Source organism: Rhinatrema bivittatum, chromosome 19 (genome assembly GCF_901001135.1).
Source record: "Rhinatrema bivittatum chromosome 19, aRhiBiv1.1, whole genome shotgun sequence".
In the NCBI taxonomy this organism is placed as follows: domain Eukaryota; kingdom Metazoa; phylum Chordata; class Amphibia; order Gymnophiona; family Rhinatrematidae; genus Rhinatrema; species Rhinatrema bivittatum.
Window position 1 is genome coordinate 11,578,344 of NC_042633.1, and position 72,089 is coordinate 11,650,432.

Consider the following 72,089-nt stretch of genomic DNA (forward strand, 5'->3'; position numbering starts at 1 on the left):
GAATTGATCTGTTTTTTTAGATTGAGTTGTTGGTCTAGAATTACCCCAAGGTCTCTTACGTAGGGTTGGGACGATATGATGTTGAAAGCTGGGTCATTGGAGATTAGGGATGTGAATCGTTTTAGGACGATTAAAATTATCGTCCGATAATTTTAATATCGTCTTAAACCGTTATGGAACACAATACAATACAGATTCTAACGATTTATCGTTATAAATCGTTAGAATCGTGAGCCGGCACACTAAAACCCCCTAAAACCCACCCCCGACCCTTTAAATTAAATCCCCCACCCTCCCGAACCCCCCCCAAATAACTTAAATAACCTGCGGGTCCAGCGGCGGTCCGGAACGGCAGCGGTCCGGAACGGGCTCCTGCTCCTGCATCTTGTCGTCTTCGGCCAGCGCCATTTTCCAAAATGGCGCCGAAAAATGGCGGCGGCCATAGACGAAAAAGATTGGACGGCAGGAGGTCCTTCCGGACCCCCGCTGGACTTTTGGCAAGTCTCGTGGGGGTCAGGAGGCCCCCCACAAGCTGGCCAAAAGTTCCTGGAGGTCCAGCGGGGGTCAGGGAGCGATTTCCCGCCGCAAATCGTTTTCGTACGGAAAATGGCGCCGGCAGGAGATCGACTGCAGGAGGTCGTTCAGCGAGGGTTCCGGCGCCTCGCTGAACGACCTCCTGCAGTCGATCTCCTGCCGGCGCCATTTTCCGTACGAAAACGATTCGCGGCGGGAAATCGCTCCCTGACCCCCGCTGGACCTCCAGGAACTTTTGGCCAGCTTGTGGGGGGCCTCCTGACCCCCACGAGACTTGCCAAAAGTCCAGCGGGGGTCCGGAAGGACCTCCTGCCGTCCAATCTTTTTCGTCTATGGCCGCCGCCATTTTTCGGCGCCATTTTGGAAAATGGCGCCGGCCGAAGACGACAAGATGCAGGAGCAGGAGCCCGTTCCGGACCGCTGCCGTTCCGGACCGCCGCTGGACCCGCAGGTTATTTAAGTTATTTGGGGGGGGGTTCGGGAGGGTGGGGGATTTAATTTAAAGGGTCGGGGGTGGGTTTTAGGGGGTTTTAATGTGCCGGTTTTTCGATTTTTCGATTTTTTAACGATTTTTCACGATTTTTCACGATATTTTACCCCCCCAAACGGCAACAATACGATTCCCTCCCCCTCCCAGCCGAAATCGATCGTTAAGACGATCGAGGACACGATTCACATCCCTATTGGAGATCAGGGGTTTAGGGGGTTGGTGTTGAGAAAGAAGGAGCAGCTCCGTTTTGGAAGAGTTTAAGGCAAGGTGGATGTTAGTGAGGAAGTCAGTTATAGAGGCAAGACATGTGTTCCAGAATGCAAGGGCATCAGTGAGAGAGTTGTGAATTGGGATGAGGATTTGCACATCGTCTGCATAGAGGTAGAATTTGAGGCCAAGGTCTGTGAGAAGCTGACAGAGGGGTGTGAGGTAAATATTGAATAGGGTGGAAGAGAGAGAGGAACCTTGGGGGACACCTTGGGACAGGGGGTAGATCGCGGATTTGGCGTTTCCTATTTTGACGGCGAACTTTCTGTTGGATAAGTAGGATTTAAACCATAGCAGGGCTAGGCCTGAGATACCTATTTCGGTTAAACGGTTGATGAGGTAGTTGTGATTGATGGTATCAAAGGCGGCTGAGATGTCGAGAAGGGCGAGGAGGTAGCAGTTGCCCTGGTCCATGCCTCTGAGTATGTGATCCGTGAGGGAGAGCAGGAGTGTTTCAGTATTGAGGAATTTGCGGAAGCCGTATTGGGCAGGATGCAGTATATTATTGTTTTCAAGGTATTCTGTGAGTTGGATGTTCACAATCTTTTCCATAATCTTGGAGATGAAGGGCAGGTTTGAGATCGGGCGGAAGTTGGATGGGTCTTTGGGGTCTAATGAGAGTTTTTTAAGGAGGGGTTTAACAATCGCTTGTTTGAGGGCATCTGGGAAAGAGCCTGAAGAGAGAGAGGAGTTAATAATGTCTGCGATAGGTTTGGCAATAGAGTTTGGGATAGAGAGGAGGGTTTTTGTGGGTATAGTGTCTGAGGGATGAGATGCGGGTCTAAGTTTTCTGAAAATTGATTCCACTCCTTTGGAGGAAGTCAGGTCAAGAGTTTGGAGGGTAGGATTAATGGGGGCAGGTTGCGGGGGGGGGGGGGGGGGGGAGAGAGGGGGTCGTGGGAGATGGGTGTTGGAATCTGAGGAGGATGTTGGTGATTTTTGAGAGGAAGTATTGGGCGATTTCTTCGCTCCTGGCGGTGGCTTCGTTGTCAGGGATGGGGGGGCTGGGAGGACTTGGTGAGGTCAGCTACATAATTGAAGAGGGCTTTTGGGTTGTACATATATTCGAGGATCTTAGTGGCATAGAAGTCTCATTTGGTTTTGAGTGTGGTTATTCTATAATGGTGAAGGGCAGTTTTGTAGCTTGAGGCAAGTTGGGGCGAGGGGGCTTTACGCCAGATTCTCTCTCGCTGCCTAAGATTATTTTTAAGGCTCTCAGTTCTGCTGTGTACCAAGGTTGGTGGTGTACGTAGGATTTGTTTACCGGTTAAACGGTGATGAATTATGGGCCTTCTTAAAGAGGGGGGCACAGGTAGCCTTATTGCATGAAACACATCTGACCGATAAGGACCATGACAAGCTGATCTGGGATTAGGTTGGGAGGGTGGAGTATGCTTCATATAATTCGAAAAAAGGTGATTATGCATATCAATTCACAAATCTTTTCCCTTGACTGTTGATAAGATATGTAAGGACCCGGAAGGGAGATTAGTTATGGTAGAATGCTCACTATGTGGGATGAGATTTGTGCATCAGGTTTTTTATGAGTGGGTACGAGAGATGGGTACGAGAGATGGTAATGTATATGACCTGATCCCGGTTGTTCTAGCCAGATGTCCATCTAAACAGATATTCTAGTCTCACCCATCACCACGAGGTGATCAGAAAAACCTTCCACCATCTCTCGTACCCACTCATAAAAAACCTTTCCTGGACTTCGGCAGAGAAATCCTGGAAAATATAAATTCTCTTCCTCATATTCGGGCCGATACAGTACAGTGCGCTCCGACAGAGCGCACTGTTAACCCGCCATTAGACGCGCGTTTTCCCTTACCCCTTATTCAGTAAGAGGCCGAAAACGCGCGTCCAACCCGCTGAACCTAATAGCGCCCTCAACAAATGGCGGCTCCAGCTGTCAGGCAAAAGCTGCATCCAAGTAGCAGAAGTCTCTGCTGGGCAGACCGTGGAATCGTATGTATATACTCAAAAGCAATATTATTGGTATAGAAGCTGGCATAAACTGAAAAAAACCTTGTCATTTTTTCAACTTAGATTTGGCAACTCTCGGCCCCTGAGGAAGTTGACAGAAACACGAGCTGTGTCGGGCCATGGCCAGGTTGATATCCTAGCTGCACATACCCTGCTACTATAAGAATAATTGCACTGCCTGGGTACCGGTAACATAACCGAGTTTAATATATTGAAATTTTGAAAATGCAAAAAAATGTTTAAAAAAAAACTCTTGCTGCAGAGAAACCGATGATTAAAAAATTCTGTGACGGTCCGAATACTTACCGGTGACTGCACATGCATACAATTGGCAATTGAGGCTAATGGAGTAAAGCCCGCCATTCTTTTATGAGGTTTTCTCTGCTTCTAAAAACATAAGTCTACATGGTACCCCCAAACTACATGCATTTTATATCACGCACAAGTCCTTGCATGTACAACTTATTATACTTCTGCGTGCATGCACATATCCATATATTTGCTTATGTGGGCTCAAGGTAAGTTATCCTTACCTTGCTCCCTTTTCCTAATCATTAAGGAATTAAGTTAAATAACACTGGCTCCAGAACAGATCACTGTGATGCTCCACTTTTCATTGGGAAAACTGTCCATTTAGTTCTAATTGTTGCGTCTGTCGGTCTCAGACGGCTTCGACCTCTGTGCCTCCCCTTTCTTCATGCTTTCTCCACTAGCATCGGGAGGACGGCTACCGCCGCGTCTGCAAACCGCTCTCCCCGGCGTCCCCGGAACGGCTATGGCAAGGCAATCTGCTATGTTTCTCCTTAGGGCCTCCTAGGGTGCGCGCGCGCACGCCACCCACGTCTTTATCCTGTCATGGCGGGAACCTCGGGGGCGTCCCCCTCGAGTGATGTCACACCATCCGGGTATTTAGCCTGCCCTTCGTTTGCTAACAGATTGAGTTAGCAAGGATTGGATTTGCCTCCGGTCTAAGCTAATCTGCGCTTCCTTGCTGCCGCTGGAAGCTCTCTCTGCCCTTCGGGATCATTCACCTAACTTGGGCACCTGCTCCTCGGGGGCCCTATGCTTTCTTCCAACTGCTATCCGGGAAACCAGGTACTTGCTCCTCGAGGGCCTACGCTCTCTGCCTTGGTGCCTGTAATCCAACTACTTCTGCCTGCTGGGATCTACATTTATACAGCTACAACTTACTGAGTAATCTAACCTTTGTCAGTCTGTCTCACCTCCAGCTCCATACTGAGAATCTGCATCGGAACTCCCTATACCACCATTGTGGGACGGGTTTCCTCTGCCGAGGGCCCCTAGACTGTCTCTAGTGGATCAACTTACTACTGCCACCTCTGGTAGTATCTTCAAGCTGTATAATAAAAGACAATCTTCTGTGTTTGCGTGTCCCGAGTCTAGCCTAGTACTGCAGTTCCTCACAGGGCTCCTCCCCATGTGTTGCATAACTCAAGTATATTTGACCATATAGACAAAAGGCATTCTGGGATGTGTTTTGAAGGCATATTCAGACATTATGGAGCTGGTTTTAAAAAACAAGTAGACACTTAAAATTGGGTTTTGCATGTAAATGCACTTTACCCATATAAGTGGGCTTTTGAAAATTGCTACAATATATGCCATTAAATTGTTCATAGGATATTCATGCATAAGTGTATTTTATAGGGATGTGAATTGTGTGCCCGATCGTTTTAAAGATCGGGTTCGGCTGGGGGGGGGGGGGGGGGGGGGGGGAATCTGATCGTTAGAGATGTGAATTGGGATCAGTTCCGATTCCAATTCACATCACTAATTTTTTTTAGTGAGGCCCGCGCCGATAAAAAAAAAACCCACCCTGATGCTTTAAAATTACCCCCTTAGCCTCCCCCACTCTCTCAACCCCCCAAAAACGTTTTACACATACCTGGTGGTCCAGGGGGGCCGCGGGGAGCAATCTCCCGTTCCCAGGCCATCAGCTGCACTAAAATAAAATGGCGCAAATGGCCCTTTGCCCTTACCATGTGACAGGGTATCCGTGCCATTGGCCGGCCCCTGTCACATGGAAGGAGCACTGGATGGCCGGCGCCATCTTTAAAGATGGCGCCGGCCATCCAGTGCTCCTACCATGTGACAGGGACCGGCCAATGGCACGGATACCCTGTCACATGGTAAGGGCAAAGGGCCATTGGCGCCATCTTTATGAGTGGTAGCCGATGGCCCAAGAGCGGGAGATCGCTCCCCGTGCCCCCCCCCCGGACCACCAGGTAATTTTAAAAGGTTTTGGGTGGGGTCGGGAGGGTGGGGGAGGCTAAGGGGGTCGGTTTAAAGGGTCGGGTGGGGTTTTTTTTATCGGGCCATCGGCGCCATTTATATTAGTGACAGCCAAAATGGCGCTGATGGCCCGAGAGCAGGAGATCGCGCCGGGACACCCCCCCCCCCCCCCCCACTGGACCACCAGGTAATTTAACATTTTGGGGGGGTTCGGGAGGGTGGGGGAGGGTAAGGGATTGGTTTTAAAGGGTCAGGGTGGGTTTAGGGTTTATTTTGGTGTGCCGGTTTTCCCGCCCTCCCCCCAAATAATTCCCGTGCCCGATTTAACGATTTTTGACGATAAATCGGGGGAATTTGTATTGTATCGCGCACTCTAACTATTTTTGACGATTTAAAAAATATCGACGATTTTTTTAAATCATCAAAAAACGATTCACATCCCTAGTATTTTATGCACGTAAATGTCTTTTTTAAATTGTTATGATAATACATTACATTTACATGTTTAACTCCTTTAACACTGAATTATCTAACCGTGTTTACTGTATGTGCATAAATTTATCCCCAGATAAGCTGATATTTAAACTCAATGTACTCCTGTACCATGAACTTCTAAATTAGCTGGGTTTGTGAATTGCTAGTTGGGGACTGTATTGAACATGTTCCCTTTGGAGATTTTCTAATGGAATTATGCACATTAAAATGTGATTAAAAAAAAATGCTACTTTTACATGCAGAACTCCTTTGAAAATTTACTCCATATAGCTGAACTTTCAAAAAGTTTGACACACGTAAATTGCTACAGTATCTGCTACTTTTACCGTAGTAACTCCATTAAAAATTCACTCTCTGTGTACATTTGCTTATGTTCTAAATATATTTTCTGGGGTTTTCTTTAGACTACAATTGCCTATTTATCAACATGTGAATGTCATGGCATTTGCCTTGAAAGAAATTAACAAAAACAGCTACTTACTGCCCAACATCACCTTGGGGTTCTGGATATACGACTCCTGCAATGCCCAGTCCAAGTCCCTTCAAGGTACAATGTGGCAACTCTCTGGAAACAAAGACCCCATTCCAAATTATGCCTGCAGGGGAACATCTCCATTAGCTGCAGTGATTGGAGATACCCTATCTCGGATGTCCATAGCCATAGCTCAACTACTGGGAGTCTACAAACAGACACAGGTATGGATCAGCTATAATAAAGTATGGAATAGCCTGCTGCTCTGGTTAGATGTATAGGCAATGTCAGTGCATTGCTTGGTTCCTTTCAAAAGACAGACTGAAGAAGTGGTTGTATGGGAAGTCATTATGGTTGCTATTATTTATTGTCAAGAAAGAGAAGGGGTGGCTGGTGCTGAACAGGTTAATCACCTCTAATATAGAGGACATGGTTAGGGATGAAAAATGTTTTCTGTGTTTTGAGATACCCTGTAAAAACAAGGAAAAATAATATATGTTATCACTCTCATAAATGCTGATCTAGAGCAACAAAAACTAATTAATGCTGTTGGTGAAATTCTTCTAGATCAGCTATGCCTCAACTGTAGCTACTCTTAGTGATAAAAATCGATTTCCTTCTTTCCTCCGCACTACTCCAAGTGATGAGTACCAGTCTCTGGGCATCGCCCGGTTGATCACCTTCTTCGGTTGGACGTGGATTGGAATCCTTGCTGAGGACAATGAATATGGACAGATTGGGAGTCAGATGCTAAAAGAAGAGCTAATCATGGCTGGAGTGTGCGTAGCCTTCTATGAAATCATCCCCCTATTTTACTCTCAAGAGAAGACAAAGCGCATTGTGGAGGTGGTGAAGAAGATGACAGCCAGGATCATTGTGGTCTTTTCCTCTGGCAACAGTCTCTTTCCGGTGATGCTGGCAATTGCAAAGAGTGATATACCTGGGAAAGTCTGGATTGCTTCTGATGGCTGGGCTTTCAATCCAAAATTTAATGAAAAGGATTTCTTAAAAACTCTGAAAGGAACTCTTGCACTCTTTGTTCCTACAGGCAACATTCCAAACTTCAAAGACTACCTCTATGACCTTCATCCTCTCAGAACTACAGAAGACATCTTTGTTGGACAATTTTGGGAAGAAGCCTTTGGCTGCAGGTGGGCTGACCCCAACATGGACCAGGTCACTCTTGAAGAACTAAGCAGAAAAGGTAAACTCTGCACCGGAAAGGAAGACTTGAGGTCCCTTAACATCCGTTTCTTTGATATGACAAAGCTAAGGTCAGTTTATAATGCTTATAATGCTGTGTACATGGTGGCCCATGCCCTCCATGCCATGTATACCTGTGAACCTGGAAAAGGACCTTTCTTCAATGGGTCATGTGGGGACATCAAACACTTTGAGCCTTGGCAGGTATGGGCTACATTTTGAGATATGTGACTATCAGTAAAAATCAACTGTATAGTTCAGTAGTTTACAATGACACACAGTATAAGGTAAATTTGTAAAAAGGCATCTAACTGCAGAAGTACATGTACGTGTAGCCTACAGAAACATAATTGGTCTTAAAACACCAGCTACTTGCATACATTCTGTTTGAATATTGACTTGCTATGTGTATAAAATGTCTACGGCTATTTAAGTTGTATTCAAAATTATGATTATTAATATTTAATATTTGTATATACTGCTCTGTCAAAATGGTGCTCTCTGAGTTTACAATTTACATAAAATGATCGAGTGTGCTTTGTGAAATTTGCAGCATACATAAATTCTATAGCAAATATATTTAACCACCCCCAATCTATCTTGCTGTTGAACCTTAGCCAAATCATTGCAGTCTCTGGAGAAATGCAAGGATTTGAGTTGTGGTGAGCAGGATTACCTTCAGGGCTCAAGGAATTTAAAAAATGTAGTCTACACAACTTGGCAATTCAAACAACAAATTTATTACAAAAAAGACAAAATATCCAAGATGCAGGAAAGCAGAGTTGCTTACCTGTAACAGGTGTTCTCACAGGACAGCAGGATGTTAGTCCTCACATATGGGTGACATCACAGGATGGAGCCCAATGACGGAACACTTTTGTCAAAGTTTCTAGAACTTTTACTGGCACCTACTGGGCATCCCCAGCATAGCACCAACCCTGCAGCCAGCAGGGGTCCCCCTTCAGTCTCGTCTTATAGTAAAAGGAACATGCGAAAAATAACATAAGAAAACTTAAGCGACCCCAACTGCGCGGGGTTGCGGGCGGGTTTCGTGAGGACTAACATCCTGCTGTCCTGTGAGAACACCTGTTACAGGTAAGCAACTCTGCTTTCTCACAGGACAAGCAGAATGGTAGTCCTCACATATGGGTGAGTACCGAGCTGAGGATGCCCGAGCAAAGCACCAAATGCACCCAAAGACGTGCAACAAGCACAACAACAGGGGTGGAAATTTGGTTAGAAGGGCATCCTGAACCCTGAACGGGTTGGTGGAAGAATGTTGGGAAGTTAAACTGAAAACAAGTTGCGTAGAATAGACTGGCCAAAGATGAAATCCTGTATGCCAGCCTTATCTAAGCAGTAATGGGCTGCAAAGGTATAGAGAGAACTTCAGGTAGAAGCCTTACAAATATCAGCAAGCGGCACCGAACGGAGGTGTGCTACTGATGTCGCCATGGCCCTGACAGAGTGTGCTTTTACACCGTCTTGCAGCGGAATGCCTGCTTGCTGGTAGCAAAAAGAAATGTAGTCCGCTAACCAGGAGGAGAGGGTCTGCTTTCCCACAGGATTTCCCAATTTGATGGTATCGAAAGAGACAGACAATTCAGTGGATTTCCTGTGGGCCAATGTGCGGTCTAGATAGAAGGCTAGGGCACGTTTGCAGTCCAAAGAATGCAGAGCCTGTTCTCCTGGGTTTGAATGGGGCCTGGGAAAAAAGGTAGGTAGGATAATAGATTGATTAATATGAAATTCCGACACTTCCTTTGGTAAACATTTATGGTGAGTGCGGAGCACTACCTTGTCCTGCAGAATGTTTGTGTAAGGCGGGTAGGTAACTAATGCCTGCAATTCACTAACTCTGCGTGCGGATGTGATAGCAAGAAGGAAAGCTACTTTCCATGTGAGATAACGGAGATCTCAGGAATGGAGAGGCTCAAAGGGAGGTTTAATGAGCCGCCCCAAAACTACTTTGAGGTCCCAAGCAGGGGCCGGAGGGCGCAGAGGAGGTTTTAGGTGGAACAAACCTCTCATAAAGTGTGTTACTAAGGGTTGTGTCGAAATAGAACATTCCCCACGCCTTTATGAAACGCGGCTACCGCACTGACATACACCCTGATGGAGGAAGTTTTTAGGCCTGCCTCCGACAGGTGCCAGAGGTAGTCCAGAAACTTCTCCGTGGAACAAGTGAAGGGATCTAAGGACATAGAAGTGCACCATACTGTAAACCTCTTCCATTTAGAATGATAAGACTTTCTCATGAAGGCTTTCGTGAAGCTACCAGGACTCGGGACACCGACTCTGAAAGGTTAAGAGGTTGGAGTATTAACCTTTCAACATCCAGGCAGTCAGAGATAGGGCCTGGAAGTTGTGGTGGTGGAGGCATCCGTTGTTCTGAGTTATCAGAAGCAGATCCTTCCCCAGAGGAATGTGGCAGTGTACTGATAAGTCCTGGAGGATTGGAAACCACACCTGGCATGGCCAGCGAGGGACTATCAGAATCATGATGCCCTTGTCCTTCTGTAACTTCACGAGAGTCTTCGATATTAGTGGAAGTGGAGGGTATGCATAGAGGAGACCGCTGGCTCACGAGAGGGAGAAAGCATCCCTCGGTTGCGAGTGGTGACTGCGAGTCAGAGAGCAGAAGTTTTCTACTTTGTGATTGTGGACTGACGCAAATAAGTCTATGTGAGGGTAGCCCCAACATTGGAATATTGTGTCTGCTACCATGGGGTTGAGAGACCACTCGTGCAGAAGAAACGTGCGGCTCAACTTGTCCGCCAACACATTGTCCACGCCCGGCAAGTAGGTGGCTGAGAGGCACATCGAGTGGGAAAGGGCCCACGCCCATATCTGTGCAGCTTCCTGACACAGGAGGTAGGAGCCTGTTCCACCTTGCTTGTTGATATACCACATCATCACCTGATAGTCGGTTTGAATCAGGATGGCCTTGTTTAAAAGGAAATCCTGAAATGCACTGAGGGCATATCTGATTGCCCGAAGCTCCAGGAAATTTATCTGGTGTTTGGCTTCCTCTGGAGATGAGGTTCCCTGAGTCTGCAGGTCGCCAATATGAGCACCCCACCCTAGGTTGGAGGCATCTGTTGTCAAGGTAATTTGAGGTTCCATATCCTGAAATGGAAGGCCTTGAAGTAAATTGGAGTGTTGCATCCACCAGGCCAGTGATAGTCGGAGTTGTGTGGTAACGTGAACAATGCTGGACATTGGTTGACAAGCTTAAATCCACTGGAATTTTAAGGTCCACTGCATAATTCTCATGGCTAGGTGGGCCATCGGCGTGACATGCACCGCGGACGCCATGTGTCCCAACAGTATGAGGAAGTGACGAGCAGTTGAGGATACTTGAGTCTGTAAATGATGCGCCAGAGAGATTAGGGTGAAAGCCCGATCCTGAGGGAGGAAGGCTTTCGCCTGTATTGTGTTTAGGTTGGCCCCTATAAAGGATAGGGTTTGGGATGGAACTATCTTGGATTTGGGATAGTTGATTAGAAACCCTAGGGAGATCAGGGTATAGAGAGTGAGACACAAGGACACCAATGTGGCTGGCTGAGTCGGAGCCCTTATCAACCAATCATCGAGATAAAGGTAGACATGGACCCCCTGACTCCTGAGAAAGGCGGCAACTACTACGAGGCACTTGGTGAATACTCATGGAGCAGACGCTAGGCCGAATGGTATGACAAGGTACTGAAAGTGATGAGGGCCTACCAAGAATCGCAGGAATTTGCAATGAGATGGAATAATCGAGATGTGCATGTATACATCCTGGAGATCTAGAGAGCATAGCCAATCTCCTTTTTGCAGAAGAGGAAGTAGCGAACCAAAGGTTCCATCTTGAACCTCTCTTTGTAGATACTTGTTTAGGGCGCGAAGGTCCAGAATTGGACAAAAGCCACCTGCCTTTTTTGGGATTAGGAAAAACCGGGAATAGAACCCCTGCCCCTGTTGGGAGGGGGCACTGGTTCTATTGCCCATGAGTGGAGGAGGGTTGAAACCTCCTGTTCCAGAAGGAGAGAGTGGTCGGACGATCCCCACGTCAGTCGAGGTGGGGTGTCCACCGGTACAGTCAGGAAATTGAGATGGTAACCGTGAGTGACTACTGCAAGTACCCACTGATCGTTGGTGACTGTGTGCCAAATGTTGGTGAAGTGGCACAATCGGCCTCCGACTGGTACAGGTGGTAGAGGAGGTTGGCTTTGCTCTCCAGGAAGGAGTCAAAACCTTGATGCTGGTCCTGGCTGAGGAGCAGGTTGGGCTTTCTGAGGTTGGGATTGCCTGGACTGACCTTTTTGATAAGGCTTGGAAGGGTGACCTTGGGAAGCTGGAGGATAATACCTTCTTGGTTTGTAAGCCGGCCTCTTAGAATCTCGTCTGAATATCCTCTTAGAGGTAGATGAGAAGTCAGCAGGCACTGAGGAAAGTTGACGCAGCGTTTCATGGTGGTCCTTTAGCTGCGCCACAGTCTCCTGGATCTTGTCTCCAAAGAGATTATCACCAGTACAGGGCAGGTCAGCCAACCTGTCCTGTACCTCTGGTCTTTGGTCTGAGGATTTCAACCAGGCCCATCTTCTTGCACTAATGCCCGCTGTGGACACTCTAGAGGCAGTGTCAAATATGTCATACGCAGCATGGACCTCATGCTTGACCGCATCTAGGCCTTTTTGAGCCAGAGCATTCAGGTCATCCTGGAACTGGTCAGGTAAAGATTCAGAGAAATCCTGGATATTCTTAAAAAGATTTCTGTTATACTGGGTCATATATAACTGGTAAGAAGCAATGCGAGATATAAGCATTGAACCACGAAAGACCCGTCTGCCAAAAGCATCCAGGGATTTTTGCTCCTTCCCTGGAGGTATGGAGGAATGAGGTTTGGAATGCCGTGCCTTTTTCTGGGCTGATTCCACAACCACTGAGTGATGATCCAGTTGTGATCTCTGAAACCCAGGAGCTGACTGCACAAGATAGGTCACTATTTCAAAAAAAGAGATCTACACCAAGTGTATGTCTGCTACACAAAACCCCCCCACCTGGCACATATATTTATTTGAGGTATTTTCTGTTGCCTTGCTCAAAATTTGTATTCTTAAGCCGGGAATTGCACCGGAAAATTTGAAAGGAGGACGGGGGATGGTTTCATATATTTGTTAATAGGCAACCCCCTCGGTGCCTTGCTGTCTAATCATTAACACACTCTCCAACCTCCGTTATTTTTATTCCAAACGTATATTTTAAAAAACTTTCAGAGATAGGCTACAGAGAATCCCCTCTTTTTTCTTTTTTCTTTTAACTTCAATCTTATGTCCATATATTTTCTTCATGTGTAACACACTTTATTAATTCATTAGACCGTCAGAAATTTAACCACTTAGCTTTAAAATGTCTTGAATAATCCCGACTTGTGCAAGTTTCAACATCCAATGTCTTCCTCAGGGTTTATCCATATTCATTTTTTATCCTTTTTTTCTTTTCATAAAATCCAAAGAGATGTTCTTTTATCCCTCCTCAACTTCCTCGGTGCTCGACAAGCCTCCATGTAACGCTATTCCTGACACCTTCATGAATAGGAATAGACATGATTTCCTTAGGACGCCATCAGGAATAGCGTTACACGGAGGCTTGTCGAGCACCAAGGAAGTTGAGGAGGAATAAAAGAACATCTCTTTGGATTTTATGAAAAGAAAAAAAAGGATAAAAAATGAATATGGATAAACCCTGAGGAAGACATTGGATGTTGAAATTTGCGCAAGTCGGGATTATTCAAGACATTTTAAAGCTAAGTACAGTGGTTAAATTTCTTACGGTCTAATGAATTAATAAAGTGTGTTACACACGAAGAAAATATATGGACATAAGATTGAAGTTCAAAGAAAAAAGAAGGGATTCTCTGTAGCCTATCTCTGAAAGTTTTTTTAAAATATACGTTTGTAATAAAAATAACGGAGGTTGGAGGGTATGTTAATGATTAGAAAGCAAGGCACCGAGGGGGTTGCCTATTAACAAATATATGAAACCATCCCCCATCCTCCTATCAAATTTTCCGGTGCAATTCCCAGCTTAAGAATACAAATTTTGAGCAAGGCAACAGAAAATACCTCAAATAAATATATGTGCCAGGTGGGGTGGGGGTGGAGGGGGGGGGGTACACAAGATAGGTGAAATCTGTTTTACGGTTGACAGGTGGAAACGTCCCTGGGTGTTCCCAGTTCCTCTTTAGAAGATCAATTAGAATTTCATGAATAGGAATAGACATGATTTCCTTAGGGGCATCAAGGAACTGGAGCACTTCCAGCATCTTGTGCCTTGAATCTTCTTCAGTGTGAAGCTGAAAAGGAATTGTCTCAGACATTTCTTTAATGAAGTTAATGAAAGAGAGAGCCTCTGGAGTAGAACACCTTCTCTCTTCAGGAGGAGAGGGCTGTGAAGGCAGATCATCTGTATCCTGGGAAGAATCATCAGTCCAAGGATCATATGGTTGATCCCTGAGGATCTTCAGAGGGAAGAAATGGCATTATTCCTGAAGGGCCAGGCCTGGGTATCGATGGTGGCACCGATGGAACCGGTGACATCGATGGATGAGACGGTGGCAGAATTCCAGACGGCAGTATGGGTATCGGTGTTTCTTCGCCATCTGATGATGAAGGTATCAGCGTTGAAGGAAGAGGGCACCGATCAACGCATCCAGTTTACCCAGTAGTGGTGCGAGCGCCTCAGGAATCAGATCGGTGACCGGCTTGGGCACAGGTACCGGCGTCGATGGAGGCTGGAATCCCTGCAGTGCTTTTCCGATGGCCTCATGGATCATCCTATCCAATTCTTCAAGGAGGCCTGGGGCAAGTAACCCCGGCTCCAGAATAGGAAGCAATAGAGGCATAGCCGGAGGGTCCACTGGTAAAAGTGGGGTCGTGGCTCCCTGCACCGATGAAGGTGGGGAATGCCTCAGTGACCCGGTAATAGAGGAGGATGGGGCCTTCTCTGGATGGGATTTCTTTGTCGGTGGCTCTGTCGACGCTGATGTGGAGGGCTTGCCTGGATCAGCAGATTGAGCCTTTCGATGATGGTGTTGATGCTTTTCACAATATTCCCCTCAGTCCTTCTCCTGCAGTGATGAAGAAGATGTCGACACCTTTGGCGAAGTCGATGCTGGTCGGGCAACACTGGTATTCCGCTGCTGGCAAGAGGTTGATGGCACCGGCTCAGACAAAGTCGAAGCGGTAGATGGAATCGGGGGTTTTGTTATAATTAGTGAGGTTTGGGTGGACCCTTGGACACTGTGGCAGCTGAACATGCCCAAGGGGGAGGTCCCGTGAGGGGCCACAGGTCAGGCTCAGCTCTGGACACACAAACACAGATATTTCTTTATTTAGATAGTTTGAGAAGCCACCAGAGATGGCAGTAGTGAGTAGAAGATGTAGCCCAGCTGGGCTAGTATTCCCCAGGGTGCTGGAACAGGGGTTCCTCCAGTAGCAGTGCTGTAGTGGAGAGAACTGAGAAAGTGAGTACAATAGAACATTCACAGAGTCCCAAATATGAAGAAGCCCCAAGACAGGGAGAGCTGGCCTCGAGGAGCACGTACCAGATCCCTGGATGCAGAGAGACTCGTTGACAAAGTACTCACACAGCGGTTCCACGTAGGAGATGGCACTGGCGCTGGAACGGAGGCAGGCCCTCAAGGAGCGAGTACCTGGTTCCAGGGAGACAGCTCTGAGGAGTGGATGATAATAGTACTCACTGATGGTGTCTGTAGCGAATTCTTCCAAATAGAAGAGGAGATAGATGCTGTCAGCGGGTCAGGGAACATGGGCCTTCGAGGAACGAGTATCGGTTACCTGATAGTGACCTGAAAGAAGCAAAAGAGGCCCCCGAGGAGCAGGTACCTGTTAGCAGAAAGAGGCCAATAGAAGTTGGAAAGGCAGAGTAGCTGGGTACGGAGAGCAAATCCCATCTGTAAGAATTCCCCTTGCTAACTCAATGGCTAGCAATAAACTGTAGGCTTAAATATCCGGGCAGCGTGACATCATCACAGGGGGATGCCCCTGAGGAACGCGCCAATGAGGAAATAAGAATAAGCGCCGCGCGGCGTGCATGCCCTAAGGTACCTGTAGAACATGGCGGGAGGCAGCGCCCAAGCTGGTCCTGGGACACCAGAGAGGACAGCAGGTGGACGCCGTGGCAGCCAGGCATCAGTGAAGAGCAGGAGGAGCCGCAAAAAAGGAAAGGTAGGCGGAGTGAAGCCGTCAGGACGTGACGGTTGCAACAGTACCTCCCTTCAAAGGGTGGTCTCCTCTGCGGGTTCCAGGTTTTAGTTTCCAAGGATGCGAGAGATTGAAACTGATGGAGCATCTCCTTGTCAAGGATATTACCCAGAGGCTCCCAAGAATTTTCTTCGGGGCCAAAACCTTCCCATGAAAGAAGGTATTCCCAAGTCTTGCCTCGTCTTCGGACATCAAGGATGGCTTCGACCTTGTATTCTAGGTCATCGTCTGCATTGATGGGAGATGGTTCCTGAGACTTAGAAGATAACTCACTGAGAATGAGTTGTTTCAAAAGTGAAACATGGAAAGCGTTGTGGATGTTTAATCCAGGTGGTAGCTTCAGACTGTAAGTGATGTTGCCAAGACGTCAGACGATTGGAAATGGTCCAACGTAGCGAGGAGCAAATTGAGTGGAGGGTAACTTCAGTCTAAGGTAACTTCAGTCTAAGTGGATAGCCAGACTTTGTCACCAGGTTGAAAGACAGGCGCTTTGGAATGGTGAGCGTCATAAAACCTTTTGGCTTGATCACTCGCTTTGAGTAGCATTTCTTTCGTCTGAGTCCATAATTGATGGATATCATCAGCAGTGGACTGAGCTGCTGGGGACGTCACTGAGAGCTTCAGTGGAAGTGGCGGTGATGGTGAACGTCCATATACCACTTCAAAAGGTGGTATATGGACGATGATGCTGGATGATGCTGGATGAGAATTAATGGCGAATTCAGCCCATGGTAACAGTTCAGCCCAGTTATTCTGACGGAAACTCACATAGGCACGAATGAACTGTTTCAGGGTCCTATTCATCCGTTCTGTTTGGCCATTTGATTGAGGATGATAGGCAGATGTATAATCTAGAGAGATGTCGAAAAGCTTGCACAAAGCCTTCCAGAATGTTGCCGTGAACTGTGATCCTCAATCCGAGACTATGTGCTTCGGTAGGCCGTGAAGGCGAAAGATGTGGGTTATGAAGAGCATCACAAGCTCCAAGGCTGAAGGTTAGCCAGGCAGCACCACGAAATGGGCCATCTTGCTTAAGCGGTCGACTGTGACCCAAATGGTATTCATACCTCCAGAGAGGGGTAGATCAACTACAAAGTTAGTAGCAATATGCATCCAGGGCTGTTCCTGAGCTGGAAGCGGTTGCAACAATCCCCACGGTTGGCCAGAAGTAGGTTTGTGCTTTGCACAGTTGGCACAAGATAGGAGAGTGAATCTTCCTTGATAGTTGGCAACCAATAATACTTCTGTAGCTTCAGCAGGGTACGGCGTTGACCAGGATGGCCAGTCAGCTTGGAATCGTGTGCCCAATAGAGCATTTTCTTCCTGAGGTGTTTAGACACGATGGTTTTACCAGCGGGCACAGTATGAATAGCCTCCAAGATGACTTTCTTTGGGTCGATAATATGCTGAGGTTCTTCTGGAACATCCTCCAAGAGAAAGGAGCGTGACAAGGCATCAGCTCTGGTATTCTTGTCTCCGGGGCGATATTTGAGCACGAAGTCAAAACGGTTAAAAAATAAGGACCATCTGGCTTGTCTATGGTTAAGACATTGCGCATGGCGGAGATACTCTAGATTCTTATGGTCCGTAAACACGGTAATTTGATGTTGAGTGCCTTCGAGCCAAGACCGCCATTCCTCGAATGCCAACTTAATAGCCAGGAGCTCTTTATATCCGATCCCAAAGTTCTTCTCTGCTGGAGAGAAACGTCGCGAGAAGAAGGAGCAGGGAAGTAAGGATTTGGAGTCTCCAGTTTGGCTCAATACAGCCCCCACACCGACATCAGAAGCATCGACCTCCACGATGAATGGCTTGTTGGGGTCTGGATGATGCAGGCATGGTTCAGTGGAAAAGGCAGTCTTTAAATCCTCGAACATGGAAATGGCCTCCGCAGACCATTTAGAGGCATTGGTCCCTTTCCGGGTCATTTCAGTTAAGGGCACAGTTAAAGAAGAATAATTCTTTATAAAGCTTCTATAGTAATTAGTGAACCCCAAAAATCATCTCAGTGCCTTCAGGCTGGTAGGTTGGAACCAATTTTTAATACTCTCTAATTTTTGGGGATCCATCTGGAAGCCATCTTTAGACACAATATAGCCATGAAAAGGCACAGAGTCCTTATGGAATTCGCACTTGGATAGCTTGGCGTAGAGCCGATGTTCTTGAAGTCTTCATAGTACTTGTTTGACGTCCTCTAGATGAGTAGACAAGTCCTGAGAAAATATCAGGATGTCATCTAGGTACACTACGACACTCTTGTACAACAGGTCCTGCAAGATGTCGTTCATCATGTTCTGGAACACAGCGGGTGCGTTGCACAGGCCGAAGGGCATTACTAAGTACTCGAAATGACCATCTCGAGTGTTGAAGGCTGTTGTCCATTTGTCGCCGCTGCGAATGCGAACTAAGTTATAGGCTTCCTTCAGGTCCAGTTTCGAGAATATCTTGGCACAGAGGTCAAACAGCTCTGAGATTAAAGGCAGGGGATATTGATCTTTGATTGTAATCTCGTTCAGACCTCGATAGTCGATACAAGGACGTAAAGTATCGTACTTCTTCCCCACAAAGAAGAAGCCTGCACCGGCTGGAGACTTTGATGGTCTAATGAATCCTTTCTGTAAATTCTCTTCGATGTACTCGGACATAGCCTTATTCTCTATTACAGAGAGTGGATAGACACGTCCTTTAGGAGGTTCAGTGTTCAGTTTCAGCCTTATGGCCCAGTCGTAAGATCTATGTGGAGGAAGGATGTCAGCAGCTTCTTTGGAGAACACATCACAGAATGATGCGTATTGAGGCGGCAGTCCTGACATCACTGGAGTTGTAGGCATGCAGAGGACAGGATAAACCTCCTTAAGGCAATTGCCATGACAACCTGGGCCCCAGCAGGAGAGTTCCAAGTTGGCCCAGTAGAATTGAGGCTGATGCAACTGCAATCAGGATAACCCCAGAATGATAGGGTGCATGGCCTTCTCTAACACAAAGAAGGGAATTGACTCAGTATGGAGGGCTCCGGTGCAAAGGGTCACCGGTTCAGTGCGACAGGTCACGTCACCCGGCAAAGGCTCTCCATGGATAGATGATAAGAGCAGTGGAACCTTCAAAGTGTCGAAGGGAATCCTCAAATGTTCCACTAGACATCGAAGTATAAAGTTTCCTCCTGCCCCTGAATCCACCAGGGAAAGAGTTTGAATTTCGGACGGTCCGCAGATCAGGGAGACTGGGAGAGGGAGCGGAGGAGAGGGCGTAGTAAGGCCTAAGAACAGTCCTCAAGCAGGACTTAGGCCCATCCATTTTCCGGATGAATTGGGCATGTTGGGACATCGTGACCAGCTTGTCCTCAGTACATACCGAGGCTATGCCTCTTCCGAAGTCTTCTCTCTTTTGAAGTCAGGTGACTGCGACCAAGTTGCATCGGTTCCTCTCCACTGGCGACAGGTATTGCTGGAACCATCAGAAGTGCAGGTTTAGCACAAACCTCCTTCTGAACCAGTCCTATACTAGGCGTGAGTTCTTTCACCTTATCACAAAGCCGGTGGTCAATTCTAGTAGCCAAAGCCACTAGTTCATCCAGCGAGTCAGGTGTCTCACGAGCGGCCAGCTCGTCTTTCAAGCGAGTATCCAGACCTCTGAAGAAGAGTATTTTCAGACAATTGGGATCCCAGTATAATTCCGTAGCAAGAGTCTTGAATTCTATTGCAAAATCAGCCAGTGGTCGGTTGCCTTGCTTCAGGTCCACCAGAGCAGAACCAGCAACAGTCACTCGAGCAGGATCATCAAAAATGGATTTAAATAAATCCAAAAATCCGTCAATATCCTGCAGAATTGGATCCTTACGTTCCCACAGCATTGAGGCCCAAGACAAGACCCTTCCATCAAGATAAGATAGAATATAAGTAGACTTGGCGTAGGCTGTGGGGAAGTGAGAAGGCTGTAATGCAAAATGCATGCAGAACTGATTTAGGAAACCTCTAGTTCTTTGAATCTCTCCAGAGAAACGAACTGGAGCAGCCAGAGGGACCGTAGTCATTATAGTTACTTCAGGTAACTGACCTTCATTACTGGAAGCAGCGCCTTGATTCTTCTGTGTGTACAGCTGATGGAACGCAGAAGTGAGTTTCTCCAATGCGTCTTGTTGTTCAGCAATGCACAGGGCCAGGCCCGGAATGGCCTGCAGGGCATTGAGCTGTGTTGGATCCATGGAGTTAGCAATCTGTTATAATTAGTGAGGTTTGGGTGGACCCTTAGACACTGTGGCAGCTGACCACGCCCACAGGGGGAAGTCTCATGAGGGACCACAGGTCAGGCTCAGCTCTGGACACACAAACACAGATATTTCTTTATTTAGACAGTTTGAGAAGTCACCAGAGGTGACAGTAGTGAGTAGAAGATGTAGCCCGGCTGGGCTAGTATTCCCCAGGGCGCTGGAGCAGCGGTTCCTCTGGTAGCAGTGCTGTAGTGGAGAGAACTGAGAAAGTGAGTACAATAGAACATTCACAGAGTCCCAAATATGGAGAAGCCCCGAGATAAGGAGAGCTGGCCCTCGAGGAGCGAGTACCAGATCCCTGGAGGCAGAGAGACTTGTTGGCAAAGTACTCACACAGCGGTTCCAAGTAGGAGATGGCACTGGTGCTGGAACGGGGGCAGGCCCTCGAGGAGCGAGTACCTGTTCAAGGGAGACAGCTCTGAGGAGTGAATGATAGTAGTACTCACTGATGGTGTCTATAGTGAATTCTTCCAAGTAGAAGAGGAGATAGATGCAGGCAGCAGGTCAGGGAACATAGGCCCTCGAGGAGCAAGTACCGGTTACCTGATAGTGACCTGAAAGAAGCAAAAGAGGCCCCCGAGGAGTGGGTACCCCGTTAGCAGAAAGAGTCCAATAGAAGTTGGAAAGGTAGAGTAGCTGGGTACGGAGAGCGAATCCCATCCGTAAGAATTCCCCTTGCTAACTGAATGGCTAGCAATAAACTGTAGGCTTAAATATCCGGGCAGTGTGACGTTATCACAGGGGGACGCCCCTGAGGTACGCGCCAATGATGAAATAAGAATGAGGGCCATGCGGCCCGCGTGCCCTAAGGTACCTGTAGAACATGGCAGGAGGCAGCTCCCAAGCCGGTCCGGGGACGCCGGAGAGGACGGCAGGTGGACGCTGCGGCAGCCAGGCATCCGTGAAGAGCAGGAGGAGCCGCAAAATAGGAAAGGTAGGCGGAGTGAAGCCATCGGGAAGTGACGGTCGCAACAGGTTTTGAATGAAAAAGAAACTCCTTCTTTTCTAAGCGGGCTTTTCGGCCCTTCGTGTCATTTGGGCACATTTGATACAAGTTAGGGTATCAATGCTGGAGCCCAGGCACAATACACAAACTCTATGTGGGTCTGTGTTGGACATTGTTCGAGGACAATCGGGGCACTGATGAATACCCGACGCCATGGCTTCAACAAAAATTTAGCCATGGTGCGGTTGATGACCAGTAGGCCCCGAAGGGAAAGCTCGACGGGAATCGACCGCAACAGGGTTAAAACCTTACCTTTCGACTGCTGAGCACTGATATTGATAGGGGGACCCCTATGTGGTAGAATTTTTTGAAAAATTTTTAAAGAAGTTCAGTGAGGAAAATTCCTGTCAGGAATCTCTAGAGAGCTCCTTAACCCGCGTGGCTACTGCTGCACAGAAGAAAAGAGATTGAAGGGGGACCCCTGCTGGATGCAGGGTCAGTGCACTGCTTGGCATGCCCAGTAGCTGCCAGTCAAAGTTCTAGAAACTTTGACAAAAGTGTTCCGTGATTGGGCTCCATCCTGTGATGTCACCCATATGTGAGGACTACCATCCTGCTTGTCCTGTGAGAAAAGCAGATGCCATAGTTTATGAAATAATCCCAAAGACAAAACAGTTACTCACTTTGTCACGTCACTTGAGTATAGTCCAAATGAAGAGTTTTCCCTCTCAGGTCCCCAGTAAGGCCTTTTCCTTCCATTAGGCTTCAATGAAGAACAGGATACTTCTCCTCCTTAACCACACAGCTCAATGAGATGGATAATGATAGATGATGCTTTAGGGGTTCCACTCCTTCCAGACCAGTAGGTCCTTACTCTTTAGCTCATAGGAAGAAGAGACTCTACTACTCTCTCCAGTGGATCAAATATCTCAGAGACCTATCCCTGAATTCCTAATGACCAGATTCAGGTTCTAATCCTTCCAAAATCATCTTAGTAACTCCCCCCCCCCCCCCCCCATGACTCATGTAACCATTTTTTTCTTTTATATGCCATACTGGGTCGGACCAATGGGTCCATCAGGCCCATCATCCTGTGTCCAACAGTAGTCAATCCAAGACGCAAGTACCAGGCAAGTAGAGATGTGAATCGGAACCGGTATCGGTTCGGATTCCGGTGCCATTGGTCAGCCCTGTCACATGGTAGGAGCACAAGATGGCGCAGGCCATCCAGTGCTCCTACCATGTGACAGGGTCCGGCCAATGGCACGGATACCCTGTCACATGGTAAGGGCAAAGGGCCATCGGCACCATTTTGATTAGTGGCAGCCGACGGCCCGGGAGCAGGAGATCGCTCCAGGGACCCCCACTGGACCACCAGGTACCTGTAAAAAGTTTTTTGGGGGGTCGGGAGGGTGGGGAAAACTAAGGTATTCGTTTTAAAGGGTCGGGGTGGGTTTTTTGTTTATCGGCTCGGGCACAGCCGATAAACAAAACTGCGATCGGGCCCGATGAAAAAAAAACCACATGTGAATCGGAACCGGAATCCGAACCGATTCTGGTTCCGATTCCTATCACTATGCTCTTCCCTAACAAACAAAGGATTTCTACCCATAAAGATTCAATTGTACATTTAGGGTCTTGCATGATATTTTCTCCTGTTGGACTCTTTGCCATACTGGACATACAGCTCCACCCCGCCACTAATTTGCTCCTCTCTATCATTACAGTATAATTTGTAGGGATGTGCATTCGTTTGCAACGAAATAGAAAATAAAAATGATATTTTCTATTTCGTTGCATTTCAGGGGATGACAAAATGAAAGGAAAACCCACAAAATTTTGTGTGGTTTTCCTATTGTTTTTTTTGGAGGGGAGAAAGGGCACATTAGAAAAAAAAACCCTCCAAACCCACCCCAACCCTTTAAATGTAATTAATTACAAACCCCCACTGTCCCGACCCCCCCACCCAAGACTTTCCAAAAGTCCCTGGTGGTCCAGCGAAGGTCCCGGGAGTGATCTCCCCCCTCTCAGGCCGTCGGCTGCCACTTATCAAAATGGCACCAGTGGCCCGTTGTCCTTACCATGTGACAGGGGCTACCATTGCCATTGGTCAGCCCCTGTCACATGGTATGAACAATGGCTGGCCTGAGCCATTTTTTTAAGATGGTGCAGGCCATCCATTGCTCCTACCATGTGACAGGGGCCGAACAATGGCACCGGTAGCCCCTGTCACATGGTATGGGCAAAGGGCCACCAGCGCCATTTTGATTACTGGCAGCTGACAGCTCGAGAGGGGGAAATCGCTCCCGGGACCCCCGCTGGATCACCAGGGAATTTCGGTAAGTCTTGGGGAGGTCAGGAGGGTGGGGGGATTATAGGGAGGTGAGAAGCGGATTTTCCCAAAATTTCAGGAAAATTCGTTTTTTGGGGTGGCCGAAAAAAATCAACCCGAACCGTAGGAAAACAAAATTTCGCACAGCGGGCCGATACCGAAGGCTGAACCAAAAGATTTGGCCGAATCACACCTCTAAGAATTTGTACCCAGGTATAGCACTATCCTATTGGTTACCCTCTTTTCACCATGTCTCTGAGATGCCAATTAAGTCTGTGTCATCATTCACTGCTATACACTCTAATTCTCCCATCTTGCTTCTTAGACTTCTGGCATTAGCATACAGATATTTCAAAGTGTGTTTTTTGTTTGTATTTACATTCTGGTTTTCAGTTGAAGGGATAAATTGGAATATTTTAGGGCAGGTGAGTTTTTAATTATAGGCACTTGGACTACTTTTCTTATTATTGGAACCTCTCTGTCGGGATGCCCTAACTCTAATGCTTCATTAGTAGCCTTCAAAGACACCTCCCTCTGAACCATGCGCTGCTGAGCGACTGTCGGCTTTCCCCTTTGTTCTAGTTTAAAAGCTGCTCTATCTCCTTTTTAAAGGTTAGCGCCAGCAGTCTGGTTCCACTCTGGTGAAGGTGGAGCCCATCCCTTAAGAAAAGATTCCCTCTTCTCCAAAAGGTTCCCCAGTTCCTAACAAAACCGAATCCCTCTTCCCTGCACCATCGTCTCTTCCACGCATTGAGACTCCGGAGCTCTGCCTGCCTCTGGTGACCTGCGCGTGCAACAGGGAGCATTTCAGAGAATGCTACCCTGGAGGTTCTGGATTTAAGCTTTCTACCTAAGAGCCTAAATTTTGATAACAGAGCATCCCTCCCACAATTTCTCTTACCATTTCACTGTCATCATTTTGGCCAGGTGGATGGTAGTATACACCTTCCCATAAAGATCCAATTGTACATTTAGTCTCTTGCAGGATCTTTATCCTGTAGGACTCTTTGTCATCCCGGATATAAAGTGCCACCCCACCACCATGTTGCTCCTCTCTATCATTGTGATATAACTTGTACCAAGGTATAGAATTGTCCCATTGGTTATCCTCCTTCCACCAAGTTTCTGAGATGCCAATTGTCTATGTCATTATTCACTGCTTTATATCCTAACACTCCCGACATACTTCTTAGACTCCTGGAATTAGCATACAAACATTTCAAAGCGTGTTTTTTGTTTGTATTAATAACCTTCTTTTCAGTTACAGGGATAATTTGGAATCTTTTAGCTCAGGTGATTCTTTCTTATTGGCACAAGAACTCCTTATTATTGGAATCTCTCTGTTGGGATGACCTAACTGTAATGCTTCATTAATATCTTTCAGAGAAGCCTCCCTCCAAGCCATGCACTTCTGACAGACTGTTATTTTTTCCCTGTGTTCTAGTTTAAATGTTGCTCCATCTTCTTTTTAAAGTTTAGCTCCAGCAGCCTGGTTTCACCCTGGTTAAGGTGGAGCCCATCCCTTCAGAAAAGATACCCCTTCCCCAAAAGGTTTCCCAGTTCCTAACAAAACTGAATCCCTCTTCCTTGCACCATCGTCTCATCCACACATTGAGACTCCGGAGCTCTGCCTGCCTCTGGTGACCTGCGCGTGGAACAGGGAGCATTTCAGAGAATTCTACGCTGGAGGTTCTGGATTTAAGCTTTCTACCTAAGAGCCTAAATTTGGATTCCAGAACCTCCCTCCCACATTTTTCTATGTCTTTAATTCCCATATGTGCCAAGACTGCTGGCTTCTCTCCAGCACTGTCTAAAATCCTATCTAGGTGATGCATGAAGTCTGCCACCTTCTCATTCACCCATAACCCAGCTGTCTATATTTGTAATAATTGAATTACCAACTATGTTGGCCATCCTAACCCTTCCCTTCTAGGCAGTAGCCCTGGGAGACACATCCTTAGTGTGAGATGATAATGCATCACCTGGAGAGCAGGTCCTTGCTACAGGATCCTTTCCTGCTGCACCAGGTTGATGCTCTCTGACCAGGAGACCTTCCTCCTCCATGACAGCAACAGGGCTGCCAGACTGGAGTAGAGACTTGGATACTATGTCCCTGAAGGTCTCATCTATATACCTTTCTGTCTTATTCAGCGCCTCCAGATCTGCCACTCTTATCTCCATTCTCTGAGAGACATGAGCTATTTGCACCGGGTGCACACATACAGCCTCTCACCGGTGGGTAAAAAATCATACATGTAACACTCGATGCAAAAGACTGGAAGCCCCCCCCCCCCCCCTTTCTGCTGGACTGCTGCCTTCATCTTAATTTTTTTCAGTTCCTAGTTAAGTTTCAGTTGTTATATGAGTAGGAATTTGAACAGTTAGGTTCCTTTAAATGTATTAGTGTATTCACTATTTATCAGGTAGTAACCTACAAGGGGATAATTAAACTCTTGCTAAGGCCTGGGGCAATACTGAGTTTAAGTTAAAAGGCTTATTAATTTTTTTAATTATTTTTTATGTTAAATTGTCACCTGCCTAAAAATCAAAGGTTGAGCTGGGGTGGGTGGGAGAGTGGTGGGAGTGAGAGAAAGACAAACACACAAACTCCTGGTTTTTGCCTGCCTTCTGACTAGCTATTTAATACAGACACAAACTCCTGGTTTTTGCCTGCCTTCTGACTAGCTATTTAATACAAACACATAAACTCCTATTATTTTGCCTGCCTTCTGACTATTTGATACAGACACACAAACAAATAAAAGAATATACCCAAATTGTTTACTTCTCACCAAAGCTTTTAAGTTCTAACATTTTCCCAAGCAGTACTTACCTATTCTCGTCAGCTACCAGCAAGGTGATCCTCTGTTCTCAATGCTACCATATTATATACCACTTGTAAAGCATATCATCTTTGTGGAAAAGACCCACCTTTCACTCACTATCTTCTTCACATCCATGCCCCTCCCCCCCCCCCCCAGGGCATCCCATTGCTTGAAGGATCATAAATGATAAAACATAGTACACTCATGATACATAGGCCATATATAAATGTTTTATAATAAATAATCATAGTCAAACTTTACAGTAAAGGCTGAGAAAGAATATATATATCAAACTAGTTGTATAGCAAGGATCAGATAAATATGGTTGCCCAATAAATAAGTGGGCAATAAGGAGTAAATATCAACACAAGAATAGGCGAGAGGTAGGTTCACTTAGCAGGTATTCGTTCCATATCTGCCAATGCTCCAGATTTAGCGAGGAGGTTCCAGAATTCAAAATAAATTGCCAGATCTCCAGGCCAACATTTAAAAGCTCTGGTTGCTGCTGCAGAAGATGGCTCTGGAATTCAAAACTGCCTGGGTCCACGTGGGGAGTGGAGGAGGAGGAGCGTTGGATTCAGGTCCATGTAGCTGAAAGAAGAAGCATCAGCAACCACACAGGGAAAGAAGAAACAAAATCCATGGGGTGGAAGAAGAAACATAGAGAATGAGTGAGCATGTGTGTGTGAATGAGAGAGAGTGAATGTTTGTATGTGAAAGTGGGAGAGAAGTGATTGAGTGAGCACGTGTCAGGCTGTGAGTGTGAGAATAAGAAGAGTAAGAGCGAGTGGGTGTGTGGGTGGGTGAGAATAATCATTTATGAGAGTGAAGATGTGAGTTTTAAAGAAAATTCTTGTGCATGCTGCTTCAGCCCCTACACCCTGCTAATGCATGATAGTCTCAGGATCAGTTGAAATCAAATGTTGCCAGTTGTGGGAATGTCTGTTATTAGTTTTGGTTATTGAGGGCTGGGTTGTGGATGGGATGATGAATGCAGAGTTTGGTTTGTGGCATATAGAGTCAGCTGGTCCCTATAAATTTCACTTGTTATTAGGGATGTGAATCATTTTTTGACGATTTAAAATATCGTCCGATATATTTTAAATCGTCAAAAATCGTTAGAGGCGATATTTAATAGGAATTCCCCCGAGTTATCGTCAAAAATCGTAAATTGGGGGAAGGAGAAGGGGGAGGGCGGGAAAACTAAAACATCCCTAAAACCCACCCCAGGGCCCAGTTCCAAGATGTCCACGGAGGGGTAAGACTCCAGCCCAGTTCCGCTGCCCCAGGAGGGGCCCAATTTCAAGCAGGCCCTGGAGGAGTGCTGCCAAGTTCCACTTCCTCAGGAAGGGAGCAGCTAAGTTCTGCTAACCAAGGAGGGGCCCAGTTTCAAGCAATCACCAGAGAGGCTCCTCCCCAGCCAGTTCTGCCACCCCAGGAGGGGTGCAGCCTTATCACATGCCTCAAGGACTCTAGTCCCCCTTCCCAGTGGGACCCGGGGGAGGGGCTCTTAAGAGAGGGGGTACTGTTATGATTCTGCTTGTTAAGCAGCCTCCCAATCACCAGAGGTCCTCTAGGAGCTGTTGCTACCATCTTTTCAGCTTTAGTCTCAGTGACCTCATGACTGCAAATCCTTGACTCCATCTAGACTCAGGGCCTTGTTATTGAGTCTCCTTGGCTCCTTGCTTGGCCCCTCATCTCTGTATACCTTGTGGCTTTCTGCAGCCTTCTGCCTTACTGCTTTCCAAAGCTTTCTTGTCTCTGTATATCTCGTGGCTCTCCACAGCCTTCTGTCTTGTGGCTTCCCCAAGCCTTCTGTCTTGAGCTTGCTTTCTAGCCTTCTGTCCCAAGCTTGCCAGTATTAGTAACCTCTGTCTTGTGCCACTGAACCAGACCCTGGTTCCTGCCTGAGCTCCAGACCCACCAGACATCAGCCGCCAGCCCTGCAGCCTGTCTTTTCAGTGTTGCCTGATTTCTGTCTCCAGCCCAGCAGACTGCATTTGCTGGCCTGTTTAGCATCACCTGAGTTTGTTCCCCTGCACTTCGTATTCCAGTCCGGCATTAGCCTTAGATTTCATCCCTAGTGTAACATAAAAACATAGAAATGATGGTAGAAAAGGACCAAATGCTCCATCCAGTCTGCCCAGCAAGCTTATGGTAGTCACTAGGGATGTGAATCAGGCTTCGGAAGATTGAAAATATCGTCGATATTTTCAAAATCAGAAATCGGGGGCTCCCCCAAAACAATAGGAAAAACCCACGATATTGATCGTGGGGGTTCCCTTATCGTTTTGGGGGAGGGCAGGAAAAATGGTACACAAAAATAACCCCTAAACCCACCCCGACCCTTTAAAAATAACCCCTTGGCTTCTCCCACCCTCCTGACCCCCCCAAAACCTTTTACAGGTACCTGGTAGTCCAGTGGGGGTCCCGGGCATGATCTCCCGCTCTGGGCCGTCCTCGGGCTCCCGGGCCGTCGGCTGCCTCTAATCAAAATGGCGCTGATGGCCCTTTGCCCTTACCATGTGACAGGGTATCCGTGCCATTGGCCGGATCCTGTCACATGGTAGGAGCAATGGATGGCCGGCACCATCTTGTGCTCCTACCATGTGACAGGGGCTGACCAATGGCACCGGTAGCCCCTGTGACATAGTAAGGGCAAAGGCTATCGGTGCCATTTTGATTACTGGCAGCCGATGGCCCGAGTGCAGGAGATCGCTCCCGGACCCCCGCTGGACCACCAGGGCTTTTGGCAAGTCTTGGAGGACCCTCCTGACCCCCACAAGACTTGCCAAAAGTCCAGCAGGGGTCCGGGAGCGACCTCCTGCACTCGGACCGTCGGCTGCCAGTATTCAAAATGGCTCCGATAGCCTTTGCCCTTACTATGTCACATGGGCTATCGGTGCCATTGGTCAGCCCCTGTCGCATGGTAGGAGCACAAGATGGCGCCAGCCATCCAGTGCTCCTACCATGTGACAGGATCCGGCCAATGGCACGGATACCCTGTCACATGGTAAGGGCAAAGGGCCATCGGCGCCATTTTGATTAGTGGCAGCCGACGGCCCAGGAGTGGGAGGACGGCCCGGAGTGGGAGATCGCGGGAGATCGCTCCCGGGACCCCCACTGGACCACCAGGTACCTGTAAAATGTTTTGGGGGGGGGGGTCGGGAGGGTGGGGGAAGCTAAGGGGTTACTTTTAAAGGGTCGGGGTGGTTTTTTTGTTTATCGGCTGGGGCGCAGCCGATAAACAAAACCGCGATCGGGCCCAATTGAAAAAACCCACATGTGAATCGGAACCGGAATCCGAACCGATTCCGGTTCCGATTCACATCTCTAGTAGTCACTACTGGCCATACTTGCCACCTTTATAATTATCAGTTTCCCAGACTGTCAAAGTCAGTGCCCTTGTTGGTTGCTGTTTGAGACCAAGTCTCCATTACCTCTTGCTATTGAAGCAGAGAGCAATGTTGGAGTTGAATCAACAACATAAAGGCTTATTGGTTAAGGGTAGTAACCGCCATATCAGCAAGTTACTCCCATGCTTATTTGTTTTCCCAGACTGTGCAATTCAATGTCCTTGTTGGTTGCTGTCTGAATCTAATTCCCTTTTTCCTCTTTTCCCCTGCCATTGAAGCAGAGAACAATGATGGAGTTGCATCAACAGCATAAAGGCTTCTTGTTTAAGTGTAGTAACCGCCACACCAGCAAGTTACTCTCATGCATTCTTTTCTTCATTCACATCCTATAGCCTTAAGGGATCCATAGTGTTTATGCCATGCTCCTTTGACATTTTTTACTGTTTTTGTCTTCACCACCTCATCTGGTAGGGCCTTCCTGGCATCCACCACCCTTTCTGTGAAGAAATATTTCCTGACATTGGTTCTGAGTTGTCCTCCCTGGAGTTTTATTTCTTGACTCCTAGTTCTACTGATTTCTTTCCAACGGAAAAGGTTTGTCATTGATTGTGCATCATTAAAACTTTTCAGGTATCTGAATGTGTCTATCATATTTCCCCTGTACCTTCATTCCTCCAGGGTATTTAGCACCTTCAACCTCTCCTCATAAGTAATTTGATGGAGACCCTCCACCTTTTTGGTTGCCCTTCTCTGGACTGCCTCCATCCTGTCTGTGTACCTTTTGAGATATGGACTCCAGAACTGAACACAGTACTCCAGGTGAGGCCTCACCAAGGACCTGTACAAGGGGATCATCACCTCCTTTTTCTTACTCGATGTTCCTCTCTCTGTGCAGCCCAGCATCCCTCTGGCTTTACCTATCGCCTTGTCACATTGCTTCAGCATCTTCAGATCGCTAGACACTATCACCACAAGGCCTCTCTCTTGCTCTGTGCACACCAACCCTTAACCCCCCATCACATACATATCTTTTGGATTACTACACCCAAGATGCATGACTCTGCACTTCTTGGCATTGAATCCCAGCTGCCATATCTTCGCACATTGCTTAAGTCCTGATGGCCACCAGAACCAAAGGGCTCTACCTGTGGGGAAGGTGGCTGGTATAGGCCGAATACCCCCTAGCCTAGTCTGCCCTTGGAGCCCTGTACTGTTCCCATGGGGATTTCCCAGCCTAGCTGGGTCCCCAATCATGACATGGATAAATTATTTTGCCAGGTAGCATTGCCCTGCTCAGCCCAAATCTAGCTGGCTAACAGAGATAGCCAGATATGTGAATTATCTGGCTATCTAGCAGCTGCTGAACATAAACAGATGTTCAGCAGCCACTAGGTAACTGGATGCCCTGCTTATCCAGCTGTTGAACACTGAATGTACTTTGAATATTGGACCCTCTGTGGCTAAGAGAATGCATGTGGTAAAAACTTGTGCATGATTTAAGTTAATGAAAATCCACTTATGGCGACTCAGCAAATCCACCCAAAGTAACTGCTTCCTTTCTATGCAGAGATTCTGACCAGTTCTTTGAAAATGCACCCAATGAAGTTTTCCAAAACCTTTTTTTTTTCTTTATGTTGTAGGAAAAGTCTAGGCTTCTCTGTTTCTCTGATTGCTGTGATTAATTTTCTTATGTTAATATAAAGTTTTCCCAAAGAAGAAACTATGCATAAACTTTGAAGACAGAAAGAGGGACCTTCTCTATACAAGCGGATAAAAAGGCTTTGCAGTCCAGGACCTATGAGATATCTATGCTACTAGGTCTCTACAAAGAAGCTGCAGGAGAACCCTGCTCTTCAGACCTGTCTACAGATTTGTTTTGAAACCTGAAACAAATTTAGTGGTCTGTGGAGAGTTTTGGGGAAACAAAATTGATTACAGTGAGCAATCAATGAGAAACACCAATGCAAATCTCCTCCTGTCCCTTCTCCCATTGGCTCTAAATTTTAGCATTGTAGCAACTCCTGAGCTAGAGTCAAAGGATCCATCTTATGTTACTTATACAGGTTTAAATTCCAACCATCAACTTGCTCCCCCCCCCAGATGTGGCTTCTTTGGCTTGCAAACAACAGATTTTGCCAAGAAGGTGAGTCAGAGTTCCCTTCAATTATATCAGCTGCCCATATTCAAGGAGTGTTTTATCTTGGCGTCCTGAAGTCATTGTTTCTAAAGGTAGGCTTCCTGGTCATTCCCATATCTGCTGATTGAGTCCAGGTTTTAACACATTATATGTGAAGACCTATTGTGATTTCTATAATAAAAGCACAGATACCATAGGCTCATGCATAGAATTAGAGTAAAACCAGAACTGGACCATTTTGATGAGCAGTGACAAAAAATTGAAATCTTATCTCCAGTGTACAGGGTATTATTATGGCAGAGAAAAACAAAACATAAATCTTTAAAAATATTGGAGGGTTTATCTCTAATATGGAGCTTAACACATATTAGAGAACACAGTTGTTTCCCTGGGCATATTTCAACTGTGTATAGAGCATATCAAGGCATACAGAACACCAGTTCAACCATGTGGTTAGCTCAGAATTAAGTGGGATAAACACAGTCAGTGGTGCCGAAGTGTACGCCTGTGAAATCAGACTGCAGTTGTATAAAATCAATGCGAGCATGTCTCCTTTTCATGGCACAGCTCCTGCATTATGTACAGAAGGGGCATTTCAAGAACACCATGGGCCGGGAGATTTTCTTTGATCGAAATGGCAACCCTCCAGCTTCTTATGAAATTTTGAACTGGCAGCTGACTTCAAGTGGTTACTTTGATTATATAAATATCGGCTACTATGACTCTGGAGCAGCCAGTGGTGAGGACATCAAAATCAACACCAGCGCCATCATGTGGACTGAAGACTATACACAGGTTAGATGACTCTCCACCCACCGTTCCCTCCCTCCCATCTTCATAGAAAACTGATCAGATACTCAGTAATAGTGATAGGAGGATCCTTCTTTTATATAACTGAAATCCAATTTCAGACACATTATTTGACTTGGATGAACTTGATCAATCAAAGTAATCTTCACTTTGCTTGGAATCCAACTCCTATTGATGTATCAATAATTAGAGGCTGTCTGGATTCTTTAACTCAGTAGCAGAGTCAGCACCCCAGAATCTAGGGTTCACCAGTCTGAATCTTGGGAAAGTTTCTATGGGAAGACATAGCAAAAGACCGTACTAATTTTATGGATTTTCTTTTCCACCATTCATGACACTTCATAAGAAAATAAAAACATAAAAAATGCCATACTGGGTCAGACTAAGGGTCCATCAAGCCCAATATCCTGTTCCGAACAGTGGCCAATCCAAGACACAAGTACCTGGCAAGTAGCCAAACATTAAATCAATCCTAAGCTACTATTCCTTATTGATTAATAGCAGTTTATGGACTTCTCCTCCAAGAACGTATCCCAACCTTTTTTTAAACCCAGCTACACTAACTGCCATAACCACATCCTCTGGCAAAAAATTCCAGAGCTTCATTATGCATTGAGTGAAAAATAATTTTCTCTGATTTGTTTTAAATGAACTACTTGCTAACTTCTTGGAGTGTCCTCTAGTCTTTTTATTGTCTGAAAGAGTAAATAACCAATTTGCATTTACCTGTTCAAATCCCTTCATGATTTTATAGACCTCTATCATATCACCCCTCAGCCGTCTCTTCTCCAAGCTAAACAGCCCTAACCTCTTTAGCCTTACTTCATTGGGGAGCCATTCCATCCCCTTTATCATTTTGGTTCCCCTTCTCTGTACTTTCTCCAGTGCAACTATATCTTTTTAGAAATGTGGTGACCAGAACTGCACACAGAACTCAAGGTTCAGTCTCACCATGGAGCGATAAAGAAGCATTATGACATTTTCCATTTTATTCATCATTCCTTTACTAATAATTCCTAACATTCTGCTTGTTTTGTTTATCATCACAGCACACTGAGCCGACAAAATCAATGTATTATCTACTATGATGCCTAGATCTCTTTCCTGGGTGGTAACTCCAAATATAGAGCCTAACATCATGTAACTATAGCAAGAGTTATTTTTCCCTATATGCATAAGATCATAAGAACATAAAAAATTAGGGATGTGAATCGTTTTTTAACGATTTAAAACAATCATCAGATATATTTTAAATCGTCAAAAATCGTTAGAGCCGCGATACAATAGCAATTCCCCCGATTTATCGTCAAAAAATCATAAATCGGGGGAGGGGGGAGGGCGGGAAAACCGGCACACCAAAACAACCCTAAAACCCACCCCGACCCTTTAAAACAAATCCCCCACCCTCCCGAACCCCCCCAAAATGTTTTAAATTACCAGGGGTCCAGTGGGGGGGTCCCGGCGTGATCTCCCGCTCTCGGGCCATGGCTGCGTTAATAGAAATGGCGCCGGTGGCCTTTTGCCCTTACCATATGACAGGGCAAAGGTAGCGCCGGCGCCATTTTGGTTCCTTCACCCAACGTCACGAGTGCAGGAGATCGCTCCCGGACCCCCGCTGGACCCCCAGGGACTTTTGGCCAGCTTGGGGGGGCCTCCTGACACCACAAGACTTGCCAAAAGTCCAGCGGGGGTCCAGGAGCGACCTCCTGCACGCGGGCCATATTGCCAATATTCAAAATGGCGCCGGCGCTACCTTTGCTCTCACTATGTCATACGGGTCGTATGAAATTAGGGAACCTAACCAAATTGGTAGTGCAGTAATAATGGGAGACTTCAATTACCCCAATATTGACTGGGTAAATGTATCATCGGGTCACGCTAGAGAGATAACGTTCCTGGATGGAATAAATGATAGCTTTATGGAGCAATTGGTTCAAGAACCGACGAGAGAGGGAGCAATTTTAGATCTAATTCTCAGTGGAGCACAGGACTTGGTGAGAGAAGTAACGGTGGTGGGGCCGCTTGGCAATAGTGATCATAATATGATCAAATTTGATTTAATGACTGGAAGAGGAACAGTGTGCAAATCCACAGCTCTCGTGCTAAACTTTCAAAAGGGAAACTTTGATAAAATGAGAACAATTGTTAGAAAAAAACTGAAAGGAGCAGCTACAAAAGTAAAAAATGTCCAAGAGGCATGGTCATTGTTAAAAAATACCATTCTAGAAGCACAGTCCAGATGTATTCCACACATTAAGAAAGGTGGAAAGAAGGCAAAACGATTACCGGCATGGTTAAAAGGGGAGGTGAAAGAAGCTATTTTAGCCAAAAGATCTTCATTCAAAAATTGGAAGAAGGATCCAACAGAAGAAAATAGGATAAAGCATAAACATTGGCAAGTTAAATGTAAAACATTGATAAGACAGGCTAAGAGAGAATTTGAAAAGAAGTTGGCTGTAGAGGCAAAAACTCACAGTAAAAACTTTTTTAAATATATCCGAAGCAGAAAGCCTGTGAGGGAGTCAGTTGGACCGTTAGATGATCGAGGGGTTAAAGGGGCACTTAGAGAAGATAAGGCCATCGTGGAAAGATTAAATGATTTCTTTGCTTCGGTGTTTACTGAAGAGGATGTTGGGGAGGTACCCGTAATGGAGAAGGTTTACATGGGTAAAGATTCAGATGGACTGAATCAAATCACGGTGAACCTAGAAGATGTGGTAGGCCTGATTGACAAACTGAAGAGTAGTAATCACCCGGACCGGATGGTATACACCCCAGAGTTCTGAAGGAACTAAAAAATGAAATTTCAGCCCTATTAGTAAAAATTTGTAACATCATTAAAATCATCCATTGTATCTGAAGACTGGGGATAGCAAATGTATCCCCCAATATTTAAAAGGGCTCCAGGGGCAATCCGGGAAACTACAGACCGGTTAGCCTGACTTCAGTGCCAGGAAAAATGGTGGAAAGTGTTCTAAACATCAAAATCACAGAACATATAGAAAGACATGGTTTAATGGAACAAAGTCAGCATGGCTTTACCCAGGGCAAGTCTTGCCTCACAAATCTGCTTCACTTTTTCGAAGGAGTTAATAAACATGTGGATAAAGGTGAACCGGTAGATATAGTATACTTTGATTTTCAGAAGGCGTTTGACAAAGTTCCTCATGAGAGGCTTCCAGGAAAAGTAAAAAGTCATGGGATAGGTGGCGATGTCCTTTCATGGATTGCAAACTGGCTAAAAGACAGGAACAGAGAGTAGGATTAAATGGACAATTTTCTCAGTGGAAGGGAGTGGACAGTGGAGTGCCTCAGGGATCTGTATTGGGACCCTTACTTTTCAATATATTTATAAATGATCTGGAAAGAAATACGACGAGTGAGATAATCAAATTTGCAGATGACACAACATTGTTCAGAGTAGTTAAATCACAAGCAGATTGTGATAAATTGCAGGAAGACCTTGTGAGACTGGAAAATTGGGCATCCAAAATGGCAGATGAAATTTAATGTGGATAAGTGCAAGGTGATGCATATAGGGAAAAATAACCCATGCTATAATTACACAATGTTGGGTTCCATATTAGGTGCTACAACCCAAGAAAGAGATCTAGGTGTCATAGTGGATAACACATTGAAATCGTCGGTTCAGTGTGCTGCGACAGTCAAAAAAGCAAACAGAATGTTGGGAATTATTAGAAAGGGAATGTGAATAAAACGGAAAATGTCATAATGCCGCTGTATAGGTTCATGGTGATCCAAGAAAACAAAGAGGTAGGCGATCTATGATACCGTCAGGTGAACACAAAAGGAATAGATGCCGTTATCTTTTCCAAATACTTTATTGATGCAGAGACGTTCCAGATAAATTGCCCGACTCTGGCCGAGTTTCGCGGCCTTCTAGCCGCTGCCTCAGGGGCTCCAAAATTCAAATCATTAATAATGTTTGATCCACTCAAATCAGATAATGTGCCAACGATGATAAAACAACTTCACAACGATGGGTCCAAACACAGATTTGTGTGTAAACCGCAGAGACTGCGGTTTACACACAAATCTGTGTTTGGACCCATCGTTGTGAAGTTGTTTTATCATCGTTGGCACATTATCTGATTTGAGTGGATCAAACATTATTAATGATTTGAATTTTGGAGCCCCTGAGGCAGCGGCTAGAAGGCCGCGAAACTCGGCCAGAGTCGGGCAATTTATCTGGAACGTCTCTGCATCAATAAAGTATTTGGAAAAGATAACGGCATCTATTCCTTTTAGGTTCATGGTGAGACCGCACCTTGAATACTGTGTACAATTCTGGTCGCCGCATCTCAAAAAAGATATAATTGCGATGGAGAAGGTACAGAGAAGGGCTACCAAAATGATAAGGGGAATGGAACAACTTCCCTACGAGGAAAGACTAAAGAGGTTAGGACTTTTCAGCTTGGAGAAGAGACAACTGAGGGGGGATAAGATAAAGGTGTTTAAAATCATGAGAGGTCTAGAATGGGTAGATGTGAATCGGTTATTTACTCTTTCGGATAGTAGAAAGACTAGGGGGCACTCCATGAAGTTAGCATGGGGCACATTTAAAACTAATCGGAGAAAGTTCTTTTTTACTCAACGCACAATTAAACTCTGGAATTTGTTACCAGAGGATGTGGTCAGTGCAGTTAGTATAGCTGTGTTTAAAAAAGGATTGGATAAGTTCTTGGAGGAGAAGTCCATTACCGCTATTAAGTTCACTTAGAGAATAGCCACTGCCATTAGCAATGGTAACATGGAATAGACTTAGTTTTTGGGTACTTGCCAGGTTCTTATGGCCTGGATTGGCCACTGTTGGAAACAGGATGCTGGGCTTGATCGACCCTTGGTCTGACCCAGTATGGCATGTTCTTATGTTCTTAGGCTGAGGGTTTAGGAGGGAGTCTGCAAGTTTCCAGACTCAAGCAAGCTCCCAAAAGACACAACTTACCCACTGAAGGTGGTTGTCCATCGGGCCTAGCAATGCTGGAGCTGGAGACGAACAATAGATTTTAGATTTCCTTTTCCTTCCCATCTGGACAAAGCTGCTTACCCCTTTGGCATGCATGGCTTTGGTAGCATGCTGATGGCTTGCACCATATGCCAGAGGAATTTATTGAAGGCTTGGGTTCCCCCAATGACGTCAGCGTTCCAATGAGGAGGAACATCACCACAGTTCCCTCTGATGGTCAGAAGGGGTTACCAGCCAAGCCCTCAGTCTTGCCAGGTATCACTCTCTCTCAAGGTCTCCCCAGCTCGTGCTGTAGGCCAGGGGAATTTATTGAATGCCAGGAGCCCCCGATGACGTTGGCAGCCCAATGGGGAGGAGTGTCACCACGGTTCCCTCCGATGGTCAGAAGGGGTTACCAATCAGGCCCTTGGTCTTGCCAGGTACCTCTCTCTCTCAAGGAATCCCCTTGTTTAAGATATATTTTTAAAAATTTTTATTATAAGTTTTTGCCCCTGAGGCCAACTTCTTTTCAAACTCTCTCTTAGCCTGTCCTATCAATTTCTTATATTTAACTTGCAACGCCAATGCTTTATCTTGTTTTCTTCTGATGGATCCTTCTTCCAATTTTTTAATGAAGGTCTTTTGGCTAAAATAGCATCTCTCACCTCACTTTTTACCCATGCAGGTGTTTGGCCTTTCTTCCACCTTTCTTAATGTATGGAATAGATCTGAACTGAGCTTCTAAGATGCTATTTTTTAACAATGCCCCCACCTGTTGCACACTCTTAACCTATACAGCTGCACCTTTCCATTTTTTTAACTATATTTCTCATTTTATCAAAGTTTCCCTTTTGAAAGTTTAGTGCTAGAGCCATGGATTTACTTACTGTCCCCCTTCCAGTCATTAATTCAAATTTGATCATATTATGATCACTATTGCCAAGTGGTCCCACCACCATTACCTCTCTCACCAAATCCTGCTCTCCACTGAAAATTATATCTAAAATTGCTCCATAAAACTGTCGTTCTATCCAGGAACTTTACCTCTCTAGCATTTCCTGATGATACATTTACCCAGTCGATATTGAGGTACTTGAAATCTCCCTTTATTACTGCCCTACCAGTTTGGTTAGCTTCCCTAATTTCTCTTAGCATTTCACTGTCCGTCTCGTCATTTTGGCCAGGTGGATGTTAATATATACCTATTGCTATACTCTTCCCCAACACACAAGGGATTTTTCACCCAAAAAAGATTAAATTGTACATTTAGGCTTTTGCAGGATCTTTATCCTGTTGGACTCTCTGCCATCTCGGACATAAAGCGCCAACCCTGCCACCAAGTTGCTTCTCTCTATGACTGTGATATAATTTGTACCTGTAACATTGGTCATCCTCCTTCCACCATGTCTCTGAGATGCCAAGTCTATGTTTTTATTCACTCTAATTCTCCCATCTTATTTCTTTGACTTCTAGCATTAGCATACAAACATTTCAGTATGGGTTTTTTTTTGTATTAATATTCTGCTTTTCAGTTAACAGGGATAATTTGGAATCTTTTTTTCTCAGGTGATTCTTAACTTATAGGCACATGTATTAAATTTTTTATTGGAACCTCTCTGTTGGATGCCCTAATTCTAATGCATCATTAGTATCCTTCAAAGACACCTCCCTCTGAACCATGCTCTGCTGAGCGACTGTCGGCTTTCCCCTTTGTTCTAGTTTAAAAGCTGCTCTATCTCCTTTTTAAAGGTTAGCGCTAGCAGTCTGGTTCCACTCTGGTGAAGTTGGGCCCATCCCTTAGGAAGAGACTCCCCCCTTCTCCAAAAGGTTCCCCAGTTCCTTACAAAACTGAATCCTTCTTCCTTGCGCCATCATCTCATCCACGCATTGAGACTCCAGAGCTCTACCTGCCCCTGGGGACCTGCGCATAGAACAGAGAGAATTTCAGAGAATGTTACTGTGGAGGTTCTGGATTTCAGCTTTCTACCTAAGAGCCTAAATTTTGATAACAGAGCATCCCTCCCACATTTTCATATGTTGTTGATGCCCACATATACCATGACAGCTGGCTCCTCCCTGTCTATCTGACATGTGAGGTCTGCCACCTTCACACCAGGTAGGCATGTTACCAGGCGAGCCTCATGCCCACTGGCCACCCAGCTGTCTATTAGGGGTGTGCATTCGTTTGCAATGCATTGGCAATCTGCAACGTATATGCCATATCCGTTGTATTCGTGGGGGTCACGAAACGTATGGCGAACCCCCACGAATACAATGTATCACTATCGAATAAACCCCCACCCTCCTGACCCCCCCCCCCCCCCCAAGACTTGCCAAAAGTCCCTGGTGGTTCAGCGGGGGTCCTCGAGCGATCTCCTGCTGCACTCGGGCTGTCGGCTTTCCGGTATTCAAAATGGCGCGATAGCCCCTGTGACATAGTAAGGGCAAAGGCTATCGGTGCCATTTTGAATACTAGCAGCCGACGGCCAAATTGCAGGAGATCGCTTGAGGACCCTGTCACATGGTAGGAGCACAAGATGGTAGGAGCACAAGATGGCGCCAGCCGTCCATTGCTCCTACCATGTGATAGGGGCCAACCAATGGCACTGGTAGCCCCTGTGACATAGTAAGGGCAAAGGCTATCGGCGCTATTTTGAATACTGGCAGCCAACAGCCCGAGTGAAGGAGATCGCTCCAGGACCCCCGCTGGATCACCAGGGACCTTTGGCAAGTCTTGAGGAGGTTAGGAGGGTGGGGGGGTTGTAGTAAATTAAATGTAAAGGGTTGGGATGGGGTTTTGTTTGGGAAAGAAATACATATGTAACTAATGAATGGATCGGGGTCCCCCGAGAACGGATGCAATGGATTTGGGTCCCGATGAATATTAGGGATGTGAATCATTTTTCAACGATTAAAATTATCGTCCGATAATGTTAATATCGTCTTAAATCGTTATAGAACACGATACAATAGAAATTCTAACGATTTATCGTTTTAAAAATCGTTAAATCGTGTTAGTGCGCACTAACGGGAGTTAGTGCGCACTAACTCCCAGTTAGTGCGCACTAACAGAAAATGATACAAATTGACACTTTCCAGGTCACTGAAGGTCAGTTAGGAATGAATATGTATTCCTATTGGCTGGCTGCCCTCTTATCTATTGATGTTACCAAGGTTCACACTGAGATGATGGTTGGGGGGATGGGAAATGGAACTGGAAACTCACGAACACCAACAGAAAATGATACAAATTGTTGACACTTCCCAGGTCAGTAAAGGTCACTTAGGAATGAATATGTATTCCTATTGGCTGGCTGTGCTCTTATCTATTGATGTTACCAAGGTTCCCACTGAGGTAATGGTTGGGGGGATGTGAAATGGAAACAGTTGGAAGCTTGACAAAAAAAGTAACATGATGATCATCACTCATGTACTAGAACTTGTTTGTTTATTATTTTTGTTAGCAGGCATGTGAAATGCTAGTGCATGTTGAATTTGCCAATCACTGTGCATTTTAGAAAGGTGGTCCTGGCTGGAACTACACAGTTCAAATATATGTGGTAATTGATTGTTGGTAAGTGTATTTTTTAAGTAGCCACACTGGCCACCAGATCACGGATCATGGAGAGCTGCATCCCTGCTCCCAGCCAGTCTGGGGCTGCCTGTCCCAGTCATCCATGGAGGGCTGCAGCCCTGCTCCCAGCCAGTCTGGGGCTGCCTGTCCCTGTAATCCATGCAGCGCTGCATCCCTGCTCCCAGCCAGTCTGGGGCTGCCTGTCCCAGTAATCCATGCAGAGCTGCTTCCCTGCTCCCATCCAGTCTGGGGCTGCCTGTCCCAGTCATCCATGCAGAGCTGTATCCCTGCTCCCAGCCAGTCTGGGGCTGTCTGTCCCTGTAATCCATGCAGAGCTGCATCCCTGCTCCCAGCCAGTCTGGGGCTGCCTGTCCCAGTAATTCATGCAGAGCTGCATCCCTGCTCCCAGCCAGTCTGGGGCTGCCTGTCCCTGTAATCCATGCAGAGCTGCATCCCTGCTCCCAGGCAGTCCGGGGCTACCTGTCCCTGTAATCCATGGAGAGCTGCATCCCTGCTCCCAGCCAGTCTGGAGATCACAACACTCCTGGTATTAATAGGGATAGGGCACTGTGTGCAGGAAGATCACAACACTCCTGGTATTGATAGGGATAGGGCACTGTGTGCAGGAAGATCACAACACTCCTGGTATTAATAGGGATAGGGCACTGTGTGCAGGAAGATCACAACACCCCTGGTGCCAGGGTTAGGGCACTGTGTGCAGGAAGATCACAACACTCCTGCTATTAATAGGGATAGGGCACTGTGTGCAGGAAGATCAAAACACTGCTGGTATTAATAGGGATAGGGCACTGTGTGTACATGAAGATCACAACACCCCTGGTGCTAGGGTTAGGGCACTGTGTGCAGGAAGATCACAACACCACTGGTATCAGGGTTAGGGCACTGTGTGCAGGAAGATCACAACACTCCTGGTATTAATAGGGATAGGGCACTGTGTGCAGGAAGATCACAACACCCCTGGTGCCAGGGTTAGGGCACTGTGTGCAGGAAGATCACAACACTCCTGGTATTAATAGGGATAGGGCACTGTGTGCAGGAAGATCACAACACCCCTGGTGCCAGGGTTAGGGCACTGTGTGCAGGAAGATCACAACACCCCTGGTATCAGGGTTAGGGCACAAGTTCTAGTCACATTGACTGATCACATTACTTTTTTTGTCAAGCTACCAACTGTTTCCATTTCCCATCCCCCCATATACTGTCAGTGGGAACCTTGGTAACATGAATAAATAAGAGGGCAGCCAATAGGAATCCATATTCATTCCTAAACTGACCTTAACTGACCTGAAAAGTGTCAAATTGTATCAATTTCTGTTAGTGCGCACTAACTCCCGTTAGTGCGCACTAACTGGGAAAAAACGATTTTTAACGATTTTTCAACGAAATAATCGTGCCAAACACGATTTTCTTCTCCTGCCACACGATTTCAATCGTTAAGACGATATGGCACACGATTCACATTCCTAATGAATATGAATACCGAATGGGATGAATCCATCCCTGCTGCACATCCCTACTGTCTGTACTCCTAATAAATGAATCACCAACTATGTCGGCCAACCTAACCTTTCCCTTCTGGGCAGCAGCCCTGGGAGACACATCCTTGGTGCAAGAGGACAATGCATCACCTGGCGAGCAGGTCTTTTTGCTATAGGATCACTTACACTTATTGCTATACCATGTTGATGCTCTCTGATCAGGAGACCTTCCTCCCCCAAGGCAGCACCAGGGTTGTCAGACTGGAGTTGAGACTTGGCGTCTGTTAGGAAAGTGGACCCTTGAGCCCCGACAAGGTTGGTACTTCCACCAGGAGAGGGCTCCCCGTGGCTCTTGTTGGCAGGAGGTGGAACAGGCGTGGATGACTCCACAGGAGCTTTACCTATACCAGCCTTCATTCCCCGCAGATTGAGCCCTTGGGTACCGGGGCCGGCAGGACTTAGGCAGGGGCCTCACACAGAGTGAGTCCTGAAGAGGGGGCAGAGGCAATGTTGGACTAGCTGGAGCCAAAGCGGAGGGAGAACAGGTGGAGTCAGGAGCAGGCTGGAGTTCAGAGCAGGCAGGGTGAAGACGTGGAAACAGGCTGGAGGTCTGGGCTGGTGGAGGTCACTCAGAGTCAGAATACCAGGCAGAGGTCAGGCAGGCAGAGGTCAGTCCGGCAGGGCAAGGAGCAGAAGGGCAGGCACAGAAGGCAAGGAGCAAGCAAACAGGAATCAGGCAGGAACCCTGGAACAGGAAGCACACTGGAACTAACTATCACGAGCAGGACCCGTTGCTGAGGCGATGTGTTGCGATTCCGGGCCGAGGGGGTTCCCGACCGGGACCTCCTACCGGGCCAAGCAGATCCCTCGACAGCGGCCACAGATCGCGTGGGCCGCAGCGCATCTCTCCCTGCATCTCCAGAGCAGCGTCGGGGAGAGCACGGCAGGACCCGCCCCCTTAAAGGGGCCGAGGCGGGGAAGTCGGGTCAGCCCCGGATGATGACGTCAGACGCCCGGGGAGATTTAAACCTCTCCCCGGGAAGGCTCAAATGCCTTTGCAACAAGGTTCTTGCTGGTTTCTGCTGGAGTTCTGCCTTGTCTTCATCTGCCTTGACCCTGCCTGGAATTGGACTTTGCTTTGCCTGCCGCCTGCCTAGACCCTTCCTGGAATTGGACTTTGCCTTGCCTGCCACCTGCCTTGACCTTGCCTGGAACTGGACTTTGCTTTGCCTGCCACCTCGACAGATACCAAGTATAACTGGTGTTATACTTGGTATCTGCCACCTGCCTTGTGTTCACTGGATTGAGTTACCGCTCCACCTTCCGGAAAGGAATTCATCAGGACTACCCCTTGGTGAGTACCCTCCGGACTAAGGGTCCACTACTGATTGGGCTAGAACACGATGTAGACGAGGCAAGGCTGGGTTTAAGTACCCAGGGCGTCTTATGTCATCACCACGCACCACGGGGACTTTTCCCACCACTGGGCCTTTAAGTCTGGCAGTGTGGCGCATGTACGCCTAGGGAGTTGGGCCCAGAGCGACGCATCGGTGGCATGGGATCGCCGCAAGAGTAGGCTGCAGCCACAGCCTCAGTCGGAGAGAAGCAACATAGGTTACTGCGGGTCTCCCAGTGGAGAGGGGACCCGGCCAGGGTCTTCTACAGGTGGGGACCCTAACAGTACCCCCTCCTTTACGCTCCCTTTTAGAAGGTCCAGGCTTCTTTGGATGAGAGGCATGGAACTGCTAGAGTAGAGCCTTGAGGAGGATGTTGGAGGCGGGTTCCCATGTATTTCCATTGGGTCTGAACCCTTCCCAGGCAATTAGATATTTCCACCTCCCACATTGATGTCTGACATCTAGGACCTCCTTGACTTGGTAGATCTGATCCTCCTCTGCCAAGATGTCCTGCGGTTCAGGAGTCTTACACTGTGGCCAGGATAATACAAAACATTTCAGGAGGGATACATGGAAAGTATTGTGAATCCTCAGAGAGGACGGAAGTCTCAAGCGGTAAGTGACTGAGCCAATCCACTCAGTGATGGAAAAGGCCCCGATGTATCGGGGGGCTAAACGCATCGAAGGCACCCAAAAGTGGATGTGGCAAGTACTGAGAAACACTCGGGCTCCAGGATTAAAGGAGGGTTCACCTTCTTAGCCTGCCGTGCTGCCCGACGGAGATTGCTCTGAGTGCTAGTCCATAGGGATAACAGTTGTTGGGCAGTGAGCTTAGCCGCGGGCGAGGGCACATATAGAAGTGTGGGAAGTGGTGGCGTTGGTTGTCTGCCATAGACCATCTTGAATGGTGAGGTGCCGGTGGCGGAGTTGGTGTGGGAGTTATGGGAGAACTACGCCCAAGGGAGAAGGGTGGACCAATCATCTTGACTGGTGTTCACGAAAGAGCAGAGGAAGGTTTTTAGGGTCCGATTGACCCGTTCAGCCTGGCCATTACCCTGCGGGTGGTATGCAGTTGTGAAGTCAAGCTGGATACTGAATTTTTTACATAATGACCTCCAGAAGTTGGCTGTGAATTGGACCCCGCGATCTGAAGCAATGTGTTGCGGGAGACCATGAAGGCGAAAGACGTGCTGGGTAAATAGTCTGGCCAGTTCGGGGGCTGTGAAGATGTGTGAAGTGGACCATCTTTGAGAACCTATCTACGACAACCCAGATGACATGGTTGCCCACTGATGAGGCTAGGTCCACTATGAAGTCAGTCGAGAGATGGGTCCATGGTTCCTTATGTACAGGTAGAGGTTGTAGAAGACCCCAGGGGTGCCCAGTCAAGGGGTTTTACTTGGCACATGTCGGGCAGGAGTCGACGTAACCCCGGACATCTTGTTCCATCCATGGCCACCAATAGTACTGCTGCAATAGGTCCAGAGTGCATGCCCTTCCAGGGTGCCTGTTGGTGAGGGAGTTGTAGGCCCAGGCCAACACCCCTTGCCTGATATGGAGTGGAACCATGGTCTTCCTGGGAGGCATCTCTGAGTGGCAGCCAAGCAAACCTTTGCCGGGTCCAAAATGTACTTTGGCACTGCAGGAATGCCCTAGGTCTCTGTTAGCGCTCTCCTCCTCCAGAGGGAAGGAGTAGCAATCTGCTAGTGCTCTCCTCCTCCAGGGGGGGAGGAGTCAACAGTCTGCTGTCAATCACCCCACCAGGAGGGCGGAGTAGCAACTGTTCTGCTTTTCTCTTGAAAGGAGGAGGAGTAGCAATCTGTCATAATCTGCTCCTCCAGAAGGGAGGAGTTAGCTATCTGTAGTGTTGACCCCGTCAGGAGGGCAGAGTTAGTAATCTATAGCGAACTACTGTTAGATGTTCCTGCAAGAAAGGACGGTAGCAAGCTGTTATGGACCAACTTCCCAGGGAAGAGGAGTTGGCAATCTGTTCTATGATATTCTTCTGAGGAGAGGAGCTAACAATAGGATATTGTACTTCGCTACTGAGATAGCAATCAATCATGCCTCCGCTACGGAGTAGCAATCTGTTATATATAGGCTGCTGGCAAGTCCCAAAGAAAGAGAAGGTAGTTATCTATATAATACTTCCGTGAGCGGTGTTAGTGGTCTGTAGTGGTTGGCTCCCACAGAGTGATAGTAGTGTAAGGAATGACCACTAGGAGGAAATGGTGAATCCCTGGGCCGATGTCAGATGACAGCACCCCAAGAGGAGATCCTGAGAGCACCACCGGCTAGGCTAGAATATGAAGTAAACACAAATAGTTCTTTATTAAGCTGGAAGCTGGACCACCAGAGGTGGCAGTAGAGAGTTGAGGTGTCCAGTAGGGCTGAAGTCCTTCTGATACTGGAATGTAATCTCTGGGTCACTGAGCTGTAGAGAGAGACTAGAAGGAGAGAGTAGACAGGGTATACTGGATACAAGATGGTACACTCACAAGAGTAGATGTCTGCAATGGCCTCTATGCCATAGAGAGTCTTCAGTATATTCAGGAACAGGAGCCGTAGGCGAGCACTGGTTCCTCTACCCAGTCTGTAATAAGAACTCACAATAGCTGTATATGAAATGGCTTCTAGCGTAGAAGAGAGTCTGTAAAGGATTCTAGGAACATAGGCCCTCGTGGAGCAAGTACTGGTTCCAATCTGCAATCTTACCAATCTAACTCTCGATCTCCGTACCTGCAATAACGTCTTGGACGGAAGGGAGTCTTCAGAGCTATAGGAATGTAGGCCCTCATGGAGTGAGTACCGATTCCTATGTACAATAGAACTCACTGTGTTCACGTCCGCGATCGCTTCCAGGCAATGAGGAGTCTTCTGAGTATTCCGGCAATCTGAAATCAAGAATAGACAGCTGAGCCCCCATGGAGCGGGTACTCCAGGTAAGCTTGAAAAGGCCGAGCAGTGGAGACGGATTCCCCGGAATGACTCGGATCGTTGTTGCAAGTATCGTGGACTGCTGAAGCAAGTCCCGTTGGAGTTCCTTGCTAACTCGTTAGAGGTTAGCAAACAAAGACCTTTTAAAGTGGAAATTGATGACGTCACTACGGGGGGACGCCCCCGAGGTTCGCACCCTTGCTGGTACAAGTCTGGAGCGCGCACGTGCCCACGCCCTTATGTCATCAGGAACATGGCGGATCCGTAGCATCAAGCCAGCCCGGGGACACCGGGACCAAGAGACAGAGAGAAGCCACGGCTGCAACTGTCCATCAGAGCCAAAGGGAGTCACTCCCAAGGTAAAGAGGGTGGAGCGAGGGACGAGAAGAGGCATGAACACAACAGTCTCGAAGGCTCTGGAGAGGGCGTCTGCCCTTATGTTCTTTGAAGCTGGTCGGTAACACAGAGTGAAGTCAAATCAACTAAAGAATAGTGACCACCAAGCTTGATGGGGGTTCAAACATTGAGCTTGGCTGAGGTAATCCAAATTCTTATGGTCCGTCAAGACCGCTGTGGTATGTTGGGCTCCCTCAAGCCATTGGTGCCATTCTTCTAACACCATCTTGATGGCAAGGAGCTCTTTGTCCCCAATACTATAGTTCCTTTCGGCTGGGGAGAACTGTCATGAAAAGTATGAGCATGACAGTAGGGCTCCTTTATCAGAGTACTGGCTTAACACCGACCCCACGGCAGTATTGGAGGCATCAACTTCCACCACAAAGTGGTGAGAAGGGTCCGATGTTGAAGACATGTGTCTTGCAGGAAGTCCTCCTTCAAAGCCCTGAAGGCCTCAACTGCCTCATGTGACCAATGTTTAGAGTCTGCTCCCTTCTTGGTGAGTGCTGTAAGGGATGCCACTAGTTTGGAGTTCTGGGGAATAAAGCTTTGATAGAAGCTGGCAAACCCCAAGAACTGCTACAACACCCGTAGTCTGGAAGGTTGTGGCTAGCTCTGGATGCTGGTAGTCTTCTCAGGGTCCATATGGAAACTGGTGGTAGAAACAATGAAGCCCAAGAAGGGCAAGTATTGTTGTTTGAAGAGGCATTTTTCCAACTTGGCGTATAGCTTATGATCCCGCTCGGCAATGGGGTGGCAGATCTGGAGAGTAAATTAATACATCGTCCAGGTATATAATGACGCTGAAGTGGAGCATGTCCTGGAAAACCTCGTTCATAAGGTGTTAGAAGACTGCAGGGGCATTGCATAACCTGAATGGCATCACCAGGTATTAATAGTGACCATCCCAAGTGTTAAAAGCGGTCTATCTTTCATCTCCCGGTCTTATTCATATGAGGTTGTAAGCCCATGGAGGTCCAGATTTGTGAATACCCAGGCCCCCTGAAGACGATCAAATAGTTCTGGGATGAGGGGTAATGGGTAGTGGTCTCTTCTGGTAATGGTGTAGAGTCTGCAGTAGTCTATTCAGGGCCACAAGGACCTATTCTTTTTAGTCACAAAGAACAAACCAGTGCCAGCCGGCGTGGTAGACGAGTGGATGAAGCACCGGTTGAGGTTTTCCTGGATGTATTTCAACATGGCCTGAGTTTCAGGCAGCGAGAGCGGGTACACCCGACCATGAGGCGGAGTGGTGCCAGGAAGAAAATCAATAGCACAGTCGAATGGGCAGTGTTCGGGGAGTGTCTCTGCCATCTCTTTGGAAAAGATGTCTGCGAAATCCACGTACTGCAGAGGCAAGGCGAGTGGAGTGGTGTCTAGTGGAACTGCAGGCCGTGAGATCTTCTGGATGCAGGTGGTGTGGTATCAGGATCCCTAGGAGGCGATCTGAAAGTTGTCCCAGTCGATCCGAGGGGAATGTGTCTGGAGCCAGGGCAGGCCCAATACCACTGGGTGAATGGCTTTCTCCAGCAGGAAGAAGGAGATCTGTTCCTTGTAGAGGATGCCCATGCGCAGCTTCAGAGGAGCGGTCACGTGGGTGATCCTTTCCAGTAGAGGGTCCCCCCGGATGGAAGAGATCACCAGTGGAGACATCTGTGGTAATGTGGGAAGACCCAATTGATGGGCCAGGTCCATGAGAATGACATTTCTTCTGGCTCTGGAATCTATCAGAGCCTGGGTCAGGATGGTCACAGGTACGGAACACTGGGGAATAGAAGTGGTGTAGCCCAGGATCAACTCCCCACTGACGCCTAGGCTTGGGAGTTTCCCAGCCTCTCAGGGCATTGTAGCAGCATGTGCCCCTTGCCAGCACAGAACAGATACGGTCCAAGAGAACGCCTTCGCAGTTTTTCTTCGGGTGTGAGTCGGCTGCGGCTAAGCTGCATTGGCTCCTCTCTGCGGTTCTGACCATGGTCAGTGGCTGGTGGCAGCATCAGGGGCTGGGAAAAGGTTGGTGCTAGGGGCCGAATCTCATGGAGGCATTGTTGAATCCAGCGGTCAATATGCCCAGAGAGATCGATGAAGGCCTCCAAGTCATTGGAGCCAGTCCCTCCAAGAATATGCTCCTTAGGTTGTCTTCTTGCCACCCCAGTTCTGAGGCTAGGGTGCGGAATTCTACCACATACTCTGACAACGGCCACTGTCCCTGGCGAAGTTGGAGAAGTTTGGAGGCTGCCGTGCTTTGTCGCCTGGGCTCATCAAAGACTTGTTTGAAGGTTTGTACAAACCGTGGAAGGTCTTGGAGAAGTGGGTCTCCGCGTTCCCATAGAGGGGAGGCTCAGGCCAGGGCCTTCCCATCCAGGAGGGATAGGATGAAGGTGGTCTTAATACCGTCACTAGAAAACTGGGACAGCTGCAGGGAAAAATACATAAAGCAATGATTTAAAAATCCACGAAACTGCCGCGAGTCCCCAGCATAGCACGGGGAAGCAGGTAAGTGGAGAGTGGTCGAGATCATAGGAGGCTCCGCTGGAACAGGAGGCTGAACATTGGGTGCCGGGACAGCATCCAGTCGGTTCATCAGCCGATCCACTGTAGAGGCCAGCATATCCAGACATTGTTGTTGCTGTTGTAGTCTCTGAGCCAGCCCTGGGATGGCTTGCAGGCCGGATAGATCTGCCGGATCCATGGCCTCAGCAAACTGTTAGGAAAGTGGACCCTTGAGCCGCAACAAGGTTGGTACTTCTGCCAGGAGAGGGCCCCTGGTGGCACTTGTTGGCGGGAGGCGGAACAGTCGTGAATGGCCCCACAGGAGCTTCACCTATTCCAGCCCTTGTTCCCCGCAGGTTGAGCCCTTGGGTACTGAGGCCGGCAGGACTTAGGTGGGGGCCTGAAGAGGAGGCAGAGGTGGCATTGGACTAGCTGGGGCCAAAGCAGATGGAGAATAGGCCGAGTCAGGAGCAGGCCAGAGTGCAGGGCAGGCAGCAGGCAGGGTGAAGACAAGGAAACAGGCTGGAGGTCTGGACAGGCAGAGGTCACTCAGAGTCAGAATACCAGGCAGAGGTTAGTCCGACAGGGCAAGGAGCAGGAAGGCAGGCAAGGACCCTGGAACTGGAATCAGGCAGGAACGCTGGAACTGGAATCACACTGGAACACACTCACAGAGCAGGACCCGTTGCTGAGGTGACATAGACGAGGCAAGGCCGGGTTTAAGTACCCATGGTGTCTGATGTCATCACTGCACAGCATGGAGACTTTTCCCGCCGCTGGGCCTTTACGTCTGGCAGTGTGGTGCATGCGTGCCTCTAGGGAGTCAGGCCCTGAGCGGCGCGTTGGCGGCATGAGATTGCAGCGAGAGCAGGCCGTGGCCACGACTTTAGTCGGAGAAAGGCAACAGAGGTTAGTGCGGGTCTCCTGGTGGTGAGGGGACCCAGCTAGGGTCTTCTATGGGTGGGGACCCTAACAGCTACCTTGTCTCTGAAGTTCTCATCTATATACCTCTCTGCCTGCCTCAGCTCCTCTAGATCAGTCACTATGGCCTCCAGAGATTGGACCTGTTCTCTGAGCAACAGGGTGCACACATACAACCTCTCACCAGTGTGGTAAAAAATCATACATGTGACACTCAATGCAAAAGACTGAAAAGTGGATTACATTCAGGTATTGTAGTGATTTCAATTTCCATAGAGAGCTTACAAGCTAAGGGGGTCATTTCCTAAGTCGCAGTGGGACTCAGCAATACTGCTTTTTCAATTCTATGATATTGAATACAGTAAAATACCACCAGGAAAAATATAGCTGTATTACTTGGCCCCATAATTTCACACAATGGCAACTTTGGGGGATGCCATGCCTTTGGTGTGTAAAAGTCTTTGGGGATCTTCATAAACCCCCCTGTCCTCTCCCACTCTTCCAAAGTGTTGCTTGTTTGCAACACTGTAACTTCTCAATCCTTGTTCTTACCTTTCTGCTTCTGTCCCAATTATACTTGATTTCAATCACAGTATTTGTTCCCACTAAATCTACTGGAGGATTATTGAAGGCATCTTCCACCCTCTCAGTAAATACATATTTTTGCATTTTTCCTCTGAAACTTCCTCCCTCCAACTTCATTTCATGACCCCTTGTCCTTGAAGCTCTTTTTCTATGCAATATTTCACCACCCTGTGCTATTGAAGCCTGTCAAATATTTGATGTTTCTAGCATATCCACTCTTTCCCCTCTTTCCTTCAGCATATTCATCTTATGTGTGTCTTACGTCTCTCTTTGTATAGTTTTTGTCTCAGGCCTTTTATCATTTCATAGCCCTTTTCTCAACTGCTTCCATCCTTTTAGTGTGCTAATGGAGAAGCAGTCTCCAGTGATCAACAGAGTACTTAGGATGAGGTCTCACTAGTGACCGATGCATGGGCAATACGACTTCCTTTCTCCTGCAGATAATACCTCTGCTTATTCAACTGAGCATGCAATCAACTTTTCCTGTCTTTATTACATTGACTGGTTGCCAATTAAACAGTTTCCAGGTTTTGTACTCAAATGATATGTAATTTGTGGAGTTTTATGCTTCAAATGCATGATTTTAAAGTTTTTAGCATCCTTTACAGACCATTTTTTTTTCACCTTTTCCAGTATGTCTATTCATTTATTTGTTACATTTATAATTTGCCATATCCAACATTGTTGATCTGTGTGACTTACAGTGGAAAACATTTGTAAATTTTTATTATACCAAAAAGATTTTACAGTATTTAAACATTTTTCATATTATACCCCATAAGCTTGTTTAAAAAAGATCCTTTTTAAAAAAAATGTCTAAAAAATTTCATCTTCTCTATTTTCCTCAAATCATTAGAAATGTAATTCCACATCTTAGAGCCTTTAATAGAAAGTACTCTATTTCACATCTAATCTTATGCACCACTCTTGTCTGAAATAAAGAGCCTCTTTGTACATTATTAATAGATAAATTTGCTCTGTCCCCCTCCACACTTCTCTCCGTTAAGGCTCCTGTCTCTACCTGCAGTGAGAGCTGTGGTCCTGGGTTCCGGAAGGCCATTCTGGAAGGGCAACCTGCCTGCTGCTTTGACTGCGTCCCCTGCTCTGAAGATGAGTTTAGTAACCAAACCGGTGAGTGCTATGAATTCCACTCAGTAGTGACCACATTTGTAGGATGGAGGGTTGGTATTAGAGGGTACATTGGTTCTGTCTAGGTCAGTTTAATGGACCACAGAATTACAGGCTAATGCATTTCCAATTCCGTGCAGATGTTTAATTATAGATGGACATGTTCCAGCATACATACTGCAATCTTTCTCAGTGAAGAATTGTTTTGTAGTGTAGTGTATACATTTATTTGAAAAACATTTACATGCATAATCCAACATTTTCTGTGAGGTACAAGAAAAATGCATTATAAAAAGAAGATATCTACCAATATATATCAATATATGAACAGAATGTTTCACATAATTGGTCTTGGTCAAACTTAGATGAAGCACCCCAATGGAAAAAGGATGACCTCAGCCAGTGGTGTTATCCCTTAGTTACTAACCAGAAATTAATCCTTCTCCATGGCCAAAAGCTTGCCTGAACAATAAGGTTTTCACCTTCTTTCTAAATGTTTGAATGCAATAATTTATACTTCTAGCCTCTGATATATTTTCCAGAGTTTGTTTGTAGATCTTAAGTAATTTATGGTGTGACATCTTCAAGAAGAGATCTAGAAGCTAACAATTTATATATATCATATGCATGGTGATATCTGTAGAAGGGGAGCTGCACAGTGTGCACAGAGGCACCAGTAGCCACCAGGAAGTACTGACTAGAGATGTGAATCGTGTAATCGATCGTCTTAACGATCGATTTCAGCTGGGAGGGGGAGGGAATCGGATCGTCGCCGTTTGGGTTTTTTAAATATCGTGAAAATCGTGAAAATCATGAAAATCGAAAACCGGCACACTAAAACATCCCTAAAACCCACCCCGACCCTTTAAAATAAATCCCCCACCCTCCCGAACCCCCCCCCCCCCAAAATGCCTTAAATTACCTGGGGTCCAGTGGGGGGGAGGGCGGGAAAACCGGCACACTAAAACAACCCTAAAACCCACCCCGACCCTTTAAAATAAATCCCCCACCCTCCCGAACCCCCCCAAAATGCCTTAAATTACCTGGGGTCCAGAGGAAGGGTCCCGGTGTGATCTTTTACTCTCGGACCTCCGGTGCATGTAGAAATGGCGCCGGCGCTACCTTTGCCTTGTCATATGACAGGTCAAAGGTAGCGCCGGCGCCATTTTGTTTTTTGTCCCCCGAGGTCAGGAGCGTAGGAGATCGCTCCCGGACCCCCGCTGGACCCCCAGGGACTTTTGGCCAGCTTTGGGGGGCCTCCTGACCCCCACAAGACTTGCCAAAAGTCCAGCGGGGATCCGGAACGACCTCCTGCAGTCGAATCGTGTTTCTATGGCCGGCGCCATTTTGCGCAAAATGGCGGCGCAAAATGGCGCCGGCCGCCAACACGTAGACAACACGATTCGACTGCAGGAGGTCGTTCTGGACCCCCGCTGGACTTTTGGCAAGTCTTGTGGGGGTCAGGAGGCCCCCCCAAGCTGGCCAAAAGTCCCTGGGGGTCCAGCGGGGGTCCGGGAGCGATCTCCTGCCGCGAATCGTTTTTCCGTACAGAAAAACCAAAGGTAGCGCCGGCGCCATTTCTACAAGCACCGGAGGTCCGAGAGTAAAAGATCACACCGGGACCCTTCCTCTGGACCCCAGGTAATTTAAGGCATTTTGGGGGGGTTCGGGAGGGTGGGGGATTTATTTTAAAGGGTCGGGGTGGGTTTTAGGGTTGTTTTAGTGTGCTGGTTTTCCCGCCCTCCCCCTTCCCCTCCCCCTTCCCCCGATTTACGATTTTTTGATGATAAATCGGGGGAATTGTTATTGTATCGCGGCTCTAACGATTTTTGACGATTTAAAATATATCGGACGATATTTTAAATCGTCAAAAAACGATTCACATCCCTAGTACTGACCATCATCTGCTGCACATATTGGGGCAGATTTTAAAAGGAGCGCGAATAGCCAACTTTTGTTTGCGCTCCAGGCGCAAACAAAAGTACGCTGGATTTTAGTAGATACGCGCGGAGCCGCGCGTATCTGCTAAAAACCTGGATCGGCGCGCGCAAGGCTATGGATTTTGTATAGCCGGCGCGCGCCGAGCCGCGCAGCCTACCCCCGTTCCCTCCAAGGCCGCTCCGAAATCGGAGCGGCCTCGGAGGGAACTTTCCTTTGCCCTCCCCTCACCTTCCCCTCCCTTCCCCTACCTAACCCACCCGCCCGGCCCTGTCTAAACCCCCCCCTTACCTTTGTCGGGGGATTTACGCCTCCCAGAGGGAGGCGTAAATCCCCGCGCGTCAGCGGGCCTCCTGCGCGCCGGGACGCGACCTGGGGGCGGGTCCGGAGGGCGCGGCCACACCCCCGGGCCGCCCCGGGCCGTAGCCATGCCCCCGGGCCCGCCCCCGGAACGCTCCCGACACGCCCCGAAAATGCCGCGCGGTTCGGGCCCGCCCCCCGACACGCCCCCCGACACGACCCCTCCGAAAACCCCGGGACTTACGCGAGTCCCGGGGCTCTGCGCGCGCCGGTAGGCCTATGTAAAATAGGCTTACCGGCGCACAGGGCCCTGCTCGCGTAAATCCGCCCGGTTTTGGGCGGATTTACGCGAGCAGGGCTCTGAAAATCCGCCCCATTATGCAGAGCTACACAGCTCTAGATAGCACCGTGGCAATGATTAATAAAGTGAGGAGTCTGGAAGACTAAATGAGAAAGGATGACTAGCAAATATGCTGGGGGTAATAGACTGATCAGGGTCAGACAGAGGAGATGGACCGGAGTGGTGAGTTTAATTGTTATTATTTCCTGTTGAAGTTTCAGTGGGTGTCAGCTGGTAATGTTAATTATCTCAGTTCTTTTGGAAGGTTGAATAGAAGATAGCATGGGACTGGTGAGGGAAAAAACATTATAAGCCATATTTATTTGAAGGGCTACGGTAAAAAGTCTCATGTTTAAGGGATAATATGTCCATTTAGACTTTATTGTATGTGTAACCCCTGTGATGGATAAACCCAGATAACAGTTTCATAGGCCATATCTCACACTTATATTTTAGTTGGACACTACATATGGATTTCACCAGGCTGGACAATAAACCTTTTAAAATTTGCCATAGTTGAATTTAATTTATTGATTTACAAACTACCTTTCAATTTATAAATGATTACTGAAGGCAGGATTCAAAATAGAAATCCTCCACAAGCAAGTTACATTGAAAAAACTACAACATCAACACAATCATAATAAATTAAACAGAAAATAATAATGGATTCAGAAACAGGCTACATAGATATATCTTGTAATTCAAAAGCTTATAGATACAAAAGTGATGGGTAAAGATAAAGAATCTCAAAGATAAATGATCCTCCTATTCTAATTTCTGTTAATGTAATAATTTTTTCTCATCAAAACCACACATGGAATTGTTTCATCCTACAGATGCCACACAGTGCATGAAGTGCCCTGATGACCAATGGCCCACTAAGAAACAAGATGGATGCCAGAAAAAGTCCATCGAATTTCTGTCCTATCAAGAACCCTTGGGTATAGTTCTGGCTGTTATCTCTGTGCTTGTTGCCCTTATGGCAGCTGCTATCCTTGTTGTCTTCATCCAGAACCGCCACACCCCAGTTGTGAAAGCAAACAACCGTGAACTCAGCTACCTCCTGTTATTAGCCCTTATCTTGTGCTTTGGATGCTCATTAGTGTTCATAGGCCACCCCATGACACTGACCTGCATGCTGCGTCAGATGGCATTTGGCATTGTATTTGCCATCTGTATCTCATGCCTGCTGGCAAAGACCATCGTGGTGGTCATAGCCTTCAAGGCCACCAAGCCAAACAGCAGCCTGAGATCATGGGTGGGACCACGACTACCAAATGCCCTGGTATTAGCCTGCAGTCTGGTCCAGGTCCTCATTTGTGTCAGTTGGCTGATAGTGGCTCCCCCATTTCCCCAAATTAACAAATCTCAAATGGGGAAGATAATCATTGAATGCAATGAAGGGTCATTGACTGCATTCTGGTGCATGCTGGGATACATGGGCTTGTTGTCTACTATCAGCTTCATTGTAGCATTTTTAGCTAGAAAGTTGCCTGACAGCTTTAATGAGGCTAAGTTCATCACCTTCAGCATGCTTATATTTATTGCCGTCTGGCTCTCTTTCATTCCTGCTTATCTGAGCACAAGAGGGAAATACACGGTGGCTGTGGAAATATTTGCAATATTGTCCTCCAGTGCTGGGTTGTTGGGTTGTATATTCTTCCCCAAATGTTATATCATCCTAATCAGATCAGATATGAACACCAAGGAATTCCTAATGGGGAAAGCCACAGGGAGCCTTAAGAAAACAAAGTAATTGTATTCTAGCACATGGATTAAAAAATATGAGTTTGTGTGATATAATCTTGCTTTCTAAATATATTTTTCTTAAGGTAGCAGTCCTACTAAATAAAAAAAAGAGCTTGGTTGACAGCTGATCTAAAAAAATTTGCACACTTGTAAGGTTGAACATTCGACATTAGAAGTACCATGACTGAGTCTTCACATGACCAACTGAGCCAATCTGGTGTTACCAGAGATTGCAAACACTATTGAAAGAGCATGGTGGCATTTCTTATATGAAAGTTCAGTTCCTCACAAAAGTAATGTAGAGCCAGATTACATTCTGACATTCACTTTAGCCATCCTCAAAGCCTGTACCATCTCTCATCTTGTAAGCCAGGGTTTCCTAAACCTCACCTGATAACCCTACAATCAGACGGCCTTTCAGGATATCCATAATTAATATGAATGGCACAAATTTGCATATGCTAGGTCTGCAATGTATGTAAATGTATCTCGTGTATTCATTGTGGGTATTGCACATATGTCAAACTGATTTATCTTTCTATTCTTATAATGTATTCTTCAAGGATATTGCTTTCTTCTGAACAGGGTTTATTAAAATTACCTTCAAATACTTAGATACCTAGAAACCACCCAATAAACCACGCTTAGTTATCAAGCACCACTGTTGTGGAACTCACCTCCACTTGACATTAGGCTTGAGTTAGATTATTTAAAATTCAGGAAGAATTTTAGGGCTTGGTTTTTCTCTCTAAACTTTTAACAATTGATTGCTTTGGACCTATGTTTCTTAATACGTTTTTAAGTTTCATAGATATTATATTTCTGTATTGTATTTGATATTAGAAATTTTATGTGTGTATTTTATTGCAAACCACATTGATTTAGATAATTATGTGATATATCAAATAAACAATAAATGATTGGCTGTTTGGTCACCAAGAAAGGTTTCATAAGACCTTATCTTAAGCCCTAGTTTGACCCTGGCAGTTAAAAAGAAGTTCAGGTTAGCATCAATATGAAATTCCCGAATACAAATCCACACACAAACATACACAGATTGTATCCCTCAACCCTTAAGAAGCTTGAGATATATTCAGAAAACATTGAAGGGTTAGAGGTAGAATTAAGAAATGGAGGGGTATAGGTTGAATCAAATGGAAATGCATATGACCAATATTTGGAATGGTAAAGGGCCAAACAGAGAAGAAGAGGATGTCAACTAGCACAAAGAGGCATCGGAGGCAGGCAAATGATCAAGGCAGGCGGCAGGCAAGCAGAATCCGAGGGCCAAGCAAGGGTCAGAGCCGGGAGATCAGTCTGAGAGAGTGAGGAGGAAATGGAAGCCAGGAGCGGAGAAGGAATGCAGGAACCAGGAGGAAGCAGGAACACAGGACCAGGGAGCAGGAACCAGGACACGGGAACGCAGGAGCTGACAACCAACACTCAGGAAGAGAGACCTGTTGCCAAGGTGAGGTCTACTGGGCTGGGCCAGGCTAAATAGGCCCCAAGCCCTGATGTCACCGCTGGACTGGAAGATTTTCCTGCCGCTGGCTCTATAAGAGGCAGGGTGGATCACTCGTGCGTGACTAGGAGGGCCAGAGGGACGTCGGTGTCGAAGAAGGCGCGTCAGCCTGGTCGGGCCGGAGGGCTGCGCAGAGAGCATCGTGGGGGGGCCGGCTCCCAGACCCAGAGGTAGGGCTGCCAGCCACGGTCTCCCGTGGCTGGCATGCACAACTGTATCCCCTCCTCTGCGCCCCCTCCCAGGTGGTCTGGTCTTCTTGTGGTGAGCCAAGTGAAACTGAGGAGACTTTTATCTAGAATATTAGAAGCTGGCTCCCAAGAGATTTCCTCCGGACCGAATCCTTACCAGGAGAGTAGATATTCCCACTTCCCCTTGCGCCGTCAGACATCCAGGACTTCTTTCACCTGGTAGACTTGATCATCCTCGGAGGACAGGTTCTGTGGTTCCAGAGGTTTTCTGTGGGGCCATAATGATAGCAGAGGTTTCAACAGGGAAACATGAAAAGCGTTATGTATTCTTAGGGAGTACGGTAGTCGTAATCGGTACATGACTGGTCCTATTCTTTCGGAGTTGGGGAAGGGCCCAATGTAGCAGGGGGCTAGCCGCATCAACGGCACCTGCAGTTTAATGAGCCGGGTACTGAGCCAGACCTTGTCTCCGATATTGAGCCGGGGTGCCGCTCGCCGGTGCTTGTTCATCATGCTCTTAGCCCTTGTAGCCGCTCATATTTTGGGTCTTCTCCCAGAGTTCCTTAATCTGTTATGCAGTCAACTTGGCAGCTGGGAAAGGCACAGTCAGGCGAATGGGAAGTGGCGGAGCAGGTTGTTTCCATATACTATGAAAAATGGGGAAGAGCCTGTAGCGGAGTTGATGTGGGAATTGTGTGAAAACTCGGCCCAAGTAGGTAGACTAGCCCAGTCATCCTGATGCTCATTTACAAAAGAACAGAGGAAGGTTTTTAAGGTCCAGTTCATTTGCTTGGCTTGGCCATTCCCCTGGAGGTGATAGGCAGTAGTAAAGTGTAAGCGGATGTTGAATTTGCGGCACAATGTTCTCCAGAGTTTGGCCATGAATTGTACTCCATGGTTGAAAGCGTTGTGCTGAGGGAGACCATGTAAGCGTAAGATATGAGAGGTAAATAAGGCTAACTCAGGAGCTGAAGGAAGCCCTGCGGGGGCCATAATATGAGTCATTTTAGAGAACTGATCTATAATGACCCAAATGACACGAAAGTCACTAGAGAGGGGGAGGGCCACTATGAGGTCCGTGGACACGTGGGTCCAAGGTTCCTTGGGGGCTGGCAGCGGCTGTAAAAGACCCCAAGGTCACCCTGCCATGGGCTTTTGATGAGCACAGGTCGGGCAAGATTCAACATAGGCCTTGACGTCCTTTCTGACCTGTGGCCACCAATAGTATCGCTGTAGCAGCTCCAAGGTCCTCTTGGTTCCGGGATGGTCAGCGATAGGAGAGTAGTGAGCCCATGCTAAGACCCTTTCGTGGCGCTTCAGGGATACCACGGTTTTCTGGGAGGGGCTGATTGGATGGCAGCCAAAAGGATGCGGGCAGGATCAATGATATACGCTGGAACCTCGGGAGTGTCTTCTGCTTCATAGACCTGTGAGAGGGCATCAGTCCGAGCATTCTTGAAAGCTGGTCTGTAGTTCAGAACCAAGTCAAAGCGACTGAAAAATAAGGACCAACAAGCCTGACGGGGGTGTAGGCGCTAGGCATGTTTGAGATATTCCAAGTTCTTGTGGCCTGTGTACACGGTAAAGGTATGCTGGGCGCCCTCTAGCCTCTGGCGCCATTCGTCTAAGGCCATCTTAATGGCCTGCAACTCTTTATCTCCAATACCATAATTCTTCTCTGTCGGGGAGAATTTCCTGGAAAAGAAAGAGCACGAAAATAGGGCTCCGTTGCTGGAATACTGGATCAGCATGGCCCGCACGGTGCTGTCAGTGGCGTCGAACTCTACAACGAACAGATGTGTGGGGTCTGGGTGGCGGAGGCAGGTGTCTTGGAGGAAGGCTTTTTTCAACTGGTTGAAGACAGAAACGGCATCCGGAGACCACTGCTTGGGGTTACCTTTTTGGTGATAGCGGTGAGCAGCGCCACAAGCCAAGAATAATGTGGGATAAAGTGCTATAGAAAATCGCAAACCCCAGGAAACATTTCAGGGGTCAGAGACCCGATGGTTGAGGCCACTTCTGGATGCAACCCATTTTTTCGGGATCCATGAGAAATCTGGTACAGGAGATTAGAGACGTGCAGCAGGAAAAAATGTTTCAGTTCAGTTTTTGTTTCGCCGGGACCCAAATTTGTTGCATTAATTTCATAGGGGGGGAAACCAATTTGTTGATTAGTTTTATTCGTTGTCCATGTCCCCATTAAAGTCAATGGGGGAAGTATTTGCAGCCTATTTTTGGCTGCAGAATTGGGGTTTTCCTATCAATTCAGATGAAACTTCTGGGGAGCAATCATCAGAATGAGAAAAGAGCTCCGAGGTACTTAGACTGTGGCAAAGTGGCACCAAAGTGGCATGAATAGCCGAAGGCACTGTAAAGGGGCAAAGGAGTACCAGGAGTGGCAAGAGTGCTTTAACAGAGGTGCAAAGCAGCAGCGAGAGTGTCAAAAACACACCATAGCTTCAAAAGACAGCACCAATAACAGTTGCATGAACCCTCAAAGGCAGCACGACAGGCAAAGTGGCATCAACATCCTACAGCACAATGAAGGGGTAACATAGCAAGCAGGAAGAGTGTCAGAAAAAACCCCAAGGCGCTGATAAAGGGACAAAGCAGCAGAAAGACTAGCACCAACACACTGAGGAACCATGATAATGGCAAGAACACCAAAGGAGCAGAGTGAGTCATCTGGTGTATGTCAGCAAGGCAGAGTGGCAGAAAGTTGATAGGGGCAAGGCAGGCTGGCAGAGCGGAGGTAGTCTGGTCCCTGTGGTTTTGATAAGGGCAAGACAGGCTGCAGAGTGGAGGTAGTCAGGTCCCTGTGGTTTTGATAGGGGCAAAACAATGCAACAAAGAACTTCGGCACTTGTCTTATAAATCAAGAGCCCAACACAAAAAGACAAAGTAAGGTAATTTCCAATGCTGTGTAGACCACAACCAATTCAAAAATTATTTAGTTTTGGATAGAACCGCATCAGCAAGCCAGACGGTGGCAGTGACAATACACTTGCCGCCCGGACTACTCGTCACTTGCGGTGTAGGTGTTACAACTAATACGTTTGAGAAAATGTTCGATAATGTGATTCAAAACAAACTTGAGAAATCAGCTGGTCCCAAAAAAAGAACTTCAGAATTAAGCCCGACAGCGGCCGGTGTTTCGCGATACAGAGATCGCTTCCTTAGGAGAACATTATAGACTGTTGATAAGGGTGCTGATAAACAAAAATACAAATTGTCAAATATTTAGAAAGTAGAACGGAGTACTTATCTTAAAGCGGCACAGCTTCACACACCTTCTATACGGACGAAAACGTCTCAAATATTCTTGCAAAAGGAACGGGACAGCGGAAGCCTTGAAAACGCCATGTCTTTAAAAAAGCCCGCGCTTCTTCTGCGTGATGACGTCAGGACATTGCTGACGTCACTGACGTTAAGTAACCATAGTTTCATGTAAACAATCAAAAAATATATTGAAAGAAACCGAAACCAACTAAAGAAACACTTGAAGTTCTAAAGATGAATTCAAACCTTCAGGTTCCACGCAGCCAAGTCGATGAATCCAGCGTTGTTCGGCACGGAGGAGCCGAACATTAAAGTCCCCACCTCTCCAATGAGGAGAGAGTTCTTCGAGCACACAGACTTTAAGATCATCAAAAGTATGTTGTAAACGAGAACAATGAGCAGTAAGCGGAGCTGTCAACCGGCCTGTAGAAATGCATGACCGGTGCTCTATCAGACGAGTCTTCAGTGCCCGTTGCGTTTTACCAACATACAGGAGATGACAGGGGCATCTCCTGTATGTTACATCAGCTATTCATTTTATTAGAAAAGACTTTACTTTTGTACTCAGACAAACTACAGATTGCCGTTCCACAGGGGTTGTTTACATCATACAATGCCCCTGTCATCTCCTGTATGTTGGTAAAACGCAATGGGCACTGAAGACTCGTCTGATAGAGCACCAGTCATGCATTTCTACAGGCCGGTTGACAGCTCCGCTTACTGCTCATTGTTCTCGTTTACAACATACTTTTGATGATCTTAAAGTCTGTGTGCTCGAACAACTCTCTCCTCATTGGAGAGGTGGGGACTTTAATGTTCGGCTCCTCCGTGCCGAACAACGCTGGATTCATCGACTTGGCTGCGTGGAACCTGAAGGTTTGAATTCATCTTTAGAACTTCAAGTGTTTCTTTAGTTGGTTTCGGTTTCTTTCAATATATTTTTTGATTGTTTACATGAAACTATGGTTACTTAACGTCAGTGACATCAGCAATGTCCTGACGTCATCACGCACAAGAAGCGCGGGCTTTTTTAAAGACATGGCGTTTTCAAGGCTTCCGCTGTCCCGTTCCTTTTGCATCAATATTTGAGATGTTTTCGTCCGTATAGAAGGTGTGTGAAGCTGTGCCGCTTTAAGATAAGTACTCCGTTCTACTTTCTAAATATTTGACAATTTGTATTTTTGTTTATCAGCACCCTTATCAACAGTCTATAATGTTCTCCTGAGGAAGCGATCTCTGTATCGCGAAACACCGGCCACTGTCGGGCTTAATTCTGAAGTTCTTTTTTTGGGACCAGCTGATTTCTCAAATTTGTTTTGAATCACATTATCGAACATTTTCTCAAACGTATTAGTTGTAACACCTACACCGCAAGTGACGAGTAGTCCGGGCGGCAAGTGTATTGTCACTGCCACCGTCTGGCTTGCTGATGCGGTTCTATCCAAAACTAAATAATTTTTGAATTGGTTGTGGTCTGCACAGCATTGGAAATTACCTTACTTTGTCTTTTTGTGTTGGGCTTTTGATAGGGGCAAGACAGGCTGGCCCGGGGGAGAGTTCCCTTTCCTTTGCACAGGAAAGGGCTCCCTAGAATGGGTTCGCCCCTAGAGTGGGGTGTTTCCGTTGGCATCTAGTGAGCTTTCGCTGGTCTTTTAAAATCTAGAGGACATAGCAGATATACAAACGATAATTCTCAAGGCCGAGGTGGAGGAGGATGCTAAGACATAGGCTGGCTACACCCGGGGAGAGTTCCCTTTCCTTTGCGCAGGAAAGGGCTCCCTGAAATGGGTTGGCCCTTAGAGTGGAGCACGACCCTTCAAGCATGGCGAGTCGACGTGGAGGAGGTTTACATGTGAACAGCGGTTCGGGTTCGACATGGGTCAGCGGGTGTTAAGAGATAGGCTGGCTACACCCAGGGAGAGTTCCCTTTCCTTTGCACAGGAAAGGACTCCCTAGAATGGATTGTTGGCCTCTAGAGTGGCGCATGAGACGTCAAGCGTGGCGAGTCGACGTGGAGGAGGTTTCCATGTGAACAGCGGTTCAACATGGGTCAGAGGGTACTAAGAGATAGGCTAGCTACACCCGGGGAGAGTTCCCTTTCCTTTGTGCAGGAAAGGGCTTCCTGAAATGAGTTGGCCCCTAGAGTGTGGTGGTTCCGTTGGCATCTAGTGAATACCCAGAAGCTATTAACTGTACTTATGCACTTCAGCTGATGACAAAGGAACTTGAAGAGCTCTCAGAAATAAGAAAACTGCTACTCAAGTCCATATCTACAATATCAACCTATGTTGACTTTTTAGTTTACACAGTGCCTCCACAGAGGATGTACTAGAGTACAACTACCACCAATTTTCTATAGCACTAGAAACATTAATTGTGGCACCTAAGAAACATCTAGGGAAAATAGCCAGTATTATGAAGGTCATGAAAACTGTTGCGCATATGAAATATCCAACCTCCAAGCTGGACAGACAGGCACAGCATTAGAGGTCAGGCCCTTGTAGGGACATAAGGCCTGGATGGACAGGCACAGCATTAGAGGATAGAGGTCAAGCCCTTGTAGTAACGTAAAGATTTGACGGACAGGCACAGCATTAGAGGTCAAGCCCCTGTGGGGACGAAAGGCCTGGACTGACAGACACAGCATTAGAGTTCATACCCTTGTAGGGACGTACAGCCTGGACAGACAGGCACAGAGGATAGAGGTAAACACCTTGTAGGGACGTACAAGCACGCATTAGAGGATAGAGGACAAGCCCTAGTAGGGACGTACGGCCTGGATGGACAGGCACAGCATTAGAGGTCAAGCCCTTGTAGGGACATAAGGCCTGGATGGACAGGCACAGTGTTAGAGGTCAAGCCCTTGTAGGGAAGTACGGCCTGGACTGACAGGCACAGCATTAGAGTTCATACCCTTGTAGGGACGTACAGCCTGGACAGACAGGCACAGAGGATAGAGGTAAACACCTTGTAGGGACGTAAGGCCTGGATGGACAGCCACAGCATTAGAGGTCAAGACCTTGTAGGGACGTACGGCCTGGATGGACAGGCACAGCATTAGAGGTCAAGCCCTTGTAGGGACATAAGGCCTGGATGGACAGGCACAGTGTTAGAGGTCAAGCCCTTGTAGGGATGTACGGCCTGGACGGACAGGCACAGCACTAAAGATTAGAAGTAAAGACCTTGAGGGAACATAAGGCCTGGACGGACACACACAGCATTCGCGGTCAAGCCCTTGTAGGGACGTAAGGCCTGCACGGTCAGGCACAGCATTCGAGGATAGAGGTTAAGCCCTTGTAGGGACGTAAGGCCTGGATGGACAGGCACAGCATTAGTGGTCAAGCCCTTGTAGTGACATAATGCCTGGACGTACAGGCACAGCACTAAAGGTTAGAAGTAAAGACCTTGAGGGAACATAAGGCCTGGACGGACACACACAGCATTCGCGGTCAAGCCCTTGTAGTGACGTATGGCCTGGACAGACAGGCACAGCATGAGAGGTCAAGCCCTTATAGGGACGTAAAGCCAGGAAGGACAGGCACAGCGTTAGAGGTCAAGCCCTTGTAGGGATGTAAGTCTTGGACATACAGGCACAGCATTAGAGGTCAAGCCCTTGTAGGGACGTAAGGCCTGGATGGACAGGCACAGCATTAGAGGATAGTGGTCAAGCACTTGTAGGGACATAAGGCCTGGACGGACAGGCACAGCATTAGAAGTCAAGCCCTTATAGGGACGTATGGCCTAGATGGACAGGCACAGCATGAGAGGTCAAGCCCTTGTAGGGATGTACGGCCTGGATGGACAGGCACAGCATGAGAGGTCAAGCCCTTGTAGGGACATATTGTCTGGATGGACAGGCACAGTATTAGAGGATAGAGGTCAAGCCCTTGTAGGGATATAAGGCCTGGATGGACAGACATAGCATTAGAGGATAGAGGTCAAGCCCTTGTAGGGACGTAAGGACTGGACGGACAGGCACAACATTAGAGGTCAAGCCCTTGTAGGGACATAAGGCCTGGATGGACAGGCATAGTATTAGAGGATAGAGGTCAAGCACTTGTAGGGACGTAAGGCCTTGACGGACATGCACAGCATTAGAAGATAGAGCTCAAGCCCTTCATGGGACGTAAGGCCTGGACGCACAGGCACAGCATTAGAAGATAGAGGTGAAGCCCTTGTAGAAATGTATGGCCTAGATGGACAGGCACAGCATGAGAGGTCAAGCCCTTGTAGGGACATAAGGCCTGGATGGACAGGCACAGCATTAGAGGTCAAGCTTTTGTAGGGACGTACAGCCTAGATGGACAGTCACAGCATTAGAGGTCAAGCCCTTGTAGGGATGTAAGGCCTAGATGGACAGGCACAGCGTTAGAGGTCAAGCCCTTGTAGGGACGTAAGGCCTGGACGGACAGTCACAGCATTAAAGGATAGAGGTCAAGCCCTTGTAGGTACGTAAGGCCTGGATGTACAGGCACAGCATTAGAGGTCAAGCCCTTGTAGGGACATAAGGCCTGGATGGACAGGCACAGCATTAGAGGTCAAGCCCTTATAGGGACATACGACCTGGATGAACAGGCACAGCCTGAGAGGTCAAGCCCTTGTATGGACGTACGGCCTGAATGGACTGGCACAGTGTTAGAGGTCAAGCCCTTGTAGGGACGTAAGGCCTGGATGGACAGTCACAGCATTAAAGGATAGAGGTCAAGACCTTGTAGGGACGTAAGCCCTGGATGGACAGTCACAGCATTAAAGGATAGAGGTCAAGCCCTTGTAGGGACATAGGGCCTGGACGGACAGGCACATCATTAGAGATCAAGCCCTTGAAGGGCCTGGACAGTGGACAGACTGGCACAGTATTTCAGGACAGATACATGTGCTGTTATTATCTGGAGCATAGGAGGCAGTTGGAGCTGCTACAAGGCTTTCAATTGTTTTTATTCATCTTGCCATTCACAGGGAAAATTTGGAAACCCAAGCAAAGGTTGATTTATTTTAAAAAACACTAACATTTCTATTAACTTTGGTGCCTCCCTTGAGCGGTAAGGGCTCATGATGTCATCTGTTATTGAAAATACATGATCACTGGGCACAGTGGTTGGTGGACATGACAGATATCGCTGAGCCACTTTGGCTAGGTGTGGCCAGACAGTGGACTTGTGTGCCCAATATGCTAGCGTATCTGTCTGCATGTCCTCCATGGGCTATTGGAGATACCTTGTCACTGACATTTGTGATGGAGTCTCCTTTGCTTGGGTGGGCTGAGAATCACTCATGCCAGCTGCTTTCCCTCTAGCCCTTTTCATAACAGATGATTCTTTATGGGCAACATGGCTTGGGCTAGCACTACACTCTGAAGAGCCTGCTGTTTCCTCCTCTGCTTTATGACTAATATGTCTCTGCCTATGGCACTCCTGTTCACAGTCTTTTACTAACAACAAGTCCTTCACCAATAGGAGACAATCGTCCTGTAGGGCGAGTTTCCATTTCACACGGGGATCACAGACTTTGGCGAGCATGTATGTCTGGTCTTCTGTTAAAGGCCTTAATCTCTCTTGCACCTGCTTCTACAAAATGTCCAGCAATGCAGCACCTCTGCTGTCATTCCCTCTTCCTGTTTAAAGCCCTCCAAATTTTCCTCCAGAAAATTAACTATAGGGATGATGTCAGGCAAGGTGGCACTTCTGGAACTCAGCTCCTCCGTGGCATCCTTGAAGGGCTGCAGGATTTTTACCCGCTGACTCATGACTAACCAATCATGATGCCCTAGGGTAATATGCACACCTATGTCCATTGGCGCAGAAAGTTCATGAAGGGGTGTCTGCTGCTCCACTAACCTCTGCAGCATTATATAGGTGGAATTCCACCGGATGGAAATTTCTTGAATGAGATGCTTGTGTGGCATCTCCAAATCAGTCTGCTTTTGTCGGAGACCACTAAGGATTTCCTTAGTGGTTTCACAATAATAGTTTCTTTATTAAAAATTAAAAGTAAAAAATGTTTTGTTTAAATAAAATTGAGTGATGATCTTGCAACATGATGACAATAAATGATTATAAGTAATACACTGCTTCATTGACCGATTACAGCTTGCGGCCCATTGAGCGGCGAGAGGCTGCAGAGTGAGACCTTGAAGCTATCATTTATGATATTGTCATCTGTTGGCATAAAAGTTGTTTTTGTTATAATAATTTTTTGTTTTCATATTTATTATATTGGATTTGTATCCTTTTCCCTCTCTTTTGTTTGATTGCTCCCTGAGAAGCAATGCCAGGGGCATCAGTCACATGCTGTGCCTGCGCTGACTGCTCTTCCTCATCAGTTTCATTTCTCCCCTGCAGCACTGAAGTGGAGGCTAAGACAGGACTAACTAATCCTCCCAAACCTTCTTCAGCTATTACTTCTTACATTTCTGATGATGAGAATCCCACACAAGATGATTCTTCATCCGAATCAGAAAAAACAGTGCCTGAGCTACATTTTCAATGCAACGTCGAGTCTCCTCTCACACTGCTGCTTTTGGGTGTCGCCCTTTTGTCTTGCATGACTCAGCCTCCACTTCCCTCACCTCCAAAACTACAGGGTCAGAAACATGTGGTGGCAGTGTATCATCTTTAAATTTCAGTTTTTTCCGGATGGAACTGCCTGCCCCTCCAGAGATTTTAGATTGGAACAGGTCCCTTTTTAACTTTACTGGGGGACTGGCACTGACTTTTGAAGAGCCGCCTCTGCCAGTGCCAATCACTTGACCACGTCTAGTTTTCCCTGAAATCATGGATTTAATGTCACTGCCTACTAGGGATTTCAATTAAAAGAATTATATCCAAAAGAGGCCTACTGGGGATTTGGCTTCAGACAGCACTGCTGTCCCAATATATGTGAGTCTGCAAAACTGCCTATAGGCCCACGAGGCAGTGCCTGGATGTATACTACTACTGGAACTGCTGTATGTGCACACACCAAACTTGTAACTACAAAAGAGGCCCACTAGGGATTTGGCTTCAGAGACCACCGCTGTCCCAATATATGTGAGTCTGCAAAACTGCCCACTGACGCCCAGCGCACTACCGTCTTGGCTTAAAAGAGCACTGCTCTACCAATATATGTGAGTCTGCAAAACTGCCCACTGATGCCCAGTGCACTACCTTCTTGGCTTAAAAGAGCACTGCTCTACCAATATATGTGAATCTGCAAAACTGCACACATGCCCACAAGGCAGTGTCTGGATGTACACTACTACTGGGACCGCTGATTGTGCACATACCAAACGTGTAACTACAATAGAGTCCTACTGGGGATTTGGCTTCAGAGAGCACCACTGTCCCAATATACGTGAGTCTGCAAAACTGCCCACAGGCCCACGATGCAGTGCCTGGATGTACATTACTACTGGTACCACTGTATGTGCACATACCAAACGTGTAACTACAATAGAGTCCTACTGGGGATTTGGCTTCAGAGATCACTGCTGTCCCAATATATGTAAGTTTGCAAAACTGTCCATTGACGCCCAGTGCACTGCCTTCTTGGCTTAAAAGAGCACTGCTCTAAAACACTATATGTGAGTCTGCAAAACTGCCCACTTTCACCCAGTGCACTACCTTCTTGGCTTAAAAGAGCACTGTTCTACCAATATATGTGAGTCTGCAAAACTGCCCAGTGCCCACTGATGCCCAGTGCACTGCCTTCTTTGCTTAAAAGAGCACAGAGACAGTCTGAGTTCAATAAAAAAACAAACTGTAGTTAAATAAAAAGCATGGTTTGTCACTGCAGCAAAAATGAAGAAATATATTTTTCAATGGAAAATTCTATAAAACTATCTAGAAATTGAATTTATCTCCCAACCACAACATCCAAATCCTGCTTGCATCCTACCCCAAGGGGTGAAATAAGCAGCAAAATGCCACTGCTAGCAGCTTGTCTCACTGGGACAGACAGAGAGACCATCTCAGATCAATAAAAAAAAATATGCAGTCAAAAAAAGCATGGCTAGCTGGGGCAAAGCAGCAAAATTGAACAAATATCTTTTTCAATGGAAAATTCTAGCAAAGTAGCTAGCAATTGAATACAGATTTGAGAGACTCAGACTAGCTCTGAGTACTAGAGATGTGAATCATTTTTTTTGTTCATGTCATTCTTTGTTTTTTTGGCCACTACAAGAAATGTCATTTTTTTGCGGTTTGGGTCTTTTTTTTCACGAAAAATCATTTTTTGAGTTAGTACGCACTAACAAAAACCATTAGATTTTTTTATTTTTGTTACTTTTTGTTAGTTTTTGATAGTGCATACTAATGGGATTTAGTGTGCACTAATGGGGAGTTAGCGCGCACTAATCCGAAAAACAAATTTTAGCGAAAACACAGGAAAATCCCGATCATTTGTCGGGCTCTCCGAAACATGCCGAATTGGACAATTTTGTTGAAATTTCCCAATTTGGCAAAAATCAATGCACATCTCTACTGAGTACAGCCACCTCCCCGGACCACCCCCACAAAGAAAGCCACGTGCTTAGCATATAAATAGTAAAGCATCATCAGGAACAGCGTCATAGAGCACTGAGTGAGAGCGGCGATTGGCTGCATTAGAAAAATGCTTAGCTCTGATAGGTTGCATTCTCGTCTCCTTGCCAACCTGCCTGATCTACTCTATGACAGGGCTGTGAGGTCACATATGACTCACAGGAAATGGCTGGTTTTTGCTCTGGATACTCCCACATGGTCTTCTCCTATTTCAAATGGCCGCTAAGAAATTACTGCAAGCCAAAAGAATGAAACTAATATGATATGTTTTATTTGTGGGGGATGCGATGCATTTCGCGAACCCACAAATACAACGAATAGGGACTTATGCGTTGCGGATTGCACATTCATTGAAAACGAATGTACATCCCTATAGGAGATGATATACCCCAGAAGAGAAGAGACTCATGCTCAAACATACATTTCTCGAGTTTCGCGTAGAGTCTGTTAGCCCTAAGGCATTGGAGTACCAGTCGGACGTCTCGAGGGTGAAATGGTAGATCTTTAGAGAAGACTAAGACATCGTCGAGGTATACCAGCACGGAGGTTTGCAGTAGGTCGCAGAAGATTTCATTTATCAAGTGCTGGAATACAGCAGGGGCATTACATAAGCCGAATGGCATAACCAGATATTCATAGTGGCCGTCGCGGGTATTAAACGCGGTCTTCCATTCGTCGCCGGGCCAAATTCTGACCAGGTTATAGGCCCCCTGAAGGTCCAACTTGGTAAAAATCTTCACCCCTTGCAGGCAATCCAGAAGCTCTGGGATCAGGGGCAAAGGATAGCGATCCTTTCTAGTAATGGCGTTTAAGCTGCGATAGTCTGTACAGGGCCGGAGTGACCCATCCTTTTTTGCGATGAAGAAAATCCCACTGGCGAGGTGGATGGACAGATGAAACCCCTTTCCAGGTTCTCTTTAATCTATTGGGACATTGCCCTAGTCTCTGGGAGAGACAAGGGATACACCCGACCCCTGGGAGGCATGGCACCGGGGAGTATGTTGATGGTGCAATCAAAGACCAGAAGCTTGGGGAAGGTCTCTGCCATCTTTCTAGAGAAGACATCTTAAATTCAATATACTGGGGAGGTAGTTCACAGGGGGTGGCAGACAAGGACACCGGAACTCGCTGGACCTGAAAGAGACAGTTGGTAGGACACCTGGGCCCCCAGGCAGTCAGCTGGAGGGTCCTCCAATTGATGAGAGGAGAATGGGCTTGCAGCCAAGGTAGTCCCAAGACGATGGGGTGAACGAACCTCTCTAGAACTAGGAAGGAAATCATTTTTTCATGAAGAATCCTGGTGTGTAAGCGAACCAGGGTAGTGATCTGGATAATACGGCCAGGAAAGGTCTCCCTATGGATCGACGAGTTAACAACCGACGGAATCTGAGGTGAGGTGGACAAGTTTATTTGGGGTGAAATTCCCTTCGGCTCCGGAGTCCACCAGCGCCAGAGTAGGGTAGACATGCTGGGGAAGGATGACAGAGACTGGCAGAGTGCATTGGGGAGCTGAAGTCTAGGGTCATCTCCCCACTGACACCTAGGTTTGGCAGTTCTCCTGGCCCTGCCCAGCACAGTAAAGGTATAGGCCCTGAAAACATCTCTGTTGTCATTCCTCCAGAGAGAGGTGGGTGTGTCCCAACTGCATGGTTTCTTCTGAACATTGAAGCCACGGATCCGGAGGGGGCATTGGGCCCGTGGAGCGAGAGAAGGAG

General features: G+C 47.0%; 1 protein-coding gene across 1 annotated transcript; it reads left to right on the forward strand.

Annotated features, from left to right (window-relative positions):
* The first annotated feature begins 6,466 nt into the window (after positions 1–6,466).
* LOC115081147 (extracellular calcium-sensing receptor-like) lies at positions 6,467–56,876 on the forward strand. Its single transcript, XM_029585653.1, has 5 exons — positions 6,467–6,724; positions 7,068–7,907; positions 32,404–32,631; positions 52,419–52,542; positions 55,957–56,876. Exons 1-5 carry the CDS (start codon positions 6,467–6,469, stop codon positions 56,874–56,876), a joined length of 2,370 nt encoding a protein of 789 aa, XP_029441513.1.
* The last annotated feature ends 15,213 nt before the right edge of the window (positions 56,877–72,089 follow it).

Coding starts and splice junctions, on each gene's coding strand:
- LOC115081147 (XM_029585653.1), top strand. CDS start 6,467: ATGGCATTTGCCTTGAAAGAAATTAACAAAAACAGCTACTTACTGCCC. Junction 6,725..7,067: donor GAGTCTACAAACAGACACAG/GTATGGATCAGC, acceptor AAATTCTTCTAG/ATCAGCTATGCCTCAACTGT. Junction 7,908..32,403: donor AACACTTTGAGCCTTGGCAG/GTATGGGCTACA, acceptor TTCATGGCACAG/CTCCTGCATTATGTACAGAA.